At 43.5% G+C, this 59,225-nt stretch overlaps 2 protein-coding genes across 3 annotated transcripts in view; one reads left to right on the top strand and one right to left on the bottom strand.

Moving 5' to 3' along the window:
• The window catches only part of LOC143297294 (uncharacterized), a 12,074-nt gene extending 1,352 nt beyond the window's left edge, over positions 1-10,722 (top strand). Inside the window, exon 2 of the mRNA XM_076609566.1 lies at positions 8,343-10,722. Within this exon, the coding sequence (XP_076465681.1) occupies positions 8,343-8,786 (444 nt within the window). The 3' untranslated portion in view covers positions 8,787-10,722. The remainder of the gene's footprint in view (positions 1-8,342) is intronic.
• Positions 10,723-20,755: 10,033 nt separating this feature from the next.
• Positions 20,756-49,105, bottom strand: LOC143296991 (F-box only protein 22-like). 2 transcript variants are annotated; one of them, XR_013057212.1, is made up of 8 exons: positions 48,972-49,105; positions 43,446-43,569; positions 41,172-41,364; positions 36,446-36,587; positions 31,397-31,558; positions 23,269-23,380; positions 22,096-22,471; positions 20,756-22,043 (listed from the first exon to the last, which is right to left on the bottom strand). XR_013057212.1 is itself a non-coding variant. In XM_076609097.1 (7 exons), the coding sequence occupies exons 1-7, from the start codon at positions 49,079-49,081 to the stop codon at positions 22,178-22,180; spliced, it is 1,137 nt and encodes a 378-aa protein (XP_076465212.1). In that variant the 5' UTR covers positions 49,082-49,105; the 3' UTR covers positions 20,756-22,177. The 2 variants fall into 2 exon arrangements, 1 of the variants encoding a protein (XP_076465212.1); XM_076609097.1 differs by having other exon boundaries at positions 20,756-22,471.
• Between the last annotated feature and the right edge of the window lie 10,120 nt (positions 49,106-59,225).

The following is a 59,225-nucleotide window of genomic DNA, read 5'->3' as shown; positions in this document are numbered from 1 at the left end:
CTTTCGTATGGCACAGTGAGCTCAGTCAGAATCGCTTGTTTCGTTGCCTTGGAATGGAGTACTATGTCAGGTCTCATGCCGCTCTTGCTGATGATTTCTGGGTGTTTCTTCCCCTCTGGTAGGTCATCTGTGCATTCCCAATCATCGGCACCATTAAGCAGCCCATGTTTCCATGCTTTGGAAACTTTGGATGCTGTTCCTGGCCAGACTTTATTGCCTTCTGCCGAGCGGAACTCTACTGGAACTTCTAGTGGGGTTGGTGCTCCTTGGACAGTGCCCACCATGTGTGCAATTTCTGTAAGCACTTGGTTGTGCCTCCATGTGTACCGTCCTTGGCTCAACGCCACTTTGCATGAGCTGAGGACATGTTCCACTGTTTGTTTGCCATGGCAGAGTGGGCACGCAGGGTCGTCTGCTTTCCCCCATTTCACCAAGTTTGTACTCGAGGGAAGGAGGTCGTACACAGATCTTAGGATGAAGCCGATCCTCAGAGGGGCCATGTTCCACATGTCGCTCCAGCTGAGGCTCCTTTGGAGTGCATTTTCCCATGTTGTCCACTGCCCCTGCTGGCCTTGGTGGACTGCCTTCAGGACTCTTTTATCAGCCTCTTCTTTCTTGATCTCCTGTATGATCCATCTTTGTCGATCCCAGGCACTGTCTGTTGCTTTGGGTGTGTCCTATTACTTCCTTTGTCTTAAGGCTTTCTTTCGCTGCACTGACTGCCTCCCTGACTTTCCATTTTCTGCCAGTCTTCAGCTTGGGTTGGTTGGATCTCACAATACTGTCATCTGAGTCTTCGAGCATGTCGAGAAGTCTTGCCTTCCCTACCTTGTATTCTTCGACAAGGGACTTCAGAGGAAGCATCAGCTTTGTTTGGCGACAGTAGAGTGCCACGACCAGGTGGGACACCGACCCGAGGGGCACGGTGAGGACTGCATGAAAACACTGAACACACACACACACACACACGCACGCACGCACGCACGCATATATATATATATATATATATATATATATATATGAGAGAGAGAGAGACTTATATAGCGCCTGTCCTCAGTCAGAGACCAAGTTCTAAGCGCTTTCCAAACACGGAGTCATTTACACAACAGGCTGCCTACCTGGGTAGAGCTTGCAGAGAGGTGTGTTGGGGCACTCATCATTCGTTTCCTGTGTCTTTCAGTCAGGTTTCAGTCACACACACACACACACACACACATGGTCAGCATGTGTGTGTGTGTGTAACATTTTACGTATACAGCCATTTTGCTTACATTTACCCCGCAATGTAGGCAGCTATACTCCGTTTTCAAAATAGAAATTCATGTGTGCAATTATTTATCATTCTAGACGGGGAGGGGTGACGGGGGATGGAATGGTGGAGACTGGGGGGTGGGGTGTGGTCAGCATGGCATCAGGCTTGTCAGGGGAAGAGTGTGGTCAGCATGGCAACAGGCTAGAGAGGGACAGGGTGTGGTCAAATATGGCAACAGGCTTATCAGGGACAGGGTGTGGTCAGCATGGCAACAGGCTTGTCAGGGACAGGGTGTGGTCAGCATGCCAACAGGCTTGTCAGGGACAGGGTGTGGTCAGCATGGCAACAGGATTGACAGGGTGTGGTCAGCATGGCATCAGGCTTGTCAGGGACAGGGTGTGGTCAGCAGGGCAACAGGAGTGACAGGGTGTGGTCAGCATGGCAACAGGCTTGACAGGGGCAGGGTGTGGTCAGCATGGCATCAGGCTTGTCAGGGACAGGGTGTGGTCAGCAGGGCAACAGGAGTGACAGGGTGTGGTCAGCATGGCATCAGGCTTGTCAGGGACAGGGTGTGGTCAGCAGGGCAACAGGAGTGACAGGGTGTGGTCAGCATGGCAACAGGCTTGACAGGGGCAGGGTGTGGTCAGCATGGCATCAGGCTTGTCAGGGACAGGGTGTGGTCAGCATGGCAACAGGCTTGTCAGGGACAGGGTGTGGTCAGCATGGCAACAGGATTGACAGGGTGTGGTCAGCATGGCAACAGGCTTGACAGGGGCAGGGTGTGGTCAGCATGGCAACAGGCTTGTCAGGGACAGGGTGTGGTCAGCATGGCAACAGGCTTGACAGGGGCAGGGTGTGGTCAGCATGGCAACAGGCTTGACAGGGGCAGGGTGTGGTCAGCATGGCACAGGCTTGACAGGGGCAGGGTGTGGTCAGCATGGCATCAGGCTTGTCAAGGTGTGGTCAGCATGGGAACAGGCTTGTCAAGGTGTGGTCAGCATGGCAACAGGCTTGTCAGGGGCGGGGTGTGGTCAGCATGGCAACAGGCTTGACAGGGGCCGGGTGTGGTCAGCATGGCAACAGGCTTGTGAAGGTGTGGTCAGCATGGCAACAGGCTTGACAGGGGCGGGGTGTGGTCAGCATGGCAACAGGCTTGTCAGGGGCAGGGTGTGGTAGGCATGGCAACAGGCTTGTCAGGGACAGTTTGTGGTCAGCATGGCAACAGGCTTGTGAAGGTGTGGTCAGCATGGCATCAGGCTTGTCAGGGGCAGGGTGTGGTCAGCATGGCAACAGGCTAGAGAGGAACAGGTTGTCGTCAGCATGGCAACAGGTTTGACAGGGGCGGGGTGTGGTCAGCATGGCAACAGGTTTGACAGGGGCGGGGTGTGGTCAGCATGGCAACAGGGACAGGGTGCGGTCAGCATGGCAACAGGCTTGCAAGGCGTAGTCCGTGGGTTTATTACATCATTATTTACTGAAAAGATTCTTGTTACTGCACTGTCAGTGTGACTCACGTTGTGCTGACCAGAACGGACAGATGGAGATCCAGACAAACAGATATTCAGATAGAAATACAGACAGGTAGATAGTGAGACGTTAATGTAGTACTGTTGTAGCAGTAGCAGCAGAAGCAATAGAACTGCCAAAAACGAAACAAACAAAACCAAGAAATGCAACAACAAAACAGATAGTGGAAAAAAGGAAAAAAGCGTGATGACTAACCGGTCCTGTCCATGCAGTCTCATACACGTGGAAGCACACTCACAAAAACGAGTGAATGTGAGATTTGCAGCCCACGAAAGTAACTTCAGTTTCAATTTCTCAAGGAGCCGTTACTGCGTTCGGACAAATTCATACACACTACACCACATCTGCTTGGCAGATGCTGTGACCAGCAGCGTAACCCAACACGTTCATAATAATAATAATGATAATAATGGTATTTATATAGCGCTGAATCTTGTGCAGAGACAAATCTAAGCGCTTTCACACCAGTCATTCACACGCATAACTCTAAAACTGAAGAAACTGAAGACAATGAAGAGGTAGGGTAGGGAGGCTATCTTGTGAAGAGGTGGGTTTTAAGGCCAGACTTGAAAGAGCTGGGTACGGAGACCTGACGAATCGAAAAAGGAAGTTCATTCCAAATACAAGGTCCAGAGACAGATAAAGAACGGCGTCAAACAGTGGAGTGTTTGAATCTGGGTATGCGTAAACAGAGTGGATCCGAAGCCGATCGTAGAGAGCGAGATGGAGTGTAGAGGTGAAGGCAGCCACAAAGATAGGAAGGGGCAGATTTGTGAATACATTTATAACATAGAGTGCTGATCTTATACTTTATTCTGTGTGAGACAGGGAGCCAATGGAGATGTTGCAAAATAGGAGTGATGTGCTCAGATCTTTTCTTTCTGAGGACGAGTCGGGCAACAGAGTTTTGTATGCGCTGAAGGGACTGAATGGATGAAGCAGGCAAACCAGACAATAGGGAGTTACAGTAGTCTAGGCGAGAGAGAATGAGAGAAATGACAAATCTAGATGTTGCGTCGGTGGACAGATATTTCCGAATGGAACTGATGCGTCGCAATTGACAGTAGCAGGATTGACATGTCTGACTGATAAATTAGTCTGATCTTGAGTGCATACACACATCGCTGTTTACTTATCAGAGCGGACTTCTGCTAAAGAATTTTGCCAGAGGGCAACACTCTCGTTGCCATAGGTTTTTTTCCAGTGCGTTAAGTACGTGCTGAAACTCGGTTTATCGTTTCATCCAAATGAGACACTATCAGACGCTAAGTCTGACTTTCCAGTCACACGTGGGAGAAAGGGCGAGAGCGGGATTCGAACCCAGACTCCCACGGACTCTCTGTACTGGAAGATGAGCGTCTTTACAATTCCGACACCTTTCCCGTATGCAAAAGAAGCAGAAAGCAGGCGCAATAGCTGAATGGTTAAAGAGTTGGACTTTCAATCTGAGGGCCTCGGGTTCGAATCTCGGTAACGGCGCCTGGTGGGTAACAGGTGGAGATTTTTCCAATCTCCCAGGTTAACATATGTGCAGAACTGTTAGTGCCTGAACCCCCTTCGTGTGTATACGCACGCAGAAGATCAAATACGCACATTAAAGATAATGTAATCCATGTCAGTGTTCGGTGGGTTATGGAACTAAGAACATAACCAGCATTCACACCCCCGAAAACGGACTATGGCTGCTTTCATGGCGGGGTAGATAAATAAAACAGTCATACACGTAAACTGTTACATGTGTGAGTTTGTATGTGTGCGTGCCTGAAATCTGATTGAATGACACAGGAAATGAATGATGAGCGCCCAATGGCGGCGGCTAGTCGGCTCTACCCAGGTAGGCGGCCTGTTGTGCAAATGACCCCATGTTTGTAAAGCGCTTAGAGCTTGGTCTCTGACCGAGGACAGGCGCTATATAAGTATCCATATCAAATCAATCAAGAAAGAAGCAGTGGGCCTGAAGGCACTGGGCAGTGTCTTATCATAACCAGTGTTCATCATCAACTTTTGCTGTGGTTTTGTGTTTTGGTGGTGGTGGTGGTGTTAATAACATGTGACTGTAACAGTTTCATATGGTGTTTACGATTAAGTGTACTGCTCAACAATGCTACTGAACTTAACAAAATATCTTAAAGATCAGCTGATGATTCACGCATCCTGAAAATTCATTACCACCCCTGGAGCACAAAATCCAAGGTTTAGAGTTCTGACCCCCCACCCCCTCCACTTTTTTTTTTTTTTTTTTTTTTTACACAGGTGTGTTGTACGGCTTATAGATCAGTCGGCGCGCTTTGCCACATCACTGAAACTGAAGCTGTCTTTGACAGAGAAGCTATTTCACAGCGTGTGACGTTTATTGTTGGGGAAGACTGTTCCAGAACGTCAGCAGGGCTAGATTGACAGAGAAGTTATTTCACAGCGTGTGACGTTTATTGTTGGGGAGACTGTTCCAGAACGTCAGCAGGGCTAGCTTGACAGAGAAGGTATTTCACAGTGTGTACCGTTTATTGTTGGGGAGACTGTTCCAGAACGTCAGCACGGCTAGCTTGACAGAGAAGTTATTTCACAGCGTGTGACGTTTATTGTTGGGGAGACTGTTCCAGAACGTCAGCAGGGCTAGCTTGACAGAGAAGTTATTTCACAGCGTGTGACGTTTATTGTTGGGGAGACTGTTCCAGAACGTCAGCAGGGCTAGCTTGACAGAGAAGTTATTTCACAGCGTGTGACGTTTATTGTTGGGGAGACTGTTCCAGAACGTCAGCAGGGCTAGCTTGACAGAGAAGTTATTTCACAGTGTGTACCGTTTATTGTTGGGGAGACTGTTCCAGAACGTCAGCAGGGCTAGCTTGACAGAGAAGGTATTTCACAGTGTGTACCGTTTATTGTTGGGGAGACTGTTCCAGAACGTCAGCACGGCTAGCTTGACAGAGAAGTTATTTCACAGCGTGTGACGTTTATTGTTGGGGAGACTGTTCCAGAACGTCAGCACGGCTAGCTTGACAGAGAAGTTATTTCACAGTGTGTACCGTTTATTGTTGGGGAGACTGTTCCAGAACGTCAGCAGGGCTAGCTTGACAGAGAAGTTATTTCACAGTGTGTGACGTTTATTGTTGGGGAGACTGTTCCAGAAAGTCAGCAGGGCTAGCTTGACAGAGAAGTTATTTCACAGTGTGTACCGTTTATTGTTGGGGAGACTGTTCCAGAACGTCAGCAGGGCTAGCTTGACGGAGAAGTTATTTCACAGTGTGTACCGTTTATTGTTGGGGAGACTGTTCCAGAACGTCAGCAGGGCTAGCTTGACAGAGAAGTTATTTCACAGTGTGTACCGTTTATTGTTGTGGAGACTGTTCCAGAACGTCAGCAGGGCTAGCTTGACAGAGAAGGTATTTCACAGTGTGTACCGTTTATTGTTGGGGAGACTGTTCCAGAACGTCAACAGGGCTAGCTTGACAGAGAAGTTATTTCACAGTGTGTACCGTTTATTGTTGGGGAGACTGTTCCAGAACGTCAGCAGGGCTAGCTTGACAGAGAAGTTATTTCACAGCGTGTGACGTTTATTGTTGGGGAGACTGTTCCAGAACGTCAGCAGGGCTAGCTTGACAGAGAAGTTATTTCACAGCGTGTGACGTTTATTGTTGGGGAGACTGTTCCAGAGCGCAGGGCTAGCTTACGTGAGCGATTTTTCCACCGTCAATAAATTGATTGCATGAAATTAGCGTAGACTTGGATACATTCCTGGCGCTGTCAATATATGTTTGTCTTTGTGCCTCCCTTTCGGCAACAACAGCGACAACAGTCATGACAATGATGGGAATGAGAAGACAATGATGATGCTGGTGATTGCGGTGATGGTGAGGGTAGGATTTACTCATTTAGTGCCATGGTCTCCGATAATGACAATAGTCATACTGGTGATGGTAATGGTGGTAGTGATGACAAACATTGCGATAGTGGCGGTGGTGCTCATGGCAGGTCGCGCGCGCGCGCACACACACACACACACACACTTACTCTTCGTCAAAAAATAATTAGATTATTATATACAACAAATGATGATAATAATAATGTAACAACAACAACAAATAACAGTGATATCAACGATAACAACAACAAAGAAAGATGATAACAACACCCCACCCCTGTCCCTACACACCCCAAACACTGTCCCCACACACCCCAAACACTGTCCCCACACACCCCAAACACTGTCCCCACACCCCCCAAACAGCCCAAACACTGTCCCCACACACCCCAAACACTGTCCCCACACCCACCAAACAGCCCAAACACTGTCCCCACACACCTCAAACACTGTCCCCACACACACCTCAAACACTGTCAACACACACCCCACCCCTGTCCCCACACACCCCAAACACTGTCCCCACACACCTCAAACACTGTCCCCACCCCACCCCACTCCCCACACACCTCAAACACTGTCCACACACACCCCACCCCTGTCCACACACACCCCAAACACTGTCCCCACACACCCCAAACACTGTCCACACACACCTCAAACACTGTCCCCACACACCCCAAACACTGTCCACACACACCTCAAACACTGTCCACACACACCCCAAACACTGTCCACACACACCCCAAACACTGTCCACACACACCCCACCCCTGTCCCCACACACCCCAAACACTGTCCACACACACCCCACCCCTGTCCACACACACCCCAAACACTGTCCCCACACACCCCAAACACTGTCCCCACCCCACCCCACCACTGTCCACACACACCTCAAACACTGTCCACACACACCTCAAACACTGTCCCCACACACCCCAAACACTGTCCACACACACCTCAAACACTGTCCCCACACACCCCAAACACTGTCCACACACACCCCACCCCTGTCCCCACACGCCCCAAACACTGTCCACACACACCTCAAACACTGTCCACACACACCTCAAACACTGTCCCCACCCCACCCCACCCCTGTCCCCACACACCTCAAACACTGTCCACACACACCCCACCCCTGTCCCCACACACCCTAAACACTGTCCCCACACACACCACCCCTGTCCCCACACACCCCAAACACTGTCCACACACACCTCAAACACTGTCCCCACACACCCCAAACACTGTCCCCACCCCACCCCACCCCTGTCCCCACACACCTCAAACACTGTCCACACACACCCCACCCCTGTCCCCACACACCCTAAACACTGTCCCCACACACACCACCCCTGTCCCCACACACCCCAAACACTGTCCACACACACCTCAAACACTGTCCCCACACACCTCAAACACTGTCCACACACACCCCAAACAGTCCCCACCCCACCCCACCCCTGTCCACACACACCTCAAACACTGTCCACACACACCCCAAACACTGTCCACACACACCCCAAACACTGTCCCCACACACCCCAAACACTGTCCCCACACACCTCAAACACTGTCCCCACACACCCCAAACACTGTCCACACACACCTCAAACACTGTCCACACACACCCCACCCCTCAAACACTGTCCACACACACCTCAAACACTGTCCCCACACACCTCAAACACTGTCCAGGATCTCAGCGAGAAGCACCATCCCACGTGGCGGCTGCTGGCGGTCCTGACGTTCTACCTCAACTACAGCTGTCTGTACCCAGCCTACGCCATCCAGGACCACAGCCTGCTGATCGCCATGCGGGACACGTGGCGGAACCCCCTCGTCAGGAAGCGAGGCACCACTGTCGCCTCCGCAGCGCCCAAGATTACTTCCTCCAGTGACCAGCCCAGCACGTCCACGACAGCCCTCTGCTTACTGGAGTGGTTTTGCGGCAGCCCGGAGGACATGTCGCAAAGCAAGTCGGTGAGCGGTTCCCCCTCCGCCTTCACTTCTAAATCCATGAGGGAGAAGCCTTTGCAGCAAAAGTCTTCAGGGCACCTGTTTCCGTCAAAGTCCAAGTCGCAGTGCACGCTTCATGAATCAGAATCAGAATCAGAATCAGAATTCACCGGCGGGAAGTGAAGAAAACAAGATTTGTGTTACTGAAATTAATGGGAAGGTAATACATTGATTAGCACATGGCTACGAGTGTAAGAATGTAACTGCCAAATTGGATGACACATAAGCAGTGATTAAATATTGCAAAATTCTTGATTACACGTTCATTTCTGGCAGCCATAAGAAGCTGGTGTTTTTGTAATACTAGGCTGGTATGAAGTGAAATCAAAGATCACCAAGGGCAGGACAACCGTGCAAAAGTGACCTTCAGTCTCAGTGGTTTTCTGCATAATGGACATTTCATAACAGTTACACTGTGTTGCTATATGTAAAACTATGTACCCCTCAGGTAAGGTTCTGTGTTATGATTTGTTTAGAATTCTCTGTACTCGAAAAATCTGTTGCTATTCTTTGTGACTATTCAGTTTTTCCAGCTACAAGCAGGGGCTTCATCCAAACCTTATAGTTCTGCACCACAAAGCAGACTGGGCTGCACATGGGCATAAAGACATTTTTTTAAAGTCTTACGGAATTACTATTCAGTTTATACAATTTACGCATGACAGTAATGCAACTCTTTATCCCTGCTTGCTAAATCCTGACATATATGAAACTCGGTTTAATAGACAACACTATTCACAGACAGCGATATGGATTTACAACTGTCATCTGATCATATTATAAGATTATCTGTTATACCTGACATGATACTCACCTTTCTAAAATCAACGATGCTAATCTTATCCAGATTAACTTTGCAGCTGAGAGGCGGCATTGTAAAAAATGTTTAGCTGTGTCTGTATACCTGTCACAATTTCTGATAATAACACCGTCACTAGCAAAAATGAATAAACAATGCAATGATATGATAACTTATATTTGCACCTTGCCTTCCTTTGTGCATTATCTCTAGAGGTAGCTATATAATAATTACAGAGAAAATAACAGGACAACATACATCACCCTGTTTAATACCAGTAGTGCAATTGATATAACCAGTAAATTATGTTTCAACCTTAATTCTAGCCTTAACAGTAATGCATATACCATTTTTTTTCAGTGAGATAGGTCAGCAAACTGTAGAATCTGACACCTCCTCTAAATATATAAAACTAAAAGCAACATAGTTTTTTTTGGTTTTTTGGTGTGTTTTTTTGTTTTTGTTTTTTGTTTTGTTTTTTAATCAAATGTGAATCGCTTTTGAATTGGTCCTTAAAGTTTTGACATAATTATCATAACTGTTGATATTTTTTTTAAGTCGGCGTGGTATTAGCCAGTTATATTGTTCTGGTCTATCCATCCCTGAAGTCTTGGATTTAGAAAGAACTGGAAAGCTTACTATTATGTCAGACAAAGAAATTACCTCTATAATTAATGGATCATTGACATTGCCTTTTTAGAATAAAGGAAGTATAATATATTCTTGACAGTTGTCGGGGTATTCATCATATCTAAGAATACATTAAAATATTTTTACCAAAGAATCAATAACTATCGGATCCGTATCTAAAATGTTCGTCACTCACACCATCTAAGGTCCTGCTGCCTTGCCATATTCTAACTCTCTAATAGAAATAAGCACCTACTATTTGGATATACAACAATTCAAACCATAACAATCATCAAGTTCGTCAACAACATAATCAGCGTCATATTCATAACATTTGCATTAAATTCAGCAGTATGAGTTTCGCTGTTTGAAGATATATCGACATTTTCCTCACAACAGTGAAATATATTTTCATACATTCAGCTCGTTTCTTTGTACAGTTATTGAACACACGAAGAGTGTTACTTACATCTAGATTAATCAACTGTGCGGCGTAAGCCCGGCGTAAGCCAATGATTCATTAATTTTGTTTCCGAGGTCTTCATATTTTCATAGTGAAAGCGTGCATGTTCCGTGTTCCATACAAACTTTTCAAGAAACGTACTTCCTTGAAAATCGTTCAGCTGGGTTTTTTTTGTTTTTTGTTGTTGTTGTTGTTGTTGTGTGTGTGTGTGTGTGTGTGTGTGTGTTTTCTTTTGTTTTATTTGTTGTTTTACTTCTTTTTTTATTTTTATTTTTTTAAATATAGGTATAACTCTAACAGCTGATATTATCTTTTTGGCTCACGTTTGTGAAGAAAGTAAGTGTATGTAAATTGTAATGGACAATGTTTCTTCTCAAGGCCTGACCAAAACACTGGGATCATGTGTGCATGTGTGTGTGTGTGTGTGCGTGTGTGTGTGTGTGCGCATGTGTGTGTGTGTGTGTGTGTGCATTGGCAACTCCTTTTTTTTTCCCCAGTTGATGTATTGTCAGACTTGGACACTAAAAAGCCGCGAGTACAAAGATCTGAACCGAACTGTGTGTACTGTGTATGACCATCGTCAAACCTCAACAACTCCATTTTCTCTCTGAAACTGTTATGTCCTTGGACACCAAAGTTGGCTGTAAAACAGAAAACAGTCGGTTCTTTCCACACGTTCTGGTTACAGTGACAATTATCCTCCCGGGAATGGCGTTAGAAACTGCCACGAAACAATAACACCCCCCCCCCCCCCCCACCCACCCCCTTCCCCCGTGTTTTTCCCCTCCGTCTTCCTGCTTGCTTTCTTTCTGTTCTTGTTTCTCACTCCCTTCTCTCCACTAGTTTCACGTCATTGTCTCCCATTCCATAATTGTTTCCCTTTCAAGGATCTTCTTCTTCTTCTTTTCTGCTGTTGTTTCTTGTCTGTCGTGGTGGAAAAAAACAGGTACAAAGAGGATCGTTAGTTAGTGTACACGATGATGCTAGACTAGTTCCTTCAACTTTCCAATATCTCTAAGGTCTTATCTTAAAATCAACATTCTATTTGTTTATTTGTTATTTTTGCTTGCATTTGGAATTGCAACATTTCGGGGTAACGTGTGATCGATTCCTATAAATTGGTAAATTTCACAGTAATTTTTGTTCAAGTAAAATCGCACTCACAAGGCGAAGGTTGAGAGTAAAACGAATGTTTGGTGTTGTGCTGCCAGTGTGTGATTGCTGCTTGTGAAGGAGCAGATCCGAGGTATTGAAAATGGATGAACTTTCTCAATAAGAATTAGAAGTATTTTCTCCCAGTGCCTGTCTCTCTGTCTGTCTCCCTCTCTTTCGGTCTTTCTCGCTCCTCTAAAATGTTCCTGTCTCTTTTTTTCTCCAAGTATTTTTCTCTCTGTCTGTCTCCCTCTCTTTCGGTCTTTCTCGCTCCTCTGAACTGTTCCTGTCTCTTTTTTCTCCAAGTATTTTTCTCTCTGTCTGTCTCCCTCTCTTTCGGTCTTTCTCGCTCCTCTAAACTGTTCCTGTCTCTTTTTTTCTCCAAGTATTTTTCTCTCTGTCTGTCTCCCTCTCTTTCGGTCTTTCTCGCTCCTCTAAAATGTTCCTGTCTCTTTTTTTCTCCAAGTATTTTTCTCTCTGTCTGTCTCCCTCTCTTTCGGTCTTTCTCGCTCCTCTAAACTGTTCCTGTCTCTTTTTTCTCCAAGTATTTTTCTCTCTGTCTGTCTCCCTCTCTTTCGGTCTTTCTCGCTCCTCTAAACTGTTCCTGTCTCTTTTTTTCTCCAAGTATTTTTCTCTCTGTCTGTCTCCCTCTCTTTCGGTCTTTCTCGCTCCTCTAAACTGTTCCTGTCTCTTTTTTCTCCAAGTATTTTTCTCTCTGTCTGTCTCCCTCTCTTTCGGTCTTTCTCGCTCCTCTAAACTGTTCCTGTCTCTTTTTTTCTCCAAGTATTTTTCTCTCTGTCTGTCTCCCTCTCTTTCGGTCTTTCTCGCTCCTCTAAACTGTTCCTCTTTTTTCTCCAAGTATTTTTCTCTCTGTCTGTCTGTCTCCCTCTCTTTCAGTCTTTCTCTCTCCTGTTCACCGATCATCTCTCCATAGTTTCCAAGTATTCTCTGTCTGTGTCTGCCCGTCTCCCTCTCTTTCGGTCTTTCTCTCCATTTCTATGTCTTAACTGTTCATCTCTCTTTTTTCTCCTCCAAGTACTGTCTCCTCTACCTCTGTCTGTATGTCTATCCCTGTCTCCCTTGTCAGCTCGCTCATTCCCCTTCACCTCTGCATATCCATGACACTTCCTCCACGTAAGCTTCGCATCTGGGTGTTGCGTCACTCTGGGCTCCCTATCCAGCATTCAGCTTTTTGCAGAGATTCTTAGTCAGGTACGAGATTTTGAAACTGCGACTGAGTCTGAAAGGTGGGGTTCTGGACCTTCCTGAAGCTGAAGGTTTTTCTCAATTTCAAACCATAAAATCTGCACTTGAGGGCCACCAATGCCTCTGAGGTATCCCAACCCATAGAAGACGAAAATCAGTCTAGTTCTTCCTTTGCTTTCAAACTTAGCCTTGGGGACATGGTTTTCAAAATCTTGTCTGTGTGTGTGTGTGTGTGTGTGTTTTCAATGCAACTCTCTGTGTGTATGTGAAAAAGAGAGAGAGACGGATAAAGATAGATAGACAGAGATTGAGGGGGAGGGAGAGAAGGGGCGGGGTGGGGGTGGGGAGAGGGCGGGGGGTTACATTGGAGGAAAGAGTGAAAGTTCCTCTTACTGAAAAGAAAAGAGTTACAGTGTGTGTGTGTGTGTGTGTGTGTGTGTGCGGCTGGGGAGTAGTAGAGAGTTTCCTTTGAAAATCGGTCCAGGGAAGCAAAGCCCCATGGCCGAAAATGAAACTGGTGATTTTTAAAAGGTTTGGGGGGGCCTCTCCTCTGTGTGTGTCTGTGTGTGTGTGTGTGTGTGTGTGTGATGTTTTTCAAGGAAAATGTACTTAGCACACAGGTTTGCACTGCACCAATATAACTGACAGTGCCATAGTTGCCACAGTCATGCCCCCTCCCTCCCCAGTGGTGGGAGAGACTCAGAAAGAGTGGAGGGGAACCTCAGCAAATCATGTGGAGTGATGGCCTGGAGGTAACGCGTCCGCCTAGGAAGCGAGAGAATCTGAGCGCGCTGGTTCGAATCACGGTTCAACCGCCCATATTTTCTCCCCCTCCACTAGACCTTGAGTCGTGGTCTGGACGCTAGTCATTCGAATGAGACGATAAACCGAGGTCCCGTGAGCAGCATGCACTTAGCGCACGTAAAAGAACACACGGCAACAAAAGGGTTGTTCCTGGCAAAATTCTGTAGAAAAATCCACACCAATAGGAAAAACAAATAAAACTGCATGCAGGAAAAAATACAAAAAAATGGGTGGTGCTGTAGTGTAGCGATGCGTTCTCCCTGGGGAGAGCAGCCCGAATTTCACACTGAGAAATCTGTTGTGAAAAAAAGAAATACAAATGCAAATACAAACAAAACAAACAAAAATGTATTCGGTTTCAGACGACGGATTGGAATAGCATTTTCAAAAAATAAAAATCCATCACGCGCTGTACACGTGATTTTGTGATTAGCCAAGCAGAGTGCGCTATTCTGGGTCACTCCACAATCGAATGGTATGATTTGCCAGCTTGCCATGTGTGGCCCATCTCGCACACACGCTGACAAAGTCACTGACCGGTCGTCTGCTCGCGTGCCAACCTGTTAGCAAAGCGGGCTCTTCTCACAATGTTTTGGAGCGAACAAGGCAGCGAAGACAACGTTTTAGTGTTGCCGAAGTACTTGAAATGCTACAAACTGAAGGGTCGGACATGAAGAGGTGGATGATGACAAAGAAGAAAGTGAATTTAATGCAAAAAGTATCAGTATCAGTAGCTCAAGGAGGCGTCACTGCGTTCGGACAAATCCATATACGCTACACCACATCTGCCAAGCAGATGCCTGACCAGCAGCGTAACCCAACGCGCTTGGTCAGGCCTTGGAAAAAAAAAAAAAAAAAAAAATATATATATATATATATAAGCGTACATAAATAAATAAATAAATAATAATTACGATGAAAAAAAAAGAAAAAAAAGAAGAAGGTAGTAATGAAAATAATGATAAAATAATAATAATAATAAATAAATAATTAAATAAATAAGACAACAATGATGATAAATAAGCAAATAAATATAAAACATGAAGACACACATTCACACATACACCCACACATGCATAACAGATATGCCCCCAAAACGCAGTTTCATAGATATGAAAGCACAGTCAAATACATATAAACGTACATGAGCTCCAACACACACACACACACCCCACAAATTTCCCTGCACCTCCTCTACCCCCTCCTCCACACACTCGGAGTTTCTAGTCTATGCATCGCAGCTTCCACGGCACACACACACAGATGAACACTTACTTGTACAAGCACACACACACACGCCCATATCTCCCACCCCCAACACATATATACAAAGATATATATATATATATATAATATATACGTTCCAATATCCTGATGCTCCCACAGTGTAGGCATGCATACACTCACATACCTCATCCTCTATCTCACCTCCTCCCTGCACCCCCACCTCCCCCTCACACACACACATGCACAGAACTCTCCTGACACTTGTGTACACTTACACTCTCACGCATGCACAAACGCACTCAAAAACACAGACCCACACATACACACACGCACAGAGGCTGCCACTGATCGGCCGCAAGAGGGATGGGAAAAGATCTCTGATGCCAAGAATGTGGCGTCTAGTGTGTTGCTCAGTCTACTGTATTTGGAAAAGCCCACAGAGACTCTGTTCCGTTTTGAATTTGCGCAATGTTGGTTTGGAAATGATGCCGATATTTGTTTGATTTGCAAAGCATCGTGCTCTACCTTTCATGTTAGACTTACGGCCGCTCCCGCTCTCTGCTTTTATTTCTTTGAGGCGATCGATGGTGTGATGGCCTTGTACCTGTTCTTTTTGATATTCTTTGACTTTTCTGAGGATGTCCGATTTTCCTAGATGTAGGCCGCTCGTTGGTGTTGCGTTACCAGCAAGTCTGTCAGCTCACTCATGTGAGTTTTTTTATCTGAAAGTTGCGCATTGCCTTATGCCACTCTGGGCTTCGCATTCCGTTTTCGATTTTCTGTATGAGGTTCATTGAGTCTGTTAGAATCATGGCATGTTGGTTTCCAGGCGTATGGATGGACGATAGCCACTGGAGGGCATGTGTCACAGCTTCAACTTCCATCGTTAGGTTGGAGGTTGTGACTTTGTAGGCAGCATTCTCTTCCCTAACTGTTTTTCCATTTTGTTTCGCAGTGAATCCCCAACCGGATTGGTCTTTGGTGACTGAGCCATCTGTGTATATGATGATGTCCTCTTCTTTACTGTTTTCTTCTATGAGTAGCTTCACTTCCGCATCAGTTTTGCCCTCTGGCCATTCCCGACAATGTCTTCCTAGAGTGGGTGAAATGGCTGTGTTGAATAGATGGTTGAGGTTTTCGGGGTTTTTCTCCCATTCTTTTGTTTCTTTCAGGTCTTGTAGTCGGCATACTAGCTGGATTGTGTCTTCTGCTTGCCCCATCCATGATCTTCCTCGCCCTAGGCGGCTGCCTTTTGGTTCTTTGACTGCGTCATGCAGTGCGTTTTGAGGGTTTTCTAATGCTTTGAAGTAGGTCTTGACCTGTTCTAACTTGTTTCTGGCCTGCACTGAAGGAAGGTCAAGCAGGTATCATACCTGCAGAAAGTGAGCATGGGAATGGTGATTTGGGGTGAAAAAATGGCATTATTTTCTACATATGGCAAAACTGTAAAAAATAAGATGAGAAATTTGATTTTAATTTTTTTTTTATGTAATAGCTCAATACATAATAAACCAGTTCTGAAAGTTTCATTTTCTTACACTGTATTTTGTATTTTTTGTAATTTTTTTTCCAAACCCTTACAAATGGGCCGCCTGTGGGGAAAAGCAAGGGAGAAAAATCGTCGTCCCGAGTGAGTTAAAGAGCAAAACCTGAGCTTTCTGTCCACATATCACATAATGTGGTTTATTAAAATTCATCAAAATTGTATCAGTTCAAAATTCAAGTGAATTTTCTGTTGAGCATTTTATTGTAAAAACAGTCAAAACCGGACTTGACTACTCTAAACATCAATGTTCAGTCTTAGCTTTTATTAGGTGGCGGCAGTGAAAATTTAAATATTCATTACAATGACTGAAATGTGATTTCTGGCAAACAACAAGACAATATAAGAAAAACAAACAAAAAAAGTAAGTGAATATCTTGATTGGTTCTGAAGATATTCCATTTTAAAGATGTGACGATACGTACATGCTGTTAGTACTTAATATTTTCACATTTTCACAGTCATACTGTACTGTCCATGATGATACTGTTATGAAAACTCATATACTTCTAAAAACCATATGATAGTAGCATATTGCACAAGAAAAAAATAACACTTCAGCAGCAAAGAAATTGGAAAATATGTCGGTCAAAGTAGGGGGAAAATGAAAATCAAGACATGTCAATCTGCACAGAATAGCAACTTTGAAGGTCTATAGCACTGAAAAGAATAGACAGCTGCATTTCATAATAAAATATCTTGCAGAATACATCACAAAAAGTGCACTGAATTTTTTTCAGGCAGGATAATTTACTGAATTTTAAGTATCAGTCTCAAACTTTGAAAAATCTTCAATTTGACCAGCGGAAAAAAGACTGTTTATTGGGGTAGCATGCTGCAAAGATGAATATTTCAGTAACTGTCACAAGTAGGACCAGGAAATTTTGTGTGTGTATTAAGTGAAATGTCAGCTTTCAAAATAAATTAAAATCAATCTTAAAACTTTCATCTAAAGTTGGCAGAAAAGGAATGATATCTGATTTCCTCATAAGTAAGGGTGCACGTTGTGGATGAGACTTCAAAATTTTTGTTTTTGAAAAAAATATTGAAGTTACAGCCACAATAAGTTACCAGTGGTCTTGGCTGATCAGCTTCTGCAAAATAACTGCAAATTTTTAAACAAATGCAACTTGAGAGCATTGTACAGAATGGGTAGGTTGATGGGGCATTCCACAACAAAGGTTCCCAAGAGAGAGCAAATATTACTTGCTAGCAAAAATGACAGATATATGAATCTGTTTTCTTTCAGCTCTCTAGCCTTTTCTTCCATCCATGAACCCAGTCATGCATTTCATTGTAGAAGAACCACAATAAATAAGAAATAAAAGGTGGATGATGCATCTTTATTTCTTCACAAAATGGCATTTGATTCACAAGAGAGAAAATGCACACCAAAAAATATCTTTTTTGGCACTCACAGGTTTCCTGGCATCAGCAATAACATACTGCTCGCTACCTGAGCTGTTCATACTGGCCTTTTTGGATCAATGAATAGGTCTTGCATGCCCTGCCATGAGCAGCCCTTTCTGCAACATGTTAGATACACAGATCAGCTCATAAGAAAGAACAAAAGTTATATTAAATTTTAAACATACAACCAAAAACAGAGCTCTCAGTTTAATATGTTTAGGATTTTGTCAATTTCTGTGTGTTTTGAGTGGGAGGAAAACACTGTGATAACAGAATTATAAAATGGCATACTGACAGGTAAGTATGCATTCAACAGCAACACAAAATTCACTGCACTGAACTATTTGGCTGCATTTTCATTTCACACAATAACTCAAATTGCAGCAATAACTTATGCTTTGGCAACTGAGGCTGAAGTTTTGGGGGTCTGTCCTTTCCAGTTGCTGACAAGATCTTTGCCATCTACATGTCCTGTTCAACTTATGTGTCTTTGTTGCATGCGATTATTTACTCAAATATTTCCACTTCAGGGTACTACATTTCATGATTGAGATGAATGTATTACTAAATGTCTTAGGTATATATGATTACTGAATATTGAATATTTTATTGTTAATATGCACATCATACTTAGTATCTTATTCTTTGATATATATATTTTGTGTACTCACCTTTTTTTGTGTGTGTATGTGAGAATGCATGTCTTATATATATATATATATATATATATATATATATATATATATCAAAGTGAATATTTCATTCACAATATGTGCATGGTATTTTGCATTTTATCATTTCATGAATTATCTCTTTGTTTCCTGTTTCATGCAGTCGAGATGCATAGCATATCATTGGTTACATGAACACACACACACGTTATACTCTTAATTGCTGGATCCCAGATAGTGTTATGTAGTTTGACTTAACCTGATGTGCAGCTTAGGCTATGGGTATTATTGTACTGATTTTCTTTTTACTAATTTTAGTTTGTTAAAAATTGGTGTTAATTTTTTTTTAAGAAACAGGATGTTGACTGCACTGTTCAAATTAATCATATATCTCTTCACATTACACTTTTTTCATACTCAGACATACATACACATACTCACAAACATACATGTGCAAATGCAAACTTGCTCTCTCTCTCTCACTCACACACACACCTACTCCACTGACAGGAAAGAAATGGGGGAGGGGATGACTGGAGGGAGGAGGTGGTGGGTCAGCAGTCAGGGATTCTAAGCCGGAGCAAGTGGTCAGTGATTTGGCTCAGTGCCAAGTTTGCCACAACCATTGACAACCCCCTCCCCTCTACTTACCATTGGTGGATGACACTCAGAGACAAGTGAGGGGAATGATTATACAACTTTCAGCAAATTATTAAAGTGAAGTTTGCAGAGGGGGGGGGGGGGGGGGGGGGGGGGGGGGGGGGGGAGGAGGGTAGTATGAATTGGTGTTCTTGTTCTTTTTGGAATGTGAGAGCATAGTAACTATCTGTCTGTATATATTAATATAAAGTTTCACAGCTATCGAAGCAGAAAGCAACTAGAATATCAGACTATCAGACTTTTGTGTGATGTTGAATGAAATGCTCATCTTATGGAAAAAGAAACCACATTACAATTTTTTTTACTCACTTATTTAACACTCACCGAGTCTGTAGCAGACGACGCTAATGCTGTCCCGAGCACTTCCGGTTTTAGACCCAGGTAATATTTTGTCCATTTTTCATTCTGTATCAATAGTTTTTGTGTGTTTTACTCAGAAAATAATAAATCGTGTTCCGATTGAAACACGGTGTCACGTTACGAAAACACTGATGAAATAGATCCAAGTTGCTCAGTTACTGACATCGATCAAAATCCTGATTCAAAGAATTTCAGCTCAATATTGTGCATGAAAGTGCTAAAGACATTTGTTTTCAAAAATATTATAAAACTTACCGATGAAACTTAAGATTTTCTGGAGAAACAATGCCATTTTTGTGTTAGATGAAGTGCCGCTCTCCTGTGTCGAATGTTGATTGGGCCGACGCAACTGACGAAGAGGGGTACCTGCTTTTGAATCGCTTGAGCAAATTGATCATGGATCAAAAATCCTAGTTTCGGATACCACTGAAATCAGCAGAAAATGCTCTTTACCGGCCATACAGTATCGCGTAGGGTCAGATTTCATTTTCGAACTGCGCGAGGCGTTGAAAGATAGCCGAAAAATTCCCGTAACTTTGCGCTCAGATCTAACTACCCTACTTCGCCCAAGGCTTGGAAAAAAACACACGAAAGTTCTCCTTGAACTTTCGCCTTTCACGGCTCCCAGTTTTTCGAACAGTAACCAATGAATGGAAAACAACGGATGCGATTTTTTCCACTATGTGGTTGAAACTAACTGTGTCGCGCTCAGAAAGACGCCGGCCGCCATTGAACAAGGATCGCTATTTCGCGTTACAGTACACTTCTTTTTCTTCCATCCGCGAACTCATTACGCATTGTATAAAGCAAACACAATAAAAAATTAAAAATATGGATGATAAATAATTATTTCAGTTGGATAGTTTTTCACAAAAAGAAATCAAATTTGAGAAAATGCACTTCAAAATTAGTCAATTTTTTTAGGCGTTCATAGGTTTCCAGGCATCGGCCATGGGGGCTGCCGCTACCTACTTTTATAGGGTGGTCATTTTAGCCATGTGTGTTTTGATTTTCATCAACTGTGAGGGTTTTCCGACACTTGGTGTTCCAAGCTGCTGTCAGTTGCTCTGACAAAATGGCACCACCGCTGTATACCTTTTACCCTTATCATGTTTGTGGTGTATTGAAGTCAACAGTCACACACATATACACCATAATAACGTAAGGGCACATTAGCCAGACTTTATTAAGAAACATGGGTCACAGACCATGCAACAAGATCACAAACATTGATGAAATTAGGTCACATTAGCCATTGTCTTCTACCTATACATAAAGGGTGTCTTTAGTAAAAAATACTTTATTTAGACTTGGGTTTGGATATGTCTGGTTGCAACAAGGCGTTGGTTGTGAGCAAACTTTAATGTCATTATTTAAGCAAAGAATGAAAGATATATTTATGCAAGAGTGGGATGAGTCGGTAATGTCTAACTGTTTTCAGTGTGAGCAATATTTTCACTTTGTGGATAAAAAGTGTTTTAGGGACTGTTTGGTAAAAATATGGCTTGGTTTGCTCCCAATAAATGGATCATTTTTTAGGAGAACATTCAAATGTAATTCAAATTACGCATGAAAACGTTGTAATGTGGTCATCATTGTTGTCACAGAATTCCTGTCGTATCTTAAGGGCATTAAATATATAAACGCAGAGTTTACGAACTCTGAAGGTCAATCGTATGTTCACTTGCTGAAGAATGGTTCTGTTTACAGTATTCATAAACTCAGCGTTTATATATTTAATGCCCTGAAGATACGACAGGAATTCTGTGACAACAATGATGAAAGTTAGAATTAATTTACTATGCACAAGAAGCACTTTTGTTCTACAGGTTTAAGTTAGTATGTATTCACCCCTCAACACAGGACACTATCTTCCCTCTCTCTCTCTGACCTGCAATCTCACCCCTTAACACAGCACACTATCTTCCCTCTCTCTCTCTGACCTGCAATCTCACCCCTTAACACAGCACACTATCTTCCCTCTCTCTCTCTGACCTGCTATCTCACCCCTTAACACAGCACACTATCTTCCCTCTCTCTCTGACCTGCGATCTCACCCCTTAACACAGCACACTATCTTCCCTCTCTCTGACCTGCTATCTCACCCCTTAACACAGCACACTATCTTCCCTCTCTCTCTCTGACCTGCGATCTCACCCCTTAACACAGCACACTATCTTCCCTCTCTCTCTCTGACCTGCAATCTCACCCCTTAACACAGCACACTATCTTCCCTCTCTCTCTGACATGCTATCTCACCCTGTAACACAGCACACTATCTTCTCTCTCTCTCTCTCTGACCTGCGATCTCACCCCTTAACACAGCACACTATCTTCCCTCTCTCTCTGACATGCTATCTCACCCTGTAACACAGCACACTATCTTCCCTCTCTCTCTCTGACCTGCGATCTCACCCCTTAACACAGCACACTATCTTCTCTCTCTCTCTCTGACCTGCAATCTCACCCCTTAACACAGCACACTATCTTCTCTCTCTCTCTCTGACCTGCAATGTCACCCCTTAACACAGCACAGCATCGTCTCTCTGTCTGTCTCTGAACTGCGGTGTCCCGACAGCACGGGAGCAGTCAGGGCAAGCTGACGACGGCAATGAAGGTGGTGTAGGCGTGCTGCAAGTCCACACCGTCCCTGGCACCCTCACCGAGGCCGTCAGGGAAGGGGAAGTCACAGCCGATCTCCCCATTGCCAAAGAGGCCCAGCAGGGGTGTGTGGGGGAAGTGCTTGCGGAAGAGGGAGGTCTCCACGTTGTGCTTGCTGTACAGGTGGTAGCCGCGGGCCAGGCAGGCATACATGAAGGCCAGCGAGCGCTCCAGGGGGAAGGCTCGGGTCTTCTCCTTCAGCCTCTCAATCACCTCCTCCGCCTTCATAATAATGATTATAATAATAATGATGATAATAACAACAATCATAATAATAATGATGTACTTTTATATAGCGCTGTTCCCTCACTGCGAGGCTCACGGTGCTTCACAAATTAAACACAGCAAGTAAGAAACAACAATTCTCAAGAAAATTCAAATCAAAATAAAACTTTTGGTGCGCTCCACAAATTACATGTTAGAAAAGAGAAGCATCGATCACAAGAAAAGGAATCGACCACGAAGAAACAGTCACCTTCCTGGCATCATCAACAACACACACACACACACACACACACATACGCACACACTAACTCACATAACACAACACAACCACACACTCGCACACACATACGCACACACTAACTCACATAACACACAAACACAACACAACCACACACACACACACACTAACTCACATAACACACAAACACAACCACACACTCACATATGCACACACTAACTCACATAACACACAAACACAACACAACCACACACTCACACACACATATATATGTACACACTAACTCACATAACACACAAACACAACACAACCACACACTCACACATACACACACACTAACTCACATAACACACAAACACAACACAACCACACACTCACACACATACGCACACACTAACTCACGTAACACACAAACACAACACAACCACACACACACTCACACACACACACATCACACACACTCACACAACACACACACACTCACACAACACAATGACACACACATACATACACACACTCACACATACAACACAGTCACACACACACACACACACACCTTGCCCTCCTCCGCCACCGCCTCGTCCAGCTTGACACAGGCCACCTTCACATCGCGGCCCTGGAACACCACGCAGTAGGGGTAGGTGGTTCCACACCGCCCGCTCCTGCTCCTGCAATCATCACCACTGTCACCATCATCAGTTATCACCTGCTTCTGCAATCATCACCACTGTCACCATCATCAGTTATCACTTTCTGTGATCATCACCACTGTCACCATCATCAGTTATCACCTTCTGCAATCATCACCACTGTCACCATCATCAGTTATCACCTGCTTCTGCAATCATCACCACTGTCACCATCATCAGTTATCACCTTCTGCAATCATCACCACTGTCACCATCATCAGTTATCACCTGCTTCTGCAATCATCACCACTGTCACCATCATCAGTTATCACCTGCTTCTGCAATCATCACCACTGTCACCATCATCAGTTATCACTTTCTGCGATCATCACCACTGTCACCATCATCGATTATCACCTTCTTCTGCAATCATCACCACTGTCACCATCATCAGTTATCACTTTCTGCAATCATCACCACTGTCACCATCATCAGTTATCACCTTCTGCAATCATCACCACTGTCACCATCATCAGTTATCACCTTCTGCAATCATCACCACTGTCACCATCATCAGTTATCACCTTCTGCAATCATCACCACTGTCACCATCATCAGTTATCACCTGCTTCTGCAATCATCACCACTGTCACCATCATCAGTTATCACTTTCTGCGATCATCACCACTGTCACCATCATCAGTTATCACCTTCTTCTGCAATCATCACCACTGTCACCATCATCAGTTATCACCTGCTTCTGCAATCATCACCACTGTCACCATCATCAGTTATCACCTTCTGCAATCATCACCACTGTCACCATCATCAGTTATCACCTTCTGCAATCATCACCACTGTCACCATCATCAGTTATCACCTTCTTCTGCAATCATCACCACTGTCACCATCGTCAGTTATCACCTTCTGCAATCATCACCACTGTCACCATCATCAGTTATCATCTGCAATCATCACCACTGTCACCATCATCAGTTATCACCTTCTTCTGCAATCATCACCACTGTCACCATCATCAGTTATCACCTTCTGCAATCATCACCACTGTCACCATCATCAGTTATCACCTGCTTCTTCAATCATCATCATCACTGTCACCATCACCAATAATAATTATGTGTTAATATAACATCATACTGAATAATGGTGTGAATTTATATAGCGCCTGCTTTCTAAATAGGGCTCTCAGTGCTTTATAAAAACAGGTAAGCGCAAGTCCTCTCCCAACACAAACACTCTCCCCACGCCCTCTCCCAACACAAACACTTTTCAACTCCTCCAAAGACACAACACTCTCCCCACGCCCTCTCCCAACACAAACACTCTTCAACTCCTCCAAAGACACAACACTCTCCCCACACCCTCTCCCAACACAAACACTCTCCCCACGCCCTCTCCCAACACAAACACTCTTCAACTCCTCCAAAGACACAACACTCTCCCCACACCCTCTCCCAACACAAACACTCTCCCCACGCCCTCTCCCAACACAAACACTCTCCCTACGCCCTCTCCCAACACAAACACTCTTCAACTCCTCCAAAGACACAACACTCTCCCCACACCCTCTCCCAACACAAACACTCTCCCCACACCCTCTCCCAACACAAACACTCTTCAACTCCTCCAAAGACACAACACTCTCCCCAAGCCCTCTCCTAACACAAACACTCTCCCCACGCACTCTCCCATTCCCCAACACAAACACTCTTCAACTCCTGCAAAGACACAACACTCTCCCCACGCCCTCTCCCAACACAAACACTCTTCAACTCCTCCAAAGACACAACACTCTCCCCACGCCCTCTCCCAACACAAACACTCTCCCCACACCCTCTCCCAACACAAACATTCTTCAACTCCTCCAAAGACACAACACTCTCCCCAAGCCCTCTCCTAACACAAACACTCTCCCCACGCCCTCTCCCAACACAAACACTCTTCAACTCCTCCAAAGACACAACACTCTCCCCACGCCCTCTCCCAACACAAACACTCTCCCCACGCACTCTCCCATTCCCCAACACAAACACTCTTCAACTCCTCCAAAGACACAACACTCTCCCCACGCCCTCTCCTAACACAAACACTCTCCCCACGCACTCTCCCATTCCCCAACACAAACACTCTTCAACTCCTGCAAAGACACAACACTCTCCCCACGCCCTCTCGCAACACAAACACTCTCCCCACGCCCTCTCCCAACACAAACACTCTCCCCACACCCTCTCCCAACACAAACACTCTCCCCACGCCCTCTCCCAACACAAACATTCTTCAACTCCTGCAAAGACAACACTCTTCCATCAATCCAGCGAAAGCCCAAACGTTGCTGTGCACCCTCAACAACAAAACCGCGAGCAAATCACCACCTTCTGTGTCATTCGATGGGATTCAAATTGAGAAAACTGAATGCCTACGCTACCTAGGAATACACTTCGACAGGATGCTGACCTTCAGAAAACATACGGAAAACACTGTTCTCAAATGCAAAAAGGGCCTTTCAGTCTTAAAAGCAATGGCAACCAAAGGAATTGAACAACGCCACCTCTTCCTGCTATACCAATCACTCGTCCTCAGTGTGATCGACTACGGACTTGGGCTAACAACACCGTCTCAAAGCAACCTCCTAAAATTAGAAAGAGTCCAAAATGAAGCTATGAGGCTGATCCTTGGAACAACAAAAGACACGCCCACAGAAACCATGCGATACCTGCTTGACCTTCCTTCAGTGCAGGCCAGAAACAAGTTAGAACAGGTCAAGACCTACTTCAAAGCATTAGAAAACCCTCAAAACCCACTGCATGACGCAGTCAAAGAACCAAAAGGCAGCCGTCTAGGACGAGGAAGATCATGGATGGGGCAAGCAGAAGACACAATCCAGCTAGTATGCCGACTTCAAGACCTGAAAGAAACAAAAGAATGGGAGAAAAACCCCGAAAACCTCAACCATATATTCAACACAGTCATTTCACCCACTCTAGGAAGACATTGTCGGGAATGGCCAGAGGGCAAAACTGATGTGGAAGTGAAGCTGCTTATAGAAGAAAACAGTAAAGAAGAGGACATCATCATATACACAGATGGCTCAGTCACCAAAGACCAGTCTGGCTGGGGATTCACTGCGAAACAAAATGGAAAAACAATTTGGGAAGAGAATGCTGCCTACAAAGTCACAACCTCCAGCCTAACGATGGAAGTTGAAGCTGTGACACATGCCCTCCAGTGGCTATCGTCCTTCCATACGCCCGGAAACCAACATGCCATGATTCTAACCAACTCAATGAACCTCATACAGAAAATTGAAAACGGAATGGGAAGCCCAGAGTGGCATAACGCAATGCGCAACTTTCAGATTAAAAAACTCACATGGTCATACTGCCCGGGACATGCAGGTGTTAAGGGAAATGAGCGAGCTGACAGACTTGCTGGTAACGCAACACCAACGAGCGGCCTACATCTAGGAAAATCGGAAATCCTCAGAAAAGTCAAAGAATACCAAAAAGAACAGGTACAAGGCCATCACACCATCGATCGCCTCAAAGAAATAGAAGCAGAGAGAGGGAGCGGCCGCAAATCTAACATGAAAGGTAGAGCACGATGCTTTGCAAATCAAACAAATATCGGCATCATTTCCAAACCAACATTGCGCAAATTTCTTCAAAACGGAACAGAGTCTCTGTGGGCCTTTCCAAATACAATAGACCGAGCAACACACTAGACGCCACGTTCTTGGCATCAGAGATCTTTTCCCATCCCTCTTGCGGCCAGTCAGTGGCGGCTGTGTGTGTTTGTGTGTATGTGTGGGTCTGTGCTTTTGAGTGCGTTTGTGAATGCGCGAGAGTGAAATTGTACACAAGTGTCAGGAGAGATATGTGTACGTGTGTGTGTGTGTGTGTGTGTGTGTGTGTGTGAGGGGAGGTGGGAGTGCGGGGGGAGGTGGGGTAGAGGATGAGGTATGTGAGTGTATGCATGCCTACACTGTGGGAGCAACAGGATATTGGAACGTGTATATATATATGTATGTATATATATATATATATATATATATATATATATATATCTTTGTATGTACGTGTGTGGGGTTGGGGGTGGGAGATATGGGCGTATGTGTGTGTGCTTGTACAAGTAAGTGTTCATCTCTGTGAGTGTGTGTTTGTGTGTGTGTGTGTGCCGTGGAAGCTGCGATACGTAGACTAGAAATGAGTGTGTGGAGGAGGGGGTAGAGGAGGTGCAAGGTAATGTGTGTGTGTGTGTGTGTGTGTGTGTGTGTGTTGGAGCTCATGTACGTTTATATGTATTTGACTGTGCTTTCATATGTGCTTGTACAAGTAAGTGTTCATCTCTGTGAGTGTGTGTTTGTGTGTGTGTGTGTGTGTGTGCCGTGGAAGCTGCGATACTTAGACTAGAAATGAGTGTGTGGAGGAGGGGGGTAGAGGAGGTGCACGGTAATGCGTGTGTGTGTGTGTGTGTGTGTGTTGGAGCTCATGTACGTTTATATGTATTTGACTGTGCTTTCATATATGTGAAACTGCATGTCTGGTGCATTTCTGTTATGCATGTGTGGGTGTATGTGTGAATGTGTGTCTTCATATTTTACATTTATTTGCTTATTTATCACCATTGTTGTCTTATTTATTTATTTATTTATGTTTTATTATTATCATTTTATTAGTATTACTAATATTATTACTACTACCTTTTTCTATATTATAATTATTATTTATTTATTTATTTATGCAAGCTTATCTATTATTTATTCCCCCGTTTTGTTTTGTTTTTTTGTGTGTGGTTTTTTTTTTTTTTTTTTTTTTTTTTCTCAAGGCCTGACTAAGCGCGTTGGGTTACGCTGCTGGTCAGGCATCTGCTTGGCAGATGTGGTGTAGCGTATATGGTTTTGTCCGAACGCAGTGACGCCTCCTTGAGCTACTGATACTGAAACTGAAAACTCTCCCCACGCCCTCTCCCAACACAAACACTCTTCAACTCCTCCAAAGACACAACACTCTCCCCACGCCCTCTCCCAACACAAAAACTCTCCCCACGCCCTCTCCCAACACAAACACTCTCCCCACGCCCTCTCCCAACACAAACACTCTTCAACTCCTCCAAAGACACAACACTCTCCCCACGCCCTCTCCCAACACAAACACTCTTCAACTCCTCCAAAGACACAACACTCTCCCCACGCCCTCTCCCAACACAAACACTCTCCCCACGCCCTCTCCCAACACAAACACTCTCCCCACGCCCTCTCCCAACACAAACACTCTTCAACTCCTCCAAAGACACAACACTCTCCCCACACCCTCTCCCAACACAAACACTCTCCCCAAGCCCTCTCCCAACACAAACACTCTTCAACTCCTCCAAAGACACAACACTCTCCCCACGCCCTCTCCCAACACAAACACTCTCCCCAAGCCCTCTCCCAACACAAACAATCTCCCCAAGCCCTCTCCCAACACACTCTCCCCACGCCCTCTCCCAACACAAACACTCTTCAACTCCTCCAAAGACACAACACTCTCCCCACGCCCTCTCCCAACACAAACTCTCCCTACGCCCTCTCCCAACACAAACACTCTCCCCATGCCCTCTCCCAACACAAACACTCTCCCCACGCCCTCTCCCAACACAAACACTCTTCAACTCCTCCAAAGACACAACACTCTCCCCACGCCCTCTCCCAACACAAACACTCTCCCCACGCCCTCTCCCAACACAAACACTCTTCAACTCCTCCAAAGACACAACACTCTCCCCACGCCCTCTCCCAACACAAACACTCTTCAACTCCTCCAAAGACACAACACTCTCCCCACGCCCTCTCCCAACACAAACACTCTCCCCACGCCCTCTCCCAACACAAACACTCTCCCCAAGCCCTCTCCCAACACAAACACTCTTCAACTCGTCCAAAGACACAACACTCTCCCCACGCCCTCTCCCAACACAAACACTCTCCCCAAGCCCTCTCCCAACACAAACACTCTTCAACTCCTCCAAAGACACAACACTCTCCCCACGCCCTCTCCCAACACAAACACTCTCCCCACGCCCTCTCCCAACACAAACACTCTCCCCACGCCCTCTCCCAACACAAACACTCTCCCCATGCCCTCTCCCAACACAAACACTCTCCCCAAGCCCTCTCCCAACACAAACACTCTCCCCAAGCCCTCTCCCAACACAAACACTCTCCCCAAGCCCTCTCCCAACACAAACACTCTCCCCACGCCCTCTCCCAACACAAACACTCTCCCCACGCCCTCTCCCAACACAAACACTCTCCCCACGCCCTCTCCCAACACAAACACTCTCCCCAAGCCCTCTCCCAACACAAACACTCTCCCCAAGCCCTCTCCCAACACAAACACTCTCCCCAAGCCCTCTCCCAACACAAACACTCTCCCCATACCCTCTCTCAACACTATCTCTCTCCCCATGCCCTCTCCCAACACAAACACTCCCCCCATACCCTCTCTCAACACTATCTCTCTCCCCATGCCCTCTCCCAACACAAACACTCCCCCCATGCCCTCTCCCAACACTATCTCTCTCCCCAAGCCCTCTCCCAACACAAACTCTCCCCATGCCCTCTCCCAACACAAACACTCTCCCCATACCCTCTCCCAACACTATCTCTCTCCCCAAGCCCTCTCCCAACACAAACTCTCCCCATGCCCTCTCCCAACACAAACACTCTCCCCATACCCTCTCCCAACACTATCTCTCTCCCCATGCCCTCTCCCAACACAAACACTCTCCCCAAGCCCTCTCCCAACACAAACACTCTCCCCATACCCTCTCTCAACACTATCTCTCTCCCCATGCCCTCTCCCAACACAAACACTCCCCCCATACCCTCTCTCAACACTATCTCTCTCCCCATGCCCTCTCCCAACACAAACACTCCCCCCATGCCCTCTCCCAACACTATCTCTCTCCCCAAGCCCTCTCCCAACACAAACTCTCCCCATGCCCTCTCCCAACACAAACACTCTCCCCATACCCTCTCCCAACACTATCTCTCTCCCCAAGCCCTCTCCCAACACAAACTCTCCCCACGCCCTCTCCCAACACAAACACTCTCCCCATACCCTCTCCCAACACTATCTCTCTCCCCATGCCCTCTCCCAACACAAACACTCCCCCCATGCCCTCTCCCAACACTATCTCTCTCCCCAAGCCCTCTCCCAACACACTCTCCCCATGCCCTCTCCCAACACAAACACTCTCCCCATACCCTCTCCCAACACTATCTCTCTCCCCATGCCCTCTCCCAACACAAACACTCTCCCCACGCCCTCTCCCAACACAAACACTCTCCCCACGCCCTCTCCCAACACAAACACTCCCCCCAAGCCCTCTCCCAACACAAACACTCTCCCCATGCCCTCTCCCAACACAAACACTCTCCCCACGCCCTCTCCCAACACAAACACTCTCCCCACGCCCTCTCCCAACACACTCTTCAACTCCTCCAAAGACACAGCAGTACAAGGTCTCTCTTGTGTGTGGTCTGACATCAACAGTTCCCTGTGGAACTGCCCATGTTGAGCCTGCAGCAGACAAACTTGGATGTGGCAGTGGATGGGCCACTTTGGGTGAGCAGCTTGGGAGGGATACTACTGAAACAGTGCAGCAGTTTCTGAAGAAGGCATCACTACATCTGCCAGGCAGATGCTTGACAGCAGTGTAACCCAACATGCTTCGGGAGGCCTTCAATGCATGCAATACATTTGTGTAGGAGTGGATTTCCTCCACAGAATTTTGCCAGAGGGCAACACTTCGTTGTCATGGATTCCAAGTGCTGGCTGCACACAGGACCTCAGTTTTTCATCTCAACAGAACGACCCGACAGTCAGTCTGATTCCCCAGCCCGACATGGGAGAAGGAATGAGACAAGGGGGTCAAACCAGACTCCCACAAACTGTACTGGCAGACAAGCATCTTATTTACTCTGCCCCCTTCCCTGGGAGCAGCACAACAAGTAGAAGAAGAAGAAAGAAGAGGAGTGTTGGCACTAACGGGTCGACAGGCACGCCGTGGACACACGACACGGTGATGATGCCCCCTACGATCAGCGTGCGCGGCAGCTCCCTGCGGATGTCGTCCACCGTGAAACAGGTACTGGCAAAACAGGACATCAGCAGCAACAGCTTGACGTCCTCCCCATCAGGTTTCTCCTGTCTGCACACACACAACAGGGCTGGTTCACTTTCCTGAAGAGGCATCGCCGCATTCAGCCTCGTACGCAACACCGCGCCTGCTGGGCAGATGCCTGACAGCAGCATGACCCAATCTGAGGGTCCTGGGTTCGAATCTCGGTGCACCTGGTGGGTCAAGGGTGGAGATTTTTCCCATCTCCCATGTCAACATATGTGCAGACCTGCTAGTGCCTGAACCCCTTTCGTGTGTATGCACACGCAGAAGATCAAATACGCATGTTAAAGATCCTGTAATCCATGTCAGTGTTCGGTGGGTTATGGAAACAAGAATATACCCAGCATGCACACCCCCGAAAATAGAGTATGGCTGCCTACATGGCGGGGTAACGTAAATAAAAAAAAACACCACAAAACGGTCATACACGTAAAATGTTACATGTCTGTCCGAGTGTGTATGTGTGTGTGTCTGAAATCTGATTGAATGACTCAGGAAACGAATGATGAGCGCCCAGTGGCAGCCGTCAGTCGGCTCTACCCAGGTAGGCAGCCTGTGGTGCAAATGTCCCCGTGCATGTACAGCGCTTAGAGCTTGGTCTCTGACCGAGGATAGGCGCTATAGAAGTATCCACATCAATCAATCAATCAATCAATCAGTTGTCAGGCCTTCAGTGCATGCATATATATTTATGTGTCTATCAGAGTGGATTTCTTCTTTTTATACTTTTGCCAGAGGGTGATAGTTATGTTGCCATGGGTTCTACTTCAGTGCACCAAGTGCATGCTGCATACAGGACCTCACTTTATCGTCTCAACCAAATCAACAGACGCTCAGTTTTATTTTCCTGTCCACCTTGGGAGAAAGAGTGTCGAGAAGCAATGTTTTAGAAAGTTCTGATTTGGGTTGGTGGCCTTCGTTTCTTTCCTACCTTAACGCAGTGACCAAACGGTGAGCTGCCTAACAATATGTGTTGAGTGACTTTGATATTAAAAAAAAAAGAAAAAAAAAAAGAAGAAAAGGTTAAAAACTTTTCTTTTCCGTTATGTGAGAGCAGTGTGTTGAGGTCATCTGTTGATGAAAGTTGTTTGTCTTCATCTGTCAAGGTCGAGATTTGCCAGCTGATTCGGAAAGTGAACTTAGAATACAGCTGGTCCTATGGATCGCATGAGAGAAACTTTTTGGTTTTTTTTAAATGAATTCAATTATTGTATTCAAAGTTTATTATTTCTACTTTCAGTTGTATTATATTGTATTTCAAAATTCACCAAATCAGAACTGGGTAAAATAAAGAGGAAAAAAAAAAGTATGGTGAATCAAGATAATTGAATTTTGAGCAAAATTCCAGTTTAGAACCCGGCAGTAATTAAGTCTGCTTGGGATAGAGACAACCTTTGTTGTTTCATCTTTTTCTCAGGTCAGCTTCTTCTTCTCCCCTCCTACGTACCTTTTCTTATCTAAGCAAGGCCTTCATTCCCACTGGCTGAGGAACGACAGCTGGCCACGCTGCAGAGGACAACTTTCACTTCAGCTAGTTTATTCTGGGCGCCTACAGAGGGCGCAAGGTCTACGACCAGAGGTTGGCTGTGATGTTCATTTGGAAGACGTCAATATAATGTGAGGCAATGCTTAACTCACTCGGGACGACAAGTTTTCTCCCTTGCTTTTCCCCACAGACGGCCCATTTGTAAGGGTTTGGAAAAAAATTACAAAAAATACAAAATACTGTGTAAGAAAATGAAACTTTCAGAACTGGTTTATTACGTGTTGAGCTACTACATATATAAAAAAAAAATCAAATTTCTCATCTTATTTTTACAGTTTTGCCATATGTAGAAAATACTGCCAATTTTTCACCCCGAATCACCATACCCATGCTCGCTTTCTGCATTAAATTCGCTTTCTTCTTCATCATCATCCAACTCTTCAATGTCCGACCCTTCAGTTTGTAGCATTTCAAGTACTTCGGCAACCCTAAAACATTGCCGTCACTGCCTTGTTCACTTCACAACATTCTGAGAAGAGGCCGCTTTGCCAACAGGCTGGCACGCAAGCAGACAACCGGTCAGTGACTTTGTCAGCGTGTGTGTGAGACAGGCCACACATCCCAGACTAACCAATCATACTGCTCGATTGTGGAGTGACCCAGAATAGCGCACTCTGCTTGGCTAATCACAAAATCACATGTACAGCGCATGATGGAATTTTACTTTCGGAGAATGCTATTCCATTCCTTCGTCCGAAACCGAATACGTTTTGTGTAGGAATGCGTGAGCATTCCTTCGTCCGGAAAGAGTTAACCCCTCTGCCGTGGAGACACTTCCCTTTGACTCAAGATGGACAAGGACCCTGACTCTGCGAATTGTGCTGCTCTAAATGAGCCTAGACACAACTGAATATGCAAATGTTCATTGGCATTCCCATGGAATTTGAATGTGCTACTAGAATACTTGTTGGCATTTTCTTTTCTTTCTTTCTTTTTTTTTTGTTTTTGTTTTTTTTGTTTTGCTCTTTTGAAGTGCATGAATGGCTTGTGTTCTGTGAATTCATTCAAAAAAAAAAAATATAAAAAAAAAAAAATAAAAAAAAAATATATATATATATATATATATATATATATATATATATATATTCGTGGCATTCTTGTGACAGAAATCCTTCTTGGCCAAGCCTTTCTCAGGACATTTTTTGAGAGGCTACAGATAGATGTAATGTTGACAATGCAGGAAACTTGTTTTGTACAATGCAGAATGGTTTGTACATTGAAAAGTAAAATGTCTCAGAGGTGTGAGTAGGCCTTTAAATGCCACTGGACCCGAGCGGTGTGAACAGACCTTAAGAAGCTGTCACTCAAAGTGCGCTTAGCCAGCTTATTTTCTGTTCCTTTATAACTCATCCACAAAGCATAGAAGGAGCTGTTGCTTTACAGAAGTTCAGTTTCTCACAGAGGTGCCACTGCGTTCTGACAAATCCATACACACTACATCACATCCACCTCACCAGCAGCATAACCAAATGCGCTTAGATCCGGAGTGCATGCATATCATATTTGTGTACCTATCAAAATGGATTAATTTTCTTTGCCAAAAACTATGCCAGTGGACAATGCTTCTGTCGCCACAGGTTCTCTTCCAGTGCGCCAAGTGTGTACTGCGAATGGGACCTCAGTTTATTATCTCACCTGAATGACCACGAGTTCAGTTTGATTTTGTAGTCAAACCTGAGAGGAATGTTGAGATCAATCTTCAAACCTGGGCTCTCACAGACACTGCGTTGGCTGATAAACATCTTAATCATTCCGCCACCTTCCTCCTTCACACAAACTTGGCCAACCCATGATGTATGGCACACAAAATGTCAGGCAACAAACAGGAAAAGTTAATTCCCTTCATGTAAAACCATGCACATAATACAATATCATTATTATTATTAGTAGTAGTATTATTAGTATTATTATGAGCATTTACACCTGATCTTGAAAATAAGCCCTAGGCGTTTACAGACAGAACACATACATAAATAACAAAAAGGAAAAAAAATGAACACAAGATACCAAACATTATTTCTAAAATTATCCCCCACCCTGCACCCCCACACACACATCACCCACAAGCACACACACACACAATCATAAATAGTACACTATTAAAAATATAACCAACAAATTCCGAAACTATTAATCTCACTCACTCACTAAGACTGCAACAGTCATTTTAGTTCTTCCTGGAAAGGGATGAGCTGTTGAGAATTATTCAGGAGGGGAAAAGGTGGTCTTCAAACTGGATTTGAAAGACTGCAGCAATGAGTGACAGAGAGGGCGAGGAAGTTGATTCCAAAGAATGGGGGCTTGGAATGAAAAACTGTGCTGGCCGTACGTTTTGGCTGAGCAGGGGGGGATCCTTAACTCACTCGGGACGACAAGTTTTCTCCCTTGCTTTTCCCCACAGACGGCCCATTTGTAAGGGTTTGGAAAAAAATTACAAAAAATACAAAATACTGTGTAAGAAAATGAAACTTTCAGGACTGGTTTATTACGTGTTGAGCTATTACATATAAAAAAAAATCAAATTTCTCATCTTATTTTTAGTTTTGCCATATGTAGAAAATACTACCAATTTTTCACCCCGAATCACCATACCCATGCTCGCTTTCTGCATTAAATTCGCTTTCTTCTTCGTCATCATCCACCTCTTCAATGTCCCACCCTTCAGTTTGTAGCATTTCAAGTACTTCGGCAACCCTAAAACGTTGCCGTCACTGCCTTGTTCGCTTCACAACATTCTGAGAAGAGCCCGCTTTGCTAACAGGCTGGCACGCGAGCAGACGACCGGTCAGTGACTTTGTCAGCGTGTGTGCGAGACGGGCCACACATCCCAGGCTGACCAATCATACTGTTTGATTGTGGAGTGACCCAGAATAGCGCACTCTGCTTGGCTAATCACAAAATCACGTGTACAACGCATGATGGAATTTTACTTTCGGAGAATGCTATTCCATTCCTTCGTCCGAATCCGAATACGTTTTGTGTAGGAATGCGTGAGCATTCCTTCGTCCGGAAAGAGTTAAAGCATGCGGGTGTCAGAGGAAGAGTGTGAAGATGGCATGAGGGTATGCAAGGATGAATGAGATCAGGAAGATACTGTGGACCAGAAGCCTCAACGGCCTTGAAACAAAGAGAGACCACTTTGTAAATAATTCTTTCACATGAAAGATCCAGTGACCTGCATGTCTTACAGTCTGATTCAACGTGTCCAGCATGGACAGTACCCCTAAAAAAGGAGTGTAGCTGCCTGGATGGCATGGTAAACCTGGTGACACATGCATGAGCCCACTTGTCAATCTGTAGCAGAAAGCAACCAGCCTCAGCCCATCAACACAGACAGAATGGAATGGGAAAGGAAACAAAAGGCTCACTCTGTGTTCTTGAGGGTGCGGATAACGGTGCCCCGGCTCTTCTGCAAGCTGACACGTAAACCAGGATACTGCCCAAAGCACACAAGAGAGACACTGCTCCCAAAGTCTTTTTCGGTTGTGTACGACAGGTCTGAGCTAGTGCCTGAAACAGAAAGAAATCACACACATGAAAAAAAAAAAAAAAAGAAATCACAGTTTCATTCATGACCAGTGAACAAGCAGAACTGAGCTGTTTAAGACTTTTTGGAATAAAAATTTCAATCATGGTTTAATATAGAGTTAGTATTATTTGGAAATGATGATGTTACAAAAACAGATGAAATATTTGACTATATCATTCTAGTGACGAAACATTTCATTTATAAATGCAGAATAAATAAAATCAAACCATGTATAAAGTACTTCCTAAGAGACCTAAGAAACATATATAAAACCGAAAAATATATACACTCGATGGAAATGATGTCCATAGCATTTTCTAGAAAATGGTGCCCATACATAAAAATGATTGAAGGCAACGAGGAGGAGTAGAGACAACCACGAATGTAACGTTTGTTCTTTTATTTATTTTTTTTCCCTTTCATTTACTTACTTGTTTTTAACAGTGCATGTGACTTTTTTGTTTGTTTTTTCTCGGTATGAAGACAGTGTTGTGTCATTTTCCTGATTTGCAGTTTAGGTGGTGCACAGTGGCAAATATTGTTGATTCCAGATGTTGGTTTTGTATGTCCGTCTGTATGTATTAAATGTTAAACTCAAAAATAAAAAAAAAAAAAAAAAAAAAAAATTGCAATCATGTATTATGATGCCCAATAATGCTTTCATTGATTGTAAGATGTTCCATTTGGAAAGATCTTAACCGCTCAATTTTTGCTGATCAGCAACAATTCAGCGTACAAATCAAGGGTTAGTTAGTAAACGCAAAATTGGCGCTGTTTGTTTCGCTGTGTGTCGATAATGTTGAAAACGAAAGAAACACAAGAAAGAATAAAGCAGGCAATAAGAAAATTTTTAAAAAGCAATAAAATAATAAAAAAAAATTGAGAAAGAAAGTAGAGAAAGAAATAAATACAAAATAAAGGGAATTTAATCAGTTGAGTGCCTATAACTTATAGGCACTCGCCTGGTTAACTTCCCTTTATTTTCATAAGACATCAGCTAATGTCCTGCATAAAGTGTTGCCACAGTGCCTGTAAGACATCAGCTAATGTCCTGCATAAAGTGTTGCCACAGTGCCTGTAAGACATCCACAAATGTCCTGCATAAAGTGTTGCCACAGTGCCTGTAAGACATCCACAAATGTCCTGCATAGTGTTGCCACAGTGCCTGTAAGACATCAGCTAATGTCCTGCATAAAGTGTTGCCACAGTGCCTGTAAGACATCAGCTAATGTCCTGCATAAAGTGTTGCCACAGTGCCTGTAAGACATCAGCTAATGTCCTGCATAAAGTGTTGCCACAGTGCCTATAAGACAGCCACTGATGTCCTGCATAAAGTGTTGCCACAGTGCCTGTAAGACATCAGCTAATGTCCTGCATAAAGTGTTGCCACAGTGCCTATAAGACAGCCACTGATGTCCTGCATAAAGTGTTGCCACAGTGCCTATAAGACAGCCACTGATGTCCTGCATAAAGTGTTGCCACAGTGCCTGTAAGACATCAGCTAATGTCCTTCATAAAGTGTTGCCACAGTGCCTGTAAGACATCAGCTAATGTCCTGCATAAAGTGTTGCCACAGTGCCTGTAAGACATCCACAAATGTCCTGCATAGTGTTGCCACAGTGCCTGTAAGACATCAGATAATGTCCTGCATAGTGTTGCCACAGTGCCTGTAAGACATCCACAAATGTCCTGCATAAAGTGTTGCCACAGTGCCTGTAAGACATCAGCTAATGTCCTGCATAAAGTGTTGCCACAGTGCCTGTAAGACATCAGATAATGTCCTGCATAGTGTTGCCACAGTGCCTGTAAGACATCAGCTAATGTCCTGCATAAAGTGTTGCCACAGTGCCTGTAAGACATCAGATAATGTCCTGCATAGTGTTGCCACAGTGCCTGTAAGACATCAGATAATGTCCTGCATAAAGTGTTGCCACAGTGCCTGTAAGACATCAGCTAATGTCCTTCATAAAGTGTTGCCACAGTGCCTGTAAGACATCAGCTAATGTCCTGCATAAAGTGTTGCCACAGTGCCTGTAAGACATCAGCTAATGTCCTTCATAAAGTGTTGCCACAGTGCCTGTAAGACATCAGCTAATGTCCTGCATAAAGTGTTGCCACAGTGCCTGTAAGACATCAGATAATGTCCTGCATAAAGTGTTGCCACAGTGCCTGTAAAACATCAGCTAATGTCCTGCATAGTGTTGCCACAGTGCCTGTAAGACATCAGCTAATGTCCTGCATAAAGTGTTGCCACAGTGCCTGTAAAACATCAGATAATGTCCTGCATAGTGTTGCCACAGTGCCTGTAAGACATCAGCTAATGTCCTTCATAAAGTGTTGCCACAGTGCCTGTAAGACATCAGATAATGTCCTGCATAGTGTTGCCACAGTGCCTGTAAGACATCAGCTAATGTCCTTCATAAAGTGTTGCCACAGTGCCTGTAAAACATCAGATAATGTCCTGCATAGTGTTGCCACAGTGCCTGTAAGACATCAGCTAATGTCCTTCATAAAGTGTTGCCACAGTGCCTGTAAGACATCAGATAATGTCCTGCATAGTGTTGCCACAGTGCCTGTAAGACATCAGCTAATGTCCTGCATAAAGTGTTGCCACAGTGCCTGTAAGACATCAGCTAATGTCCTGCATAAAGTGTTGCCACAGTGCCTGTAAGACATCAGCTAATGTCCTGCATAAAGTGTTGCCACAGTGCCTGTAAGACATCAGCTAATGTCCTGCATAAAGTGTTGCCACAGTGCCTGTAAGACATCCACAAATGTCCTGCATAAAGTGTTGCCACAGTGCCTGTAAGACATCAGCTAATGTCCTGCATAAAGTGTTGCCACAGTGCCTGTAAGACATCAGCTAATGTCCTGCATAAAGTGTTGCCACAGTGCCTGTAAGACATCAGCTAATGTCCTGCATGTATTTTGATTTTTCCTTCACTGGAGTTTGGTACAATGAACATAAACAGGCTATGAATTGTTCATTTAATGTGTCTGCCAGCAATCGCCAGGTGGAAGATCCCATTTTCCTCAATGATTTGCTAACTGGACCACTCGGAGCGTGCATGTAAAGACTGTTTGCCTGACATGTCAAAAAGGCATTGGACACTTCGTGAAGTGATGACAGTGGTCCCAGTCAGTGGATTTACACAACTTTGAAAGCTGTGCTGATAATTATGTGTGAGTATAACCACGAGAGATGGATCGGTCTTGTCTTCTGATACGTTTGAACTGGAAGGTGGTGACAACAACAGTGACAAAACTGACAACACCTTACTCTTCCTACAGTCCATCTATGCAATAAGACATCATTTCTGAGTGAGTGACCATGACTGACAGTGAAGGTGTGGCACTTTCCAGTGATTTGAGCAGTGAGGGGGGAGAGATAGAGGAGTGGTGTAAGACAACAGGTCAAACGCCAGACAGAATTTGGGGAGGGGGCGTGGCCCCTACCTGTCACTCAACACTCATTTCACAGTGGTCAATTGCCAGGAATGGCCACCGCCAAAAATCCACTATTTTCTTGAATCCCAGGGTTGATGATAGACAGGAATCACATGGTTTTTTGACTCACTTATGTAAACAAAGTGAGTCTATGTTTTAACCCGGTGTTCGGTTGTTTGTGTGTGTGTGTGTGTGTGTGTGTGTGTGTGTCTGTGGTAAACTTTAACATTGACATTTTCTCTGCAAATACTTTGTCAGTTGACACCAAATTAGGCATAAAAATAGAAAAAAATTCAATTCTTTCCAGTCATCTTGTTTAAAACAATATTGCACCTCTGGGATGGGCACAAAAAAATAAAAAATGAAGCCTAATTATATGCAAACTGCATTTACTGTTATATTTATATTTTTTGTATTCTCTAAACTTGGCACTCTGATCTGATATTCTGACACAACAACAAGAGCAGTCATTATTATCATTTTTTGTTCAAACAGGAACTTCATTTCCAACATCCCCACCCTCCCCCAACATCCCCCCTCCCCCACCTATCATTTCCAACATCCCCACCCTCCCCCAACACCCCCCCTCCCCCACCTATCATTTCCAACATCCCCACCCTCCCCCAACACCCCCCCTCCCCCACCTATCATTTCCAACATCCCCCCCTCCCCCACCTATCATTTCCAACATCCCCCCCTTCCCCACCTATCATTTCCAACATCCCCCCCTCCCCCACCTATCATTTCCATGTGACTACTAGGATGTACAAGTGTGAGGGGACGGAGCAGCAGAGAAGAGCTACTAACTACTTACCTATGCAGTCATGACATTTCTTACCAACCATGAAATCTACACAGTGCAGATCCAGCCACTGTCATTTTCAAACCACCATCATCTCCTCCCTCCTCCTCTCACTTTCTCTATCCCCCTGCCTCTCCACTGAGGTGATGGCTGAAATCATTTCCAAGAAACAGTACCATCTACAGACTACTGAACAAATGAAAAAAAAAAAAAAAAAATCCAACAGCCACTCAAAATTAATATATAAATACAGACTCAAAGCACACTGTTCATCACACACACACACACAGATGCAGGCAAAGCAAACAGCACTTACCCACAATACCTGACGTTATACTACAGAACACTTGGCAGCCTGAAGGCAAAACGTTTTTGCAGAATTTTTTCCATTCCACACGGCAGCTGTGATCCCCATGCCTGCGTTTATGTCCAAGTTGGTGATGGCCTAACCAGTTCCAGAGGTCCATTGTCATAAAAATCACCACTGTACTGGGACGAAAGGGAATGTCCTGCCAAACACACACACACACACACATGAATCAGTCACTTGTGTCCCACTGTGTCCCTCAGGCTAGCAGAGGGGGCAACTGCTGTCCCCACTATCTGGGCCAGAAGCTGTCCTCACTAACTGGGCCAGAAGCTGTTCCCACTGTCTGGGCCAGAAGCTGTCCCCACAATGTGGACCAGAAGTTGTCCCCACTCTCTGGGCCAGAAGCTGTCTCCTCTATCTGGGCCAGAAGCTGTCCCCACTCTCTGGGGCAGAAGCTGTCCCCACTCTCTGGGCCAGAAGCTGTCCCTACTCTCTGGGCCAGAAGCTGTCCCCACTCTCTGGGCCAAGAAGTTGTCCCCACTATGTGGGCCAGAAGCTGTCCCCACTCTCTGGGCCAGAAGCTGTCCCCACTATCTGGGCCAGAAGCTGTCCCCACTCTCTGGGCCAAGAAGTTGTTCTCACTATGTGGGCCAGAAGCTGTCCCCACTCTCTGGGCCAGAAGCTGTCCCCACTCTCTGGGCCAAAAGCTGTCCCCACTATCTGGGCCAGAAGCTGTCCCCACTCTCTGGGCCAAGAAGTTGCCCCCACTATGTGGGCCAGAAGCTGTCCCCACTCTCTGGGCCAGAAGCTGTCCCCACTATGTGGGCCAGAAGCTGTCCCCTCTATCTGGGCCAGAAGCTGTCCCCACTATCTGGACCAGAAGCTGTCCTCACTATCTGGGCCAGAAGCTGTCCTCACTATCTGGACCAGAAGCTGTCCTCACTATCTGGACCAGAAGCTGTCCCCACTATCTGGACCAGAAATAGGTAACAGTGTCGAGTTTCTTGTCCAAGTTACATCCCCATTCTCTGTGTCAATACAGCTTTAGGACAGCTGGTGTTGGGATGGTCCCAGTTCCGCAGCTCCAACAATACCTCCCCACCCCCCTAAACACACATACAAGTACACACACACACACAGAGCTTTCATGAGACATAAGCACACTCACACACACACAGCTCTCATGAGACATAAGCACACACACACAGCTCTCATGAGACATAAGCACACACACACACACACACACACACTGCAGATAGAAAATAAACAATAAAAGTAAAGGCTTCAAAATAACTACATCATAAGAAATCTGAAAAAGAAAAGAAATTTATAAACAAAGACCTCAAAATAACCACATCATAAGCAATCTTCAAAAGAAGATGATAATGAAAGGCCTACAGAAGTGAGGTCTCCTGAGGTGATCGAATCAGTCAATGACCTCATTCAGTCTGACAGAAGGGTGACAGTGGATGACATTGCAAGGACTTTGGCCTGTTTGGTCCCTTGAAAGTGTTCACGAGAGGCACGAAGTTTGAAAGTGACGATGAAGTCAAAAGTGTTGTGAGCGACTGGCTGAGACATCAGTCCAAAGAGTTTTACGCTGAGGGAATACGGAAGCTTGTGCACAGATGGGAAAAGTGTGTGACAGTGCTGGGAGACTACGTTGAAAAAAAAAAAAAAAAAGTAACCTTCTATCTGTATTAGAAGTCCTTATACCGAAAAATTCACCTTATTTATTGAATGACCCTCGTAGTTTTAGAACATTCAAATGCTGCATATTGCATTTAAAATTGTAGTATCACATGCGATCATTTTTTTCCCCCCATAGCTTCATTGTTTTCCATTCTCTTGAAAACTTGAATAGTGTATTTTGTTCAGGTCGTGATATGTGTAGGCTGCCAACATATGATGCAAGAAGCAGCGACAACTGTGATGTCCATCAATTTTTCAACAATGAAGTGTTTGCTATTGCATGCAACGCTTTAATTCAAAATTGTGTCCGTAACATATCCAAGATCAGAAAAAAGTACATGAGAAAATCTATCGCAGCATTTTAATTTTCAGTGATTTCGGCATTCTGAACAGGGAAGTTCAGAAACACAGACTGTGAAACTTGCCAAAAATAATAAGAAAAGAAAAGATAAATTCATATAAATAAAGTATAGACTTCAAAATAATCACATATCATATGTGAAATTTTAAAATGAAAAAAAAAAAAAAAAAGAAGAAAGAAAGAAATATATAAATAAAAGAAAAGAAATATAATTGAAAAACACAGACCTCAAAATAACGCTGTACATGTTGGAGAACAACGAGGCCAGACCCATCTTCAAAGAACTGCCAGCTGTACTGTCGCCGTCGTTGTAGGCACATCTGTGCCTCGCTCCTCCAAAGCTGGCACACACTGCACACACACACACACACACACACACACACATACATACAGAGGCACACACTTGTGCGCACACACACACACACACAGTGACACACACACACACACACACACACACACACAAAGAGCCACAAAGAAACACACACACACACACACACAAACACACACACACTTATCAGGGTGGAGAAAGCATATTTTGATTAATCCACCCAAACATGAAACTATCCTGGACAATCGGATGGGCAGGTATAACCGTATATCAAGCATAAAATTCAGTTCACCAACATGTCATGTGCTATACATCAGACCAAAAACGAGTCAACACATTATTATCCTAACTTTTCTTCTTCTGGGCTGGGTTGCATGAGCATTCTTAGCAGCACAAAGTAAGAGTAAGAGTGTTCCAAATTCTATGAATAAAAGCTTGGACCTGAGAAAATTCTTCATGCTCTGCTAACTTTATGCTGCTAAGATCACTCAGACAACCCTGGCCCTGGTTCCTAAATATTCCCAATTACCCATTATCATGTGGCATTATTTATATTATTATTATCATTATTATTATATTAGTTATATACTATCAAGTCTTATTCATATTTAGGTTAACCCCATGAATGCTGAACCTAGGCGAAATAACATCAGTGTGGCGTGAGTCTGAAGTGCAGTGTAACTTGTTTGTATGCTTTTCAACAATTGAACAGATTTTAGTTCACTGATCAAAGGCAATATGTTGTTCCGAGAGGAAGACATCCAAGTAATAAATGGTGACTGATAATGATATCCTGACCTGTAATTCCAATCTTATCTCAGTGAGGCAAAAGCCCTTCACCACAAGTGTACTCGTCAGTGACAGTTAAGGGGTCAAAAGTCCCATGGCTCTGGCAGCCATCAGGGTAGTCAGTATCAGTATCAGTAGCTCATGGAGGCGTCACTGCGTTCGGGCAAATCCATATACGCTACACCACATCTGCCAAGCAGATGCCTGACCAGCAGCGTAACCCAACGCACTTAGAAAAAAAAAAGATAATAATAAATAAATAAATAAAATAAATGAAAATATATTTCTTTAAGCTAATAATAATAATAAATAATTAAAAATAAATGTATTTTTTTCTTTTTAAAAGAAAGATAATAATAATAATAATAATAATAAAATAATAATAAGTAAATAAATAATAGATAAATACATAAAAAGGAACTACTACTACTACTAATAATATTTATATGTGTGTGTGTGTGGGTAGTCATTTCACAGACACTGTATCTAGGACTCCGTTGCACAGACTGTAGGGCCCAATTCCCAACTTCCACCTTTTTAACCTTCCCTGCACGTGTGTGTGTGTGTGTATGTGTGAATGTGTGTCTTTTTTTTTTTTTTTGGTTTTTTGTTGTTGTTTTTTTTATACATCTATTTGCTTATTTATCATCATTGTTGTCTTTTTTATTTATTTATTTATTTTATTTATTTATCTATTTATTTATTTTATTTTCATTATCATTATTATTACTCATTTATTTCTTGTTTAATTATATTATTATTAATTATTTATTTATTTATTTATTTTATTTTATTTTATTTTCTCAAGGCCTGACAAAGCGCGCTGGGTTACGCTGCTGGTCAGACATCTGCTTGGCAGATGTGGTGAAGCGTATATGGATTTGTCCGAATGCAGTGACGCCTCCTTGAGCTACTGAAAGTGAAACTGAAACTAACCTTCCCTGACCAAACTTAGGTACCCATTCACTGCTGGGTCGACGGGTGCAATAGCCAAGTGGTTAAAGCATTGGACTGTCAATCTGAGGGTCCCGGGTTCAAATCACGGTGACGGCGCCTGGTGGGTAAAGGGTGGAGATTTTTACGATCTCCCAGGTCAACATATGTGCAGACCTGCTAGTGCCTGAACCCCCTTCGTGTGTATATGCAAGCAGAAGATCAAATATGCACGTTAAAGATCCTGTAATCCATGTCATCGTTCGGTGGGTTACAGAAACAAGAACATACCCAGCATGCACACCCCCAAAAACGGAGTATGGCTGCCTACATGGCGAGGTAAAAACGGTCATGCACGTAAAAGCCCACTCGTGTGCATACGAGTGAACGCAGAAGAAGAAGAAGAAACTGCTGGGTCAAGCAAGGGGGATCAGAGTAATGTGTTTTTGTCGAGGACATAACAGCACATTTATGAAAACATGGCTTGAAGCTGTACCCTGATCATTAGTGAACTCTGGATCAGAAGTCCACACCTTGGGGAAGTTAGTTCATGTATTTTGGGTTCCCTGTTAGATATGTGATCAGGTTTCAAGTAATCATAAACAACTACATAGTTTTGCACAAATTTTGTTTAATTTCATCGCACGAGCAAAAGACTGAATGACAGATTCATTATTAGCATTAAAATAAACCCAGTAATTCAGACATCTGTGTTGGGAAAGTTAGTTTGGGTAACTTGGATTCCACATTATGCACGTTACAAGTTTCATATTATCATAAATAAAATAAATGGTTTATTGCATGACTTTGTTTAGTTTTATTGCATGGGGTAATGACCGCATAATAGTTTCATTATCAGCACGATGAGAGACCAAATAATTTATCATCCATGTTGAAGTTATTATTGGGTATTTTGGGTTCCATGTTACATGTCCCCCCCACCCCCCTGCTGCACCCCCTTCCCCCTCCCCCTACCTGCCAGCAAGTCCATCCACCCCCACTTTTTTTCTTCTTTTTTCCCCCACTGGCCAGAAACTGTTAGAATAGGTTAAGACCTACTTCAGAGCATTAGAAAACCCTCAAAACCTGCTGCAAAGTCAGCCATCTACTGATCTAGGACGAGGAAGATCATGGATGGGGCGAGCAGAAGACACAATCCAGCTAGTATGCCGACTACAAGACCTGAAAGAAACAAAAGAATGGAAGGAAAACCCCCCAAACCTGTTACCTATTCAACATAGCCATTTCACCCACTCTAGAAAGATATTGTCGGGAATGACCAGAGGGCAAAACATGCAGAAGTTAAGCTACTCATAGAAGAAAACAGTAAAAAAGAGGACATCATCATATACACAGATGGCTCAGTCATCAAAGACCAATCCGGCTGGGGATTCACTGTGAAACAAAATGGAAAAACAATTTGGGAAGAGAATACTGCCTACAAAATCACAACCTCCAGACTAATTATGGAAGCTGAAGCTGTGACACATGCTCTCCAGTGGCTATCATATTTCCATATATATGCTTGAAAACCAACATGCCATGATTCTAACGGACTCAATGAAACTCATACAGAAAACTGAAAGTGGAATGGGAAGCCCAGAGTGGCATGAGGCAATGCGCGATATGCACAACTTTCAGATTAAAAAACTTACATGGTTATACTGCCCGGGACACGCAGATGTTAAGGGAAATGAGCGAGCTGACAGACTTGCTGGTAACGCAACAACAATGAGCGACCTACATCTAGGAAAATTGGAAATCCTCAGAAAGTCAAAGAATATAAAAAAAACAGGTACAAGGCCATTACACCATCAAGTTGATCAACTGCCTCAAAGAAATAAAGGAAGAGAGAGGGAGCCGCCATAAGTCTAGCATGAAAGGTAGAGCACGATGCTTTGCAAATCAAACAAATATTGGCATTTCCAAACCAACACTGCACATTTTTTTTTCAAAACGGAACAGAGTCTCTGTAGACTTTTCCAATACAACAGACTGAGCAACATGGTAGACGAGATCAGAGATCTTTTCCCAACCCTCTTGTGGCCAATCTGTGACAACCTGTGTGTGTATGTGTGTGTGTGTGTGTGTGTGTGCACGCGAGTGTGTAAGTGTACACATGAGTCAGGAGAGCTCTGTGCATGTGCGTGTATGTGTGTGCGTACATGTGTGTGTGTGTAGAGGATGAGGTATGTGTGTGTATACTGTATGCATGTCTGTACTGTGGGAGCAACGGAATATTGCAACGTGCAGGTGTGCATATATATATATATATATATATATATATATATATATATATATATATATATAATGTATGTGCATGTGTGTTGGGAGCAAAAGAATATTGGAACATGCAGGTGTGCATACATATATTTGTATGTGTGTGTGTTGGAGGGGGTGGGGGGTGGGGGGTGGGGATATGGGCATATGTGTGTGTGTGTGTGTGTGTGTGTGTGTGTGTGTGTGTGTGTGTGTGTGTGTGTGCTGTGGAAGCTGTGATACGTAGCCTAGGAATGAGTGTGTGGAGGAGGTTGGGGAGATGGGGGTGAGTGCAGTGTAATTTGGGAGATGGTGTGTGTGTGTGTGTGTGTGTGTGTGTGTGTGTGTGTGTGTGTGTGTGTGTGAGGGCTCATGTCCGTTTATGTGTATTTATTTGTGCTTTCCTATCTGTGAAACTGCATGTCTGTTGCATATCTGTTATGCATATGTGTGTGTGTGTGTGTGTGTGTGTGTGTGTGTGTGTGTGCCTGTGTGAATGTGTGTCTGCATGTTTTAGATTTATTTGCTTATTTGCTTATTTATCATCATTATTATGTTTTTATTTTATTTTCATTTATTACTATTATTATTATTATTACTATCATCATCATCATTATCATCAATATCATCTTTTTTTTCTTTCTCAAGGCCTGACTAAGCGCATTGGGTTACACTGCTGGTCAGGCATCTGCTTGGCAGATGTGGTGTAGCGTATAAGGATTTGTCCAAATGCAGTGACACCTCCTTGAGCTACTGATACTGATACTTTCCACTGGTAAGCAGTGTCGTTGAAGGCTGGGGCTGTGCCAGTTGGATGTATTCCCCGGGACCGCTATGGCAGCCGGATTGGCCAAGCTGGTGATGCGAACACACCAGTGGACTGCGGCCATCTCTCCTATCAGTTAATACCACAACCTCCCACAACACGATAGTTTTCATCAACATACTGATGTTGGTCATCTAGCGGAAGAAGAAAAGGTTGCAAAGTCACTCACATAAAGTAAACACTCCCAACCAAAACCCAGTTATCTGCACAAAGGCACACGTTGTTTCCCTCTCCAAACATTTTGCACTAACTCTAAATACCTTCAGATAAATCCTTTTTGTTGTTGAAAGTAATCCACTATTTTGTCCACAGATACCTCAACTGAAATTTATACCATTCAAATCTCTCTTAGTAATCTATGTTAAATTATCAACATACAAAGCACTGAAGAATAACATTTGGTTAAATAAGACTTCATACTCTCAAGCTTTATGAGTCAGTCCTAAATAAAGGTATGATTTCATGTTTCACTGTAATAATATTTTGCAGAAATTGTAAACGAAGCCTGCTGCACATAGTTCCAATGGGCATTGTCACAGTTTGTGACGAACAGCGCGGAAACTGAAAAGCCGAACGCCAAGACTAAACATAAACATACCTTTCAACAAAAGAACCAACCTTGCAACAGTGCACAATGATTTTGCAGGCAGCAATCTGAACAGTGCCTTTACAACCGGAGGCAGCGTCAAAGGATTTGGTGCAGTTTCGCTCGCCATTCCTGCTGCCATGTTTTTCCTCTGTTCAATTTACTTGGTTCCACTCCACAATACAAAGAAGAGACAGGAAGCTCGAACACATCAGCGTAACGCGTTTCCGGTTAGTTGCGGGGAATGTAAGCAACATCTCTCTACACTTTTGAGTGAAAGATAGAGCATCGATCTGCGTTGAGACGCAATGATCGATTAAAAGATGGTCACTCGCCAATTTTTTTTTTTTTACCCATTTCTGACAATACTGATATGAACAGAATAAAGCAAGACGGGTGAAATAACTTTTGTTTGTTTTAATTTTTTTTTAAGTTGTTTTTTTAAGTGCTCGTCAAATCAAAGATATATAAATTTTATACCTTTTGGCGTTAGGGAAACTATGCTGGAATAAATTCGGACCTCGCTGAAGCAGACTGGGATGAACTACTCTCCAACAAATCGGTCAAAGAAACTTGGAAAACCATCAATTAAGGAAGAGATCCAGAAAGCGCTGTGGAGAAGCACATCCCGACAGTGATGACATCCGGAAGAACAACCAATAAGTGGATGCCCGAAAACACTGGACTCTGTTCGAAACAAACACAGACTCTACAGGAAATGGGAAATATCGCGACTTTTCTGAGGATTTCTGATTTTCCTAATTAACTAAATAATGTAAAACCAGGTAAAAGTGCAGGCCCACTGAGATAAAATATTGAGTGAAATCACTCTCGGTTAAAGCAGGCAAATACAGATGTTGTTGATTTTCTGGTGTTCTTATTTAACAGATGTTTTAATGATGGAATCTTTCCTATAGATTGGGCAAAATCGATTATCATACCTATTCACAAAAAGGGAGACCCGAATATTCCAGAAAATTGCCGTGGAGTTGCACTTACAAGTGTAGCCAAGCGCTTAGCTGGCTGCAAATAACCTTAGTTCAATTCACAGCGCAAGCCGAAAGCTGAGCTGTAGCAGACGCCATTTTTGTAATCACAATGTACCTGCTGTCTTTCAATGACTCAGGCATAAAGGGGAGCGTGTCGATACTCCCCCGTGTCGATACTCCCCTGTGTCAATACTCCCCCGTGTTGATACTCCCCCGTACACACGTTTGTGTGTGTGTGTGTGTGTGTGTGTGTGTGTGTGTGTGTGTGTGTGTGTGTGGATAATTATAGTTGGTGAAATTTTGCTTAAAAATTGAGATTACAATAAAACATCCTTAGAACGAAATGCTAATGATAATAGTAAGCGAATTTGACTAATCAACAAAGATTTGAATCGGTATGATTAAGCATTAATAACCAATATAATGTAATGCAATTAGCAACATATAAACAGGTAAAAAATATATTAATTAATTGTATGATTTATTTACGGCGTATGGTTTTGAGGGGTGGGGTTATGCGTCAGTGTCTGCATGGATTGTTCATGTTTTCGATTCTTTTTATTGATTGTTTTCACACACACACACACACACACACACACACACACACACACACACACACACAGCGTTTTGCCACTGTAAGATTTAGCACGGATAATTCATGTTACATAATTTGTAATACATAAAATAAAGAAGGCAATTAATCAGTTGTGTGTAGCAATTACCGCTCGTTGCATTAAAAAAAAACAAACAAACATATATTTTCGTTTCGTTTTTATTGATTATTTTCACACGTTGCGGCACAAATTGTCGCCATGCACATAATTATTGTCGCCTGCAATGCATGCCAGGAGAGACACACCAAAAGATCAACTGTACCGGCGACACTGCATGCGAGCTATAACATACTGCGGCATATAATACACACATTTTCAAAATTCATATGAGGTTCAGTAATGATGCAAAGAGCATATATTACGTAATTTTGAAAACGCACTATCTAACTTAACAATACCACATTAAATACACATAATTAAAATACCTGTCTGAATATCTGTTGGACTGTATCATAGACTAATGCCTACACATGTGTACACTCTAGAAGCTTGATTATTGGGTGTTTGAAGTGATTTATGAATATTTTTTAATCTGAAAGTGCTGTGTCAGGAATATAGTAAAGTAAACACAATAAAATGGAAATACAATCAGTGTACAAATGGAAATACAATCAGTGTACATTATATACAGTTGCACTATTCATTGGAAACTATACCAGCATCACCATCTGTCTGCCTGTTTATCCATACATCTCACTCTCTCTCTCTCTCTTTCTTTCTTTCTCTCTCTGTCTCTCCCTCTACACCCCCCTCTCTGTCCTTTTTGCCAGGATGAACTGAAAATGAATACCACTTATTGTTTGTTATATGTACATTGATTGGCGGAGGAATTTCTTCAAGACTGTTTAACCTCTTGACTGCGCTGTTGACGTACGGCGTACGTCATGAAATCTCGCTCAGCAATGCTGTATTGACGTGCGCCGTACGTCATGTTACAACGTTCTATGTTCCGAGTCCCGCATTACAGAAAATACAGTCTGCTAACTATTAAATTAGCTCCCCTGAGAGCTCTTTATCTCCTGAGTTCCATAACCTAAAATTATTCATTGGATTGTTTTATTTATGGCGAAAGTTTTGCAAGTTTGTACGAAGCTCAAGTTGTGTTTGCAAAGCCATGGCTGAACGCAGACAAACCCCAACACTTGCACTTGTATTAAAAGAATTCTTTCGCGATGCAAACAGAAGAGATGAAGATTGTGGACTGAATGAGACAGAACTGCTTGAAGTTGATGCCGAAGACACTGATTTTGACAGTGGAGGGGGGTGGGCGGTGGACTGAGTTGTTTGACGAAACTGAAGACAGACAAGCTCAGCTGATTCAAGATGCAGGTGGGTGTTTTCGAGCTTTGTCAGTTTATTATTTGCTTTCCGTTTGTTGTAACAATGAATATGACTGCATTGTGTGTGTTTTGAATGTGTTAGCTGTGGTAAGTGGCTTCGTCAGTCACTGATCAGTGTGTGTGAGTGAGATAGAGTCAGTCACGTGGGTACTGTGTTGTTCGTTTGTTGTTGTTGTTGTTGTTGTGAGAGAGAGAGAGAGAGAGAGAGAGAGAGAGAGAGAGGGGGGGGGGGGGGGGAGGAGATGATGTTTATAAAACTGAAATCAGATAATGATATACAGAACTGTATGCCTAAATTACTTTGTAAATTCAACACTTGTAGATGTGTGTGTGTGTGTGTGTGTGTGTGTGTGTTTTGTCATTTTGTTTTGTATGAGAAAGAGAGAATGAAGGGGGTGTGGCATACCATGAACCAGTTTCAGTGTGTGTGTGTGTTGGGGGTTTTGGGTGGGGGGTGGGGTAGGTATGTGTGTGTTTGTATTTCAGCTTCTGAAAACAATCAGAAATAAAATGGTACCATTTCATGATCTTTTTATATGTAAAAAACAAAACAACAACAACAAAACCCCCCAAACCCAACAGACTTAGTCTTTTATGCTATGTGTTTCAGGTATGCAGCATGGTGATGATCATGATGTTCATCCTGGACTATCTGGAGTTGACAACTTGCCACAAACCTACAACTGAAGACCAGCAGCAGCAAGACCAAAAGGCAGTAAACAAGCCTCCAGCAATTCTGGATTACAACAAAAACATGGGTGCCATGGACTATCATGACCAACAGCTGCAGCCCTACGATGTCACAAGGAAAACCCTGAAGTGGTACAAATAGTTGTGTGTGCATTTTCTACAAATTGCCATGCTGAATGCACACATCCTCTACAAAAAAGCAGGCAACAGCAGTACATTCCTGGACTTCAGAAGGATGTAATTAGTGCCATGATTTTTGGTGACCAAGACACTGCTAAAGATGACCACGCTGTTTGTCTTGTGTGGACGACACTTCATCCCACCTACCCCACAGAAGGCCTGGCCACAAAGGAGGTGCAGAGTCTGCTGGAAGAAAGGACAAAGAAAGGATGTGGGGTTCTACTGCCCAGACTGCCCCAGCAAACCAGCACTGTGTCTTGAAGACTGTTTCTGCAAGTACCTCACACAGCGTTTTTACTGGCGGTAGATCCTGGGTGAGTACACCCTTTTCATTCTTTGTGTGGACTGTGTTGGAGTCTTATGCACCTGGACACTGTTGCTCAGCCTTGACAGTGTGTGTGGTTGATCACAACAGTCACAAGAAAGACAGGTTGATAACCTGGTTGATATTGTAGCACCTACATGATGGAATGACAGTCCCAATTTTTTTTTATTGTTATAGTGTGCCAGCAGTGTCACCCCCACCACCCACACTCTGTCCCCTCCCCCCTCCCCACCCCTCCTTATCTCCCTTCCCGCTCCATCCCAAGTCCAGTCTTTGAGGTTGGGCCGACACCACGCCATCCTCCCCCCTTCCACCCCTCCACCTCCTCACCCCACTCCCTAGTCGGTGCCTTTGGTCCGCGACACCGCGTCACCAGTCCCAGTCGTTGAAACGCGTGCGGTTATGTGACGTCTGCCACATTCCCCGTGTTCGAAACGGACCGTGTGGCGGCCTGTCTTTCAAGTCATTCCCCATATCCCCTCCACGAACGCAACTGACGTAGATGGCGGGACTTCGGAACGAAAGCTAGGGAGAATTTATGCTAATACGAACTTTGATCAAGCCGGCTAACAGGCTGAGAGCTGTATTGTCCTGTCTCCCCAATCTCTTTGTGACGTAAATGGGTCAACTTGTCATCATAGAATGTGTATAGACAAGTGGGTTGAATTGTAGCGAATCAGATCATTCTGTAGCTTGCATTAGTATACACAGTATGTTGGGGGAAAGGATAAAACCAGTCAGCACAGCCAGTTCTTAGCTGTCTCCCAGAAGAACTGACTGACACAGGGTGACTGACTGATCAGTGATGTGAGGAACAAGGAAATCCCTGTTGGGCTGTGAGTACACAACTTGTAATGGTTTTATGTTATGTTGATAACTTAGTTGTGTTGGGAAACTATGTTTTGTGTCGGTGAACAGCCAGTTTAAGTTGATAAGTTGATCTTGTGGCTTGTGGAAAGAAAAGGGGTTAATGTGTGAAAGCTACCCATTAAGTGAGGGAAGTACTGCCTATAACTTTTGAGTCCCCCCCCCACCCCTCTATTTTGTTACAGATATCTTGTTCTGTATTCTTGATGTATTACTTACTTGTTTTGTATATAGTAGGTGGTGTTGGTTCAGTGTGGACTGAACAGATCAATGGGCTAACACACTGTCAGTGTGTGTTGAGGGTTTTTCATGTGTGTGTGCACATGGGGGTAACAGCAAGTGTTGTGGAACACGTTTGATTTGTTGCTAGTTGTGGTAACATGTGTAGGAGTTGTGCTATGTGTCAGTGGTTTACTTTGTTCAGACAAAGTGGGAAAGCACATTTTAATGAGATTAATGAGTTGGTTAACAATGAGAGCACTGAGGGTCAGTGCTATATGGTTGCATATTGCTGCTTACCAGAGGTATGTTGGAAGTAATGATTTCCACACATGTGCTTGTGTCAGTGGGACACTCTGTGAAGGCAAAGAGGAGATTTGTTTGGTCGTGGTAACACACAGTTCAGCTGAATGATTGGTAACATGGGTTGGAACACAGGGTTGTATTGGTCAGTGATGTGTTTTGTACATGGTATGGTAATTGGTATGTCACTGCTGGACATGTGATGAAAGGTGGTGAGAGGGTATAGGCCTTTCATGTCAGTGATGTCAGGATATTTTGAGATTTTACCTGACCTGGGTTTTGGTTGTGTGTTTGTGTTCCAGGTGTGCTGCTTATAGGTGCTGCTTTAGGTGTAGGATGATCTTTTTACTGTGTGCTGTATTGTAAAGTAAACACTCTATAAAAACCACTCCATGTGGCCCTGCTATTGATGTGAGGAGAGAGTGAGTGAGTGCATCATTAGTTGATCCTATATTCCCCTGTCTGCTCCCCTCTCTCTCTTCTATTAGAATCGAACCACACTTTCAGTTTTTACATTATTAATGCATTTGATGGAATTTTTCTGTCAGATTGACTCATTATTTGAACATGTGAGTATCAAAAACAAAATCTTGGTTCATTTTCCTTTCATTTGATATGTACTTTTATACACTTATCTTCAGTACTTTTTGAAATATAAGCAAATTAAAATCATTGGCGTGTTTTTCTTGTTTTTCTGAAAATTTTCTCAGCATAGGCCATAGCAAAACGTACTAGCAGTTAAGCTACTCATGGAGTTTGAGATATTACCTGCCTATTTGTGTGTTAGGTGGTGACGGTTATATTTAAGGCAAATAAATATACTGGCTAGCTGTGTGTGGAGGATGTTGCATGTGAGTGTGTGTGTGTGTGTGTGTGTGTGTGTGTGTGTGTGTGTGTGTGCACCGGGGTGATACAGCTAACTGTTATGGGAGATATGTTTGACTCGTTGGTGGTTGTGATTCCCATGTGCTGTAGTCATGTTTATTTATTCACTTTTTTTTTCTCAAGGCCTAAGCGCGTTGGGTTACGCTGCTGGTCAGGCATCTGCTTGGCAGATGTGGTGTAGCGTATATGGATTTGTCTGAACGCAGTGACGCCTCCTTGAGCTACTGAAACTGAAACTGAAACTGTAGTCATGTGCTAAACGCCAATGGGACAACACAAAATTGTATTGTATTTAAAAGCTTTGAGACCACTGAGAATCGTCCTGTTGGTGCACACAGGTTGCTAAATATTTATCAGAAACAATTTACTTGGTACTATGATTACCAGTGAGATACTTTGTATAGACAAAGGGAAGATATGTTTGGTACTTTGTAAACAGTTATTATTTTATGGTGGTTTAACTGTGGTTTAGAGGAGTTGATGAACACTGAGAGTTTGTATTTAAGTCAGTGACATGTTTGGTGCACAGTTTGTATTAGTCGGTCATATATTTGGTATACAATATTTTATGTCACTAATTGTTGGTTGTGGATTAGCTCAATGGAGCTTCTGTATTCTACATATAGATTTCTTTGAGGAGAGTGTATACATCTGGGTATGAGGTGAAAGGTTACATTTGTGTGTGTGTGTGTTTGAATCAGTCCGACGACATGTTGATGTCTGCATGTTGTTCTAGCTTTTCATGGCAATGATGTTTAGCATATGTTTTGGTATTGTGTGTTCCAGGTGTGCTGCTAACTGCAAAGTTAGGATATGCTGCTGAGTTAAGTTCTGTTTTAGTTAGAGAAAATAAAACACCTCAAATCATCTTACTAAAATACCCTTTTTGTGGTGTGAGGAGAGAGTAGAGTGTGCACTTGTCCTCTTCCTGTGATCCCACCATTCTACTACCATACCCCATCCTGCTCCTATCTTCATTTCCCACCAAGTCACTCCACCCTTTTTTTACAGATGTATGGACATCTTGCCTCAACATCACGCTTGCCAACGTTCTTCATATTTCCTTTGCTTTTCCGTTTTACACTTGTTGATCGATCTAAAGCACGAGATGTTCGAGCAAGTCGGATCGTCGAATCAACAAAAGTAAAACGGACCGAAATGAAGGGAAATAACTTTGACAATTCTTGTGTCGTGACGTCATCGCTCGTCCCGTATTTGGGGAGAACACTTGAGAATTCACTTTATTTCGTAGCTAACAACACTGTGTTATCTCCACGGAAATGTTTTGAACAAACACTCAAATATTCACTGGTATTTGCAAACGTCACTGTGGTGCGCTGGATAGCTGTGCTACATGCCAGCCTCCTTTGTTCTGTGACTCAGTTCTTCAACCTGCTTCCTGCTGCAGTTTCAATTGTGAGAAATCGTTAAAAAATCGATACTCATTAGGTTTGGAATCAGTATTATATACTTCGCTAATACAGCCGAAAATGCAGCAAGTGAAAGGCATTGCTCAATATCTTTGTGGAGACGATCGTGGTTTTGCACCTGACCGCGTCACGTAGTTTCGTTTTCGTTCGTTGCGCCTGACCGGCAAAATGGCATCCTGTCCCACAATGCACCACGCGTGACGTCAATTTCTCAAGCCCATGCATAAAGTGAATGTAAAAAACGGAAATGGGAGATCCCCTAATGGGGTCCAATTTAAAGTGAAGCGCCGTTCGTGATAAACAGCGGCAGCCTACACACGAAGAAATTTAAAGAAAACGAGAGAGGCAAGGCCTCCAAGACTCACTTGTGATACACTTAAAAAAAAAAAAAAAAAAAATCAAGCTTTTTATGTATTGAGTATAATTTCAAAATGTAATGTTTAAGATGAGAAAGATCAGTTTAAGGCAAATTAAGTCCCCTAGCATTAATTACAGAGAAATTTCCCTTCTTTACTATCTGCACCAAAGCGTTTGCAAAATAAATAAAACTTCCATGCTCAGCAAAAGAAGTTCCTGTTTGAACAAAAAAATAATAACAATGACTGCTCTTGTTGTTGTGTCAGAATATCAGATCAAAGTGCAAAGTTTAGAAAATACAAAAAAATATAGCTATAACAGTAAATGCAGTTTGCATATAATTAGGCTTTTGTGTGTGTGTGTGTGTGTGTGTGTGTGTGTGTGTGCCCATCCCAGAGGTGCAATATTGTTTTAAACAAGATGACTGGAAAGAACTGAATTTTTCCTATTTTTATGCCTAATTTGATGTCAACTGACAAAGTATTTGCAGAGAAAATGTCAATGTTAAAGTTTACCACGGACACACAGACACACACACACACATAGATACACAGACACACACACACAGACACACACACACACAGACAACCGAACACCGGGTTAAAACATAGACTCACTTTGTTTACACAAGTGAGTCAAAAAAGTATCTTCATTTCATTATCCTGAAATCATTTGTTTTAGCGTGAATCGAAATTATATATGCACACTGTTAAAAGAACTATTGATAATCAAGAGATATGGCTGATGATAGATTCTTTAATTACGTTTTTGTTATCGCAGTCGTTCTGCTAGAAATAATCAATATGACACTGATTTGCTTATTTTGAATCGACTGCCGTTTTTGTTTTATTTGTATGATCAAGGAACGATTTCCACAGTGACCCAGTGACATCCACGTCATGTTTTTCATCATTTTAAGCAATGAAACGACATGTATTTAGGAAACAAACATCTACTGCTCCAGTGATACTTTTGCAAGATGAAAAAGGACAAGTATGACCGCATGTCATGTTCTTGTCGAGTTGTGTCATGAACATGCTTTACATTTTAGTTGGTGATAACTTTTTTTCGATTTCAAATTGTGGAATAATTGTGCGCGTTATTTCTGTTGTTTCACGTTGTTTACTGAAAAATAGATAAATAAACAACGCCACGTTTAAGAAGTTTAGAGAACGAGCAGATCTTCAACCTGAAATTTTGCAGCTACTGAGAGGAGGCAGACAGCTGAATGGTTCTTCGTGTTGCTGTGTCCGAGATGGGACTATGGATTATTAGCAAATGTTATACATCAGTGCTAAACGGAAGACTTGTCAAATGGGCTGAAGAAAATGATATGCTAACGGAGTCACAGGCTGGATTCAGGCGTGGTTATGCCACAACAGATCATATTTTTACTCTGAACGCGGTTATTGAGAAATCTTTATCAAAGAAGGGAGGCAAGCTTTACGCCTTTTTTGTCGATCTGAGAAAAGCATTTGACTCTGTGCAACGTCAGCCTTTGTTTGATATTTGACTCAGAAAGGTATAAAGGGGAAATTTATGAATGCTATCATTGCTATGTATAAATGTGTTACGTCTTGTGTACGTATTGAAGATAAGTTAACTGAGTTTTTTGATTGTCCCGTTGGCTTAAGGCAAGGTTGTATGTTAAGCCCTATATTGTTTTCGCTATTTGTTAACGAAATTGCTTCAGCAGTTGAAATCAGTGGTATTCATGGAATTCAGTTTTTGCCTAATTTATTAGAGTTGTTCATTCTTCTGTTCGCGGATGATATTGTATTGCTATCTAACACTGCGATTGGTCTGCAAAATCAAATTAATATTCTGAATAATGCATGTAAAAAACTCTTCTTGAATGTAAATACTGACAAGACTAAAGTGATGGTTTTTCGAAAAGGTGGCTTTTTGGGAAGATATGAAAAGTGGAATCTCGATGGAAATGCTCTAGAAGTACTGAATGAATATAATTATCTAGGGTTTGTTTTTTACAACAAAAACAAAAATGAGTATAAACAAAGGAGTAGGGATTTTAGCAGCAAAAGGCAAACATGCATGCATTGACTGTATAAAATATATAACGAAGCTGA

Source organism: Babylonia areolata, chromosome 22 (assembly GCF_041734735.1).
Source record: "Babylonia areolata isolate BAREFJ2019XMU chromosome 22, ASM4173473v1, whole genome shotgun sequence".
Lineage (NCBI taxonomy): Eukaryota > Metazoa > Mollusca > Gastropoda > Neogastropoda > Buccinidae > Babylonia > Babylonia areolata.
This window is presented reverse-complemented; position numbering and strand designations above follow the sequence as displayed.

Bases quoted from the DNA above. Each gene is read 5' to 3' on its own strand.
- LOC143296991 (XM_076609097.1), bottom strand. From the start codon at position 49,081: ATGGCAGCAGGAATGGCGAGCGAAACTGCACCAAATCCTTTGACGCTG. The intron at 36,588-41,171 runs GTAAGTGCTGTT...TTTCTGTTTCAG, and splicing joins TATAACGTCAGGTATTGTGG to GCACTAGCTCAGACCTGTCG. The intron at 23,381-31,396 runs GTTAGTGCCAAC...TGATGATTGCAG, and splicing joins CACGGCGTGCCTGTCGACCC to GAGCAGGAGCGGGCGGTGTG.